The sequence below is a fragment of the Scomber scombrus genome, chromosome 14 (assembly GCF_963691925.1).
Source record: "Scomber scombrus chromosome 14, fScoSco1.1, whole genome shotgun sequence".
Classification (NCBI taxonomy): Eukaryota; Metazoa; Chordata; class Actinopteri; order Scombriformes; family Scombridae; genus Scomber; species Scomber scombrus.
The window spans coordinates 8,344,406-8,405,353 of NC_084983.1; the positions used below are offsets into that span (position 1 = coordinate 8,344,406).

The 60,948-nt window shown below is 40.3% G+C and overlaps 2 protein-coding genes across 4 annotated transcripts in view; one reads left to right on the top strand and one right to left on the bottom strand.

Moving 5' to 3' along the window:
• Positions 1–2,377, bottom strand: part of nlgn2b (neuroligin 2b) — a gene marked incomplete in the record, with an annotated part of 59,407 nt that extends 57,030 nt beyond the window's left edge. The window contains 1 exon segment of the mRNA XM_062433953.1: positions 1,506–2,377.
• Positions 2,378–32,526: 30,149 nt separating this feature from the next.
• fgf11b (fibroblast growth factor 11b) lies at positions 32,527–60,496 on the top strand. Of its 3 annotated transcripts, XM_062433024.1 has the most exons (7): positions 32,527–32,719; positions 35,057–35,070; positions 35,756–35,789; positions 49,891–50,001; positions 51,166–51,269; positions 59,567–59,765; positions 60,360–60,496. In XM_062433024.1, the coding sequence occupies exons 1-7, from the start codon at positions 32,527–32,529 to the stop codon at positions 60,494–60,496; spliced, it is 792 nt and encodes a 263-aa protein (XP_062289008.1). The 3 variants fall into 3 exon arrangements, with proteins under 3 accessions (XP_062289008.1, XP_062289009.1, XP_062289010.1); XM_062433025.1 differs by lacking the exons at positions 35,057–35,070; positions 35,756–35,789; XM_062433026.1 differs by lacking the exons at positions 32,527–32,719; positions 35,057–35,070; positions 35,756–35,789 and adding an exon at positions 48,870–48,884 and having other exon boundaries at positions 49,887–50,001.
• Positions 60,497–60,948: the final 452 nt, after the last annotated feature.

Below are 60,948 nucleotides of genomic sequence, written 5' to 3' on the forward strand. Positions count from 1 at the left end.
TCTCTGGAGAACAAACGACCGCGTTCACCACAATATTGGCTTTATTGGCCTTTTACTGTATTTTTTTTGATACAGTGCCCTGGGTAGGACAGCAATCACACAGTCTTTTCTTGGCGACGAACAAATAGCTTTTAGTTTGGAAATTTGTAAAGTGCATGCATTAACTATTGTATGATATAGTTGCACTGCATCTTTCAGTAGAGCAAAATATCATTCTTTAATATAATTTGCCACCAAATCACCCAGGCCCTCTTGGTGCTAAATATGAGACAACACGGATGAGTGACTAACACATTTCAACAGATATTTCAACACGTAATCACATAAAAGATTTTGAGTGTTCCCAAGTTAAGTTTAGATTTTTGACTATATATATCTTTGGTGTCTATTTTTTTACTGTATGAATTTAGACAACACTGAATTAAGCAAATAGAACAACCATATTCTTTTCGGTATGTGCAAGTAACCAGACTGACATGATGCCAGCATAAGAAAGCAAGCTATTCCAACAGTACACCAACAAGCGTGATGCCAAATTCTTCAAAAACGTCAAAAAAGACACTTTATTGGTTTTCTGTTGGATTTTAAATGTCACTGGTCCATAGCTACAGGCACTGTATCAGTGAGAAAAAAACACACTCACACACACATACACACATTCATTCCCTAAAAATTAAAATATACCATTCCTCATCCATGACCTGTCAGAACAGAGGTCCTGTTGTCTGCCATTAACTGAGCACAGCCCAACCACCGCTGAATATTAATGGAGCCTTCCCCTGGATCATCAGAGTGTGTGCATTTAATTCACAATCCTATCTGCATCTTCTAGGGCACAGGCTTTGTGTGTCTGTGAGAGTGTGTGTGTGTTTGTGCATACTGTGTGTGTCTCAGAGTTCTTGTGGGTTTGTTCATTAGAGAGGACATCTTCTTGAGTTCAAGGCCTGCCACAGACTCTTGCTTGAGATGAGTTATATTGCAGCACAGCAGCATGTGTTTCTAATGAAGCTGCAATACAGTCATCCATATAAGTAATTAAAAAAATAAAAAAGCATTAGTAACATCACCTGCAGGAGCATGATAACAGGCCACTTGTTTTGGAGCCCCAAATGAAAAGAGCAGCCGGTGTGATTGACAGTCTGACATGATGAGCTGATTCCAATTTAAATCACATGAATATCATCACCATGGCAAGCACAAAAAAAACCCCCAAAAAACACGACTGAATACTGATGCTGAATGCATAAAGTAAACTGATCTTGTGAAGATGTGACAGCTTATCAACAGGCAAGGCCAATCCAAGGCTCCCACTGAAAAGGAAGAAAATATGTGCTATAGCAACAAAGTGGCACGAGATTTAACATTGAAAATCTCATTCCCCAATTGTGACAGTGCGTCAAGATGGATAACGTGCGCAATGTGCGAAGTCACCAAAGCGTACATACATTGGACAGACAGAACATCTCTAGTCACGTTTAGGAGGTGGTGGTGAACATATGGCTTACCTAAAAGACTCGATGCAAGCGCCCGGAATTATGAGGATGACGATGATGGTGGCCCGTCCATCTAAACACGATTCTTCTTTTCTATCCTCTGTCGGTGTCGGTGTGTCGACGGTGGGGTTTTTTTTATTTTAACTAGGCCATTTCTTCCCCCCGATCGCAATTATTTCTCAGGAGGGTAACGCGTCGCAGGCTTTCGCACATCAGCACACCTTCTCGGTGTCCGTCTTTCTCCGGCTTTTCCAAAAAAAGCACACCTCATACTGCCCCCCTCCTCCTCTCATTCCCTCTCTGACAACACCCCTGCTCTGTTCCTTATCCACAGATGTTTTGACTTTCTTTTTTTGAAAAATAATGTTGAGATACAAAGTGTAATTCAGACGTGGAAGGAAAAAGAAAGGCGCTCACACAGTAAAATAAATGCGTAATGCTACAGCATCAAGACTCTGCTTCAAAAGTCAACGCAGCGATCTGTCCTCTGTTCCCCATTTGTCCATTGCTGATAATAATCCACGATATATGCCCCCGCTGCACCGAGAGGGCCTTCAAAAAAAAAAGAAAAACACGGATTGTTGGGACTTAAAATGTGGAATAGCGCTCTAAAGACACCCAACAAAATCAGGTGTCCAATCTCGTCTTTACGCGCTTGCGTGGAGCTCTCTCTCTCCCTCTTTCTCTCTCTCTCTGTCTCTCTGTTGGTTTCACTTGGTATCTGACGCTCTTACCACAAAATAGTGGCTCAGCCTGAGATCTTCCGTTTAGCCTTCATGGTTTTAGAACAGCACCATGAAGGATTGAAATGTGAGGATGCAGTGATGATATTATTTTGACGCGCTCGGTGACTGCACTGGAGAAAGATCCCACAGCTTCAACAGTCTCTCTCTCTCTCTCTCTCTCTCTCTCTCTCTCTCTCTCTCTCTCTCTCTCTCTCAGTGCGGTCTCATCCGCTCTCTCGCTTATAGGGCACCACTTTCAATATTTCAATCTCACAGCTAGTTGTCATGACGAGGAGGTGCGACGCATAATTCAATGAACAGGCGCTCACTCTGTTGCAATCCTCACGTGGGGAGAAAAAACATCAGCATTTGAAACAGAGTCTATGGGGCTTGCTTTGATTGTTTTTAGATGAGGATCTGCACCACGCTGACGTCACATATCTTTTTTTATACATACCTTTTGGCGCCAGGCATCAGTGCATTTTACAGTGTTACACTAATAGTTATACTAGCAGCAGTAAGCCTGTCATAACACTAATAGGCTGCAATGCAATAATAATGTTAAGATTTCATACTACAATGATCACTATTACTAATATAGTAATAATTATTAGAACATGTTTATTTCAATAGGCTATTTCCATGTAATGCATGTTAGTTGGCTACCTACATTGGTAACACAGGTTCAGTATGTTCCATGTCATATAATATGTAACTATACATTTATAGACTGTAGCTGCAGAGGACTTACTTATCCTACTTACTTACTTTGGTATAATTTTAGGGACAATGTGTGTGAAAATGTGATTATTCAATTTAAGTCTCCCTCCACTCAAAAATGGAAAGGATTTTGTGACATCACAAAGTCCCCTATGCAACTTAAAACTTTCAGTGCACATACACTGAGAATGGACTTTTTAATGACCTGCATCTTGTGTTCAGGAGTTAAATTTTTGATTAATGAACAATATTTGCATACTCATAGATTTTGGATTTTTCTATGACAAGCAGTAGATGTAATCTTAGGAATTTCAACCTAGAAATTTGAACATAAAGAAAAACGCAAACAAATATTCAAAGCAGGATATTTTTCTATATCCTAACACATGTCTGCGGGGGATCTTTATCTTAAACCTGCAATCATTTGTGTAGTTACACATCGAAGAGGCATGGAGCAACATTAGAATGAATTTGGATAGGTCTCTTGTTTCCACCTGACAAATGGAAGTCTGTTTCCTTTTGGCTCCATTTTGCTCTCCACCAACTCCAGCAGAAAATATATGTATATGCTAGATACTCCACTTCAGCATTTGCATGATTTACAATTAAGAAAAATCATTTATTGAGTACACAGTACTACACTTTTTGCACTTTATTCAGCCTTTCAGTTCAGCTTTGAAACAGTCATTTTAGCTCGTCTTTTTTTAATACCCCCTATCTACTCTGTTCTCATTGGCCAGCTCGTGGAAGCTCCGAACGGAAATATCAACAAACCATGCAACAAACTATAGTAGCAGGATTTCACCACTTTTTCTCTTTCTTTACCTGAATTGTCAATTACTCACAAACATCAATATGATCCAATCCAAAATACAACAGTGGACAATACGAACAACACATGGAAAAACCTTAGCAGCAACCTCAGCAGCAAAGGCTATGGAACCGACAGCTGGATGGTTTGTTTATCGGCATTTACAACAAGCTGACATCAGCTCGTCAGCAAGGTAGAAAAAACTGTGCAAAAACAAATTGTTTAAGGTAGGTTGAATCCCTGGCTTTTGACTTGCTGGGAGCATGTCTAGATGTTTAACTTTTACCATGTTCAGCGTAGGTATATGACATCATAACAGTATATAGATAACATAAAATCACAAAAGTATAAAATATATGCTTTAAATGATAAAATGTGAAAGTGCAGCCAAGGGGTGGAGTGTATTTTGCTTGGTAACCTCAGCCTTGCACTGCTTTTTGTTGATGATTTAGTTCCTCAGGCTTTATAAAACTGTGACCTTTTAAGCCAAGTATGCATAAATTGGGATGAGTCTGTACCTCTAAGTCTGAGGCTCTGGTACTCTGTGGGGAAATGCTGGATTGTCCCTGTTATGTTGGAAGCCCAAAGTGAAGGTACAGTTTCTTTTTTTTTTTTTTGAACAATGTTTTTATTTATTTTCAACACAGTACAGATTATATCAAATTTGTAAGCATTCTTATACATTGTACACCTCTAACATACAGTATAACACATCACATTCCTCTACATACCCCCTAAACTAATCTGGGTTCTCCACCCGTAGAAGTTCTGCTATGTCTTCATTATTAATGAAGTCTTTAAATGGTTTCCAAATCCCTTTGTATACATCCAATTTATTTTTCAAAATATATGTTATTCTCTCCATTGACATGCATTGTGCCATGCACTTGATCCAAGCTCCTATTGAAGGAGCTGTGTCTTTCAGTTCAGAGCTATCAAACGCTTTGCCTGCAGTTTAGCAAAGTTAGTAAATGTGTGTTCTCTAGCTCTCAGCTTAAGGTCTTCTGGATATAAGTGCAACAAAATCACAATGGGTTTTAATGGAATGTTTACAGACAAGATCGTCAAAATGTTATCCCTCACCTCCCCCCAAAATGTCCTAATCTTGTCACATTCCCAGATACAGTGGATAAACGATCCTTTAGCCTCATTACACTTAAAACATGTATCTGGTATATCATTGTTGTATCTATGCAGCTTGGTGGGGGTTATGTAGGTCCGCATTAACCATTGAAAAATTAGTGTTAGATGTTTGTGCCTCTTTACAGGTTCTGCTCCAGTCATCATTAGAGATATCCACTCTGCCCTCAAATACTACAGTTTCTATTTACCCGCTGCCCACCTACTGTATGTTTTAACACTGCAACTCAATGGGTCACAAGCTCTTTGTAGTGACTGAAAAAGTCAAATCGAGATCGAGGATACAGGCTGCCAAAACAGTCAATCTTGCACATGGTGTCAGGCTGCACTCTTAGTGACAAGCTTAGACATGCAGAAAGATCTTGGAACCAATGTGCCTTTGCGTTGAATGAAGCTAGATAAGATGGTTCAGCCATCTGATGAGGTTGTTCGCAGGGCACATCCCTGGAGGTCTCCTGGGCATATCTGACTAGAAGAGGACCCAGAAGACACTAAAGGAATTAAATATTCCATTTGGCCTGGGAACGCCACAGTGGAAGATGTAGCTGGGGAGAAAGACGCTTGAGCTACTTAGCTTGCTGCCAACACAACCCAAACCTAGATATGCCAGAAGGGATGGATGGATAGATGAATGACTCATAGAATCTCCTTTCATTCTTACACCTATGTGTTAGATTGGATCAACAAAGCATCCTTTTTCCTTCCCTCTTATCCTTCATATTTAGCAAAATGAGCTATCCAAATAAAATGCACAGCAAAACAATTTTATTTAACGATGAAAACTATATACTAATCTATCTGTAAGAACAAAATGAGCACTATATTCACCTGATTTAGCTGCCAGACACATTAAATCATGTATCTGAGTATCCATTTTCTCTGCGCTCATCTTTTTTAATAAAAAAACAATCAGCTGCTTCTAGATTACAATGATTAATCAGCTTTTGCTTTAGTTTTTAACTTGTGTTCAGAAAGCTCTATCATTTTGCCCTGTCACTGTTGAGTAAACATGCGCATTTCGCCCCCTTAGTTTAGTTTTAATTACATGGCCCTATATTTTCAATATTGTGAAAATTTGAGAGATTTAAGGTCAATTATTTTAAATTGCTTTTATTAAGTCAATCATGTTAGACAATCTGATTTTCATCATTATGCGTAACATCACAAAAGGGGATTAAATTGGACATCAATCTATCATTCAAATATGACAGGGAGATTCATTTTAGGAAAATCGAAACTCTAAGGTGCTCAACACAAATGGCAAAAAAAGAAAAAAGAAAGAAAGAAAACCCTCAAATAATTGAAAAGGCAGTTTAATTGCATTGCTGTTGTGTTTGGATGATTTGGATAAGATGTAAGAACATAATCTCATTCCTAAAGTAGCCATCTTAGAGCGTGTTATAGGTCGTAATGCAGGGGGCAAACCTCAGGTGTCATGTTAAAATGAGAGGGGGCATACTGTAGGTGCTGGGGTCCCTGGGGCCCTGACCGCTTATCATACTGTAGGTCAGGGAGGAGATTAAACAGCCAAAAGCTGAAGGAGTATCATCTGCTCACTGAACATTATTAACCACAACAACAAAGCAGTCATATGTACAGCCTGGCCCTGGAGTTTAAACTGTGAGTGGGAGTGCGAGTTTTCTTGTGAGTGGGAGTGAATGTGAGTTGTTTTTTTTCTTTGGATTGCATCACAGGATCGAACTCGTCATCATCACCTGACTCGATGGGGGAATAATAAAACTTTGCACCGCTGAATTAAATTGTCAGCTGGTTTGGCTTGCATTCAGCTGGGTGATATAAGCTCTCTTTTTTTTCCTAATGCAAGGTTGTGCACGCCACTCCGGTGGGTGGTAAGCGATGAAATGCAGCGGGACGTAGTGCATGATTGCAAGAATGCATGAGGTAAAAAGACGTGTTTCCTTTGATATGTATTCAATCATGCCTGGTACAATGTGTATGCCTCAGTAGTATCCCCCAAGAATACTACATCAAAAGGCAACCTGAACCTGGGTCAGTTACTCTTATCTTTCCATATTTCAAAAGATATGATGGATGCCACTAAATGACTGCTAGGCATGTAAAGGGCAGTAGAGGTAATATGGTTAAATGTTAGTATTCACACTGAAATGAAAACATCCACACAGTAACCTTGGAGCTATAGATTAACGTTTTTCTCTCAAATTCAATCGTCTTTGGACACACACTCTAAGCATCCTTGTAGTTGGATGAAAAAAAAAAACTGGGGAAAAAAATGCAAAAGAACATTGGATGCCTGTATCTGACATGGAAACACAACATTGAGTTGAAGGCCACTAATACATGTGCTGTGTAAATAAGGTTCATACCCTGCAGAGCAGTATAAATATAAACATTAATAGAGAATCAGAAGACATGGTCGCTGCTGTAACTGAGGGAAACTAATCTGTGCATCAAGGCAACACACAAGAGACTAAGATACAAGACCCAGTTCAAGGATGCATTCATGGAGAGATGACGTATTTCTAGTGTTCAGTCGTAGGAGAACAGCTCCCTCTGCTGGTCAGAAGCGTCTGCTGCATGCTGCGCCCATTTAACGCAGCAAAAATGTTTCAGATTATTGTTTCGTATGTGCTTTATATTTGTGTCTGGTCCAATGTTCCAGTTGTGTAACCTAAGTCCTTGTAAAGTATTTAAAGGGGACACAATTCAAGTCAGCATGTACTATTTTTCTCATGGACTATAACCTTTAAAGGTTGTGAGTATGAACTGAATATGAAGTGTCATTGTAATGCTTCCAAAGGCTGAGAGCGCAATTCTGAGCATTACAGAGGGATGTTTTTTTACATTACTGTTCCTTTTTTTTCTTTGCAAAGTGCAGGCCATGATGACATCTGTGTGTAAGCTATAACAGCAGCTTGAAATGGAGAAGAGCTGAAGAAAACCAGTGGCTGGTGAGGAGAGACAAGCATCTAGCAAGCTAAAGAATTGCAGATATTTCGTCACACACCAGCCAAAGAATATAACATCAATATCAACAGCAACATCTTTATGAATAATTAACATGTATATCAGGTTAAACAACTGTAATACTTATCTAGCTCCACTAGTCTTACAAAATGTTTTATCAGAAAGCTGTATTTGACCTAGCACACCTTTTAAGAGTCCTTGAATCCTACTCTCATCCACACAAAGAGCAGATAACCGGCAGCATGGATTACTATTTTCTTGCAAATCCATCATTTAGGGATCCATCATGATATTGCACTCATCATTAGCAGTCATCTTTCTCCCTTTTTTTGGTATTTGATTTTCTATAACCGAAAACATAATGTTTTGACCATAATGAGAAAGATAATGTTGCTAAGAGACTAGAAGCAAGTAATGTGCATGACAGGGTGTTCCAAGGTATGAAACTAACAGACAAAGCGGAGACAAAGAACTTAACACACATTAAATTCCCTCAGCCACATCCATTGTTTTCTAATATATTGTAATAATTAGAAATATTAACATGACAACAGCTAAATAAGCTCGAAGCCTGTGTATTAGTTTTACAATTAGTGGCTGTTGAAATGATCTTAAAGTGTGGATATTACCAAGTCCCACTTGGTGCCTCTCATGCAGTTGAACACTCAACCCCCTCCCCCAAACAGTGTGTGTCCAATGATAGTTTACCAACTGTAACTAGGCTCAGCAGGTCTGTCAAGCTTTGAATTTCTTTAAATGTCGGAGTGGTGTGCAATGGTTCTAGTACAAGCAACAATCTGCTTTCAAAGCAGATTTCCAAGTAATAACATGAAGTTCAATGTTTGGACACTGCAGTTTATTTTTCTGAAGTGGTTGTACCTGAAGCAACAAGGTGTAAACAAAGGTTCTGAGGCATAAGCAAAGACACCAAAGACACACTGCATGCTGCAGTTAGAGACATGATGGTATACCTTTTTCTTTTTTTTACCTTATACTGTGGTGAAACATGCTGACAGTTTAAATGCTGCCAACCATTTCCATGACCGTTATAACTGTGATTACTGTCATTTTCAGAGGACACAGTGAACACAGAGCATTGCCTTCATTAGCAGTTAGATTTTGTTTAGCCACAAGGAACGCACTTTCTCCTGATCAAACAGAGAAAGAATAACCACAGCACAGAGAACAAGGCTCCTTTCAGTTAAGCTCTGGCTACTCTTGACAGGACTTTCTGTATTAACATTGGTTGTTAACACATTGAAGCGCAGCTGGCTTACGGGTGTTTATCCCTAACATTCAGTGAGAGAGAGAGTCCAAACTCCCTTGGTCAAGATCACACAAGGGGTAGTCAGTGCTAATGGCCGGCAAGAGCCAAATATGATATGATATATGTTATAATGTTCCATGTATACATTTACAAATCTCTCTTTTACAAATGAATGTTCACATCCAGCAGATAACACTTATTATACTTCCTGCACTCCAGAAATCAACTGATGAGTTTCATCAGGAAAAAAAATCATCGATTTTCAATATATGAATAATATGTAGAATCTCAGTGACACTGAGCTGCATTTAAAGTGATTTAGAATTAACTTTGCTAATACAATCCAAGGTGCCGTCGGAGCATTAAGCATTACCAGAAAGGGAAAAAAAAGTTAAAATTGAAAGGTCAACCAAACAAAAAATAAAGTGACAAACAGCGGCGTCAGAAAAGAATAACCCTCAGTACACCAATAACACAATGGAAAGAAGCGAAACATCGGCTGACTTGGAGATGGCATCTGCTTTACTCAACTGGTAACGTACCTTTTAAAATTGGTTTCTACTATGCATTGTTTCTTGTGATAAAATGGCATAAGCAGTGTGTTTGTGTACTCTACTCATTAGCATGTCTGGCTAACTAGCTCCCCTAATGGGTAAATGGACTGCATTAACCAAAGCCCTTTACAATTTACCTCTTATTCACCCATTCACATTCACACACTGATGACAGCCAGCTTCTATGCAAGGTGCTAGCCAAAACCTATGGAGCAATTTGGGGTTCAGTGTCTTGTTAGTCCTGTGATTAGTGGACAACCTGTCCTACTACTTAAAGTATTAACCAAATGAAAGCAAGAAACATACCAATAAAGTTTATTCATATCATTAAATGTTAAAAAAAAAAAAAAAAGCCCCATTCATTAAGGCACTTCAAATGTGTGGTATTTTCCCATTCTGTGGAAACCAGGCCTGGATGCTATCAGAATTCTGGGTCATGTTAGTTGCTCTGTCATTTGGGAAAGTTTATACTCCAGCAACCCCGGCCAACATTACCTGATGTAGTGTCATTAAATGGTAAGAATACTTTCCCCCTGGGATACATAACTTTAGCCTCAGTCATTTAGCATTCTATCATGTAGTCATCAAGTATTTAAATGTATATGTATATATATATAAATACTGTATACAGTATCCATCACCTTTCTAATGGGCCTTTGGAGCAGTGGGCTTTTGTTTTCAGGTTAATGGTCTGTTGGACTGATGGGCTTTCAGTCCAACGGGCCATATTTCGAAATATTGTGGTTTTGAAATAATGGACCTTCAGACCAATGGACAGTCCCCAATGAACTACAGTCAGTCACCTTAGTCATATCAGTTTATTGTATAATGTTGTATATATACTGTGTATGTGTTTGTGTAGGTATATAGAGTATAGTATGTTATACAACTCCTACTCATTATACCTAGCAACCAACACATATGGAAAGTAGGTCTTTTAAACACGCCAAAAATTAAACAACTACTTTAACAAATATGTCAGTCCAAACCATTTTAATTCATCACACTACTCTATGTTGTGCCTTTATGCCATTTCTATTCAAAGCAATACATCCACATACATGTGCTACTGGGTGACTTAGCACCCAAAAAGGTTGACTATGCTGCACCCAGTATTACTTATTTTTATTTTGGTGGTTTGCAGTAAAGAAGTACACCAACATTGCCTTCAGAAAATGCTTAAGATACATTTTGACCTCATTTTCTGTAAGGCAGAAAGGTTTGTTTTGATGTCCATGTGAAAAAAAAAGAAATGATATTCGAGGAGGGCAAATAACGAAAGGTCATCCAGCCCAATCTACAAGAGATGATAGAGAGAACATTTAGAGGCTTGATTGCAGATAGAAATGGGACTGGAATGATGATTTGTTCCCTATATTTAACACCCATTTAATCTCTCTCCCTCTCGCTTTCCCTTTCTCTCCTTCTCACTCAGCCCCCTCCCTTCTGTACGTAACACTTTACAGTCTCCCTATCCATAGCTATGTCTTTAATAGGATGAGGGAAATCGTGTTAAAGGATTTAAAACCTCTGCAGTGAAACGCTGTAGCTTTGCCAAGCTCACTCTCTGTCGTTCAGCCTCTCATTCTGTCTCTCTTCAAACACTCTCCTCTCTGTGAATTACTTAGCACAGGCTCACACTGTTCACTCCCACAGACTAATAACAGAGGTCCAACAAGGACACTGCAATAAAAAAAAGAAGCAATAGTAAATGTGTCAGTATGTTTTCACACTTGATGGACAGTGCATGCCACATTAAAAGTTCAACAGACAAGAAAGAGCTGGTGTGAGCGTCATTTGTAGGATCTCAGAGTGCATTAAATATTGGAGAGAAGAGTCTGCTGTCTTCATTTTTTGGATGAAAAAACAACCGTCTAGTATTGAGGAGCACGACTTGAGGCTGCTGTTGGAATAAGCAATGTGAAACACAGAGACTGCTGCATGTGCTGCTGTGTCCCAGTTTCTTCATTGTATCCAAATTTGCCAAAGACTTTTAATTCAACTGAAATCCATTTTGACTGGATTAAATATGGATACTGAAATTATGTTACAATATGATGTTCTGGGAAGAGCAATGTGTCATTATTACAGAGGCTCATCACAAAGCTGAAAGACCTGGGATTAAACACCTCTCTGCGCAGGTGGATCCTTTACATCCTGACAGGCAGAACCCATGTGGCGAGGGTAGGTGGACACACCTCTTCCACAGTCATCCTTAACTCTTGAGCAGCCCAGGGCTGTATTTTGCTGCACTCCCTGTACACACATGGATGTGTAGCCACTCCATCTTTCAACTACACCATCATCACGTAATGACACAGCTATGGTGGGCCTGATCACAATAATAACAATGAAAAGGTCTACCTAAAGGAAGTAGAGGACCTGACCTGCTGGTTCCAAGACAACAACCCACTCCTGAACAACAGCAAGATCAAGGAAAGAAATAGGGAAGGAATGTAACCCCCCTTAGTTCTCTTTGGAGTGGGTGGACAGCTTCAAGTACCTTGATGTCCACATCACCTAGGGCCTACCCTGGGCACTGCATACTGGCCCAGTGGTGAAAAAGGCAAGACAGAGACGTTTTCTCCTCAGATGCTTAAGAAAATCTGGGTATCCCATCAAATACGGAGGAATTTCTACTCCTGCATCATCAAGAGCATCCTAACAGTGAACTTCATTGCCCGGTATGGAAACAGCACTGAACAGGACCGCAAAGCCCTGCAAACCGTGGTTCTTTCAGCTGAACGCACAATTGGCAGTACTCTAACCTACCTAAAGGATGTTAACACCAGATGCCTGCAAGAATAAGTCCATGAGAATCATTAAGGACCCCAACCACACAGCCTTTTCTCACGGCTGTGGTCGGACAGAAGGTACCGGATACACCAGGCCAGCATTGAGAGGCTGAGGATGAATTCTACCCCACTGCCTCTAGGATTCTAAATGAGGTCTATGTCTTCCCCTAAATTATACACATATATCTATTACTATTCCTAATCTGTTTAAACTCTTTTTAATACACAAATTGAAGGAACTTGCAGGATAATTCCCTGTGATTGACATTCCAAAGATGGAAAACCATGGCTATGTGGGTTATTCATCTACTTAGTAAAGTAGATGAGACATTTGATTAAAATACATTGCTTCAACTGCCTCAGTTCATTCTAACAGATGCATTTTTCCATGTTGACAGCATCAAGTGATGCTGCCAACATTTGACCTTTAATGGCCTTTTATTTTTATTTTTTTTTTAAATCTTCTCATTAGAGCTACAACATGATTCATTTGATTATCGATTAATCTGCAGATATATCTGTAGATTAGTTCACTGAGCCTAAGGAGACGTATTCAAACTGCTAATTTTGTCAAATCAATAATCCAAAAGACAAACATATTAAATTACAAAGATATGAATCTTAGAAAAGCAGCAAATCCTAAGACTTAACAAGCTGGTTTCAATAGATTTTTAGTTATTTGCTTATAGAAATAGTTCACTTAATTGACTAATTGTCTCTGCACTACATTTCATTACTAGCTCCGGTCAATAGCTTCGAGATGTTAAACCCTTCAAAAATAATGTTGCCTGCATTGAAAATGATCATCCAACAAATTATCTCATATGATTTGGTTCCTTACCAATAGAATACACTAACTTGTCTCCCCTACGATCAGATGTGGGCATTTCCTAATAACTCTCAACTCTAAAGGATGGCAATGAGTACTCATGATCTCATGATATACAGTCCCATGTTTACACGCGTCTTATAAAAAACATATGTGTTTGAATGAGCAAGCCAGTGGTTGAAACATAAAAAAAAATGTCCTTGCTGTGTTTTTCAAAGATGCAAGCCGACCTACGAGTCAGTTGCGTTGGATGAACAGCAGGAGGTGCTGGCTGACTGCGCTCGGCTTTCCTCTTCTTCCTCTAATCCTGTGGCGGCTCTGTCAGTGGGAGATAGTCACGGTCTGTGAGTAAGACTGTCAAGGAGGAGAGGGAAACCAGGATCGAAAAAGGAAGATGGGAGGATACACGGGGACCGGCAAGGCAAATGGTGCTTTAGTAAGGTGTTAAGATGAAAAGTGGGGGTATAGGTGGGGAGAAGAGCTGTGTGTACGTACATGGATGTGTGTGTGTGTGTGTGTGTGTGTGTGTGTGTGTGTGTGTGTGTGTGTGTGTGTGTGTGTGTGTGTGTGTGTGTGTGTGTGTGTGTGTGTGTATGTGTGTGCATTAAAGCCGGTTGGGTGATCCTTAAGGACATGGTTTGGTTTAGCAGAACCACTTTTCTCCTCAGTGGCTGCCTCTCTTCTTTCTGTCCTCTTTCTCTGTTTTCCCCCGAATGGCTTCAGACCAAACCTTGTTCTAGTGTTACATCCTCTCTGATGCCCCCAATGTCCATCTTCTTTCCTTCTTTCATCCCTCCCTCTCTCTCTGTTTTCTTCTTATCACTCTGTGAAATACTTCCTTATCCTATTCTCTCCCTGAGGCCTTTGTCTCATGGAGTTGCAGGTGAAATTAGAGGGTATAATTTCCTACAATCAGCAGAATCTGGTTCACAGCACCCTACCCCTCCCCTCTCGCCCTTCCACCATCCACCCCCCGCTTCGCACCCCCTCCAGCCCCCCTCCCACACACTCACACACATATGCGAATCCCCAGCATGGCCAGGGGCAGAAGAACACCAGCAGTGTCAGTGAGAAACCTCCCTTCCCTCCCTTCGCTCTGCCTTCTACATGGGGTCACTTTCATCTTCTGATCGCGGGGAAAGAACAAACCGACACTGAGGAAAAAGAGAAAAGAGGCACTAATGAGGGTGAAAAAGCAGATGATCTTGGTCCAGGGCGCGTGCGATGAAATTGAGAGCAGGAGTGCGGGGTAAGGGCGGAGAAGGAAGGTTAGGGTCAAACACACAGAAGACGGGGGGAAGCAGGTGAGGGACGAAGAGGAGGGGCATGTCAAGTAGGACAAACAAACCTCTCGTGCGCCAACATATAACCACACATGGACGCGCACACACACATCACACGTTGAACCAATCGGCCATGGATAAGAAGATTATGCCTCTGAGTTTCCTGGAATGTTCTCTGCTGTACCCCCTCAATTTCCACCACCCATCCCCCCCACACTCCTCCAACAGTCTGTCTCTGTCTGTCTTCTCCAGGCTGCCGTGTGGACTCGGAGGCTCAGATGCCCCAATCTTCTACAGCTCCGGTTATATAAGCACAACCCCATCCTCTCCTGTGTCTCCCTGAAGCTGCCCACCGAGCCCACCATCCCCATCCAGGGCCCCGTCACTCAATGTGTTTCCACTGGCCTGACGTTGCCCAGCCTGCAGGAGTTTGCAGTCAGTTAGCCTCGTATAGCATCTTAGCGGTTTGACACTGTCTCGGATGCTTTGAACAGCCTCGAACGACAAGTTTTTTTTAAACTGCGAACGATGCAATTCTGGCAGCAGCTTTACCTTCTGGGTACTTCTGTTTCATCTACTTTCACGTAGAACAAAGAGATTTTTTTTTGTTATGCTCTTGTATACTGCGCCACATGACAATCTCCCTCCGACACCGAGAAGGGACAATAAACTGTGGTTATGTGGAGAACACCTTGCTCTAAAGATGCGACTGCCTTTTTATAGGCGCGTGAAGGTGTTTTTCACCTCAGAACTTAGTGTTTCCTTTTCGCCGCCTAATGAAATCTATCCATCTTTCAGTCTGTCCTTGTTTCTACCCACTCACAGGGTGCCGCACCTCCCCCCAACCCCTACCCCCTCCTCCACCACCACTGCTCATGATGGTTTTTCCTTTTGCTCTTGTATGTCTGTTTTTTGCCTGCACCCATTAATCTCCATTAACACAGTGAGAGTATTAATAGTTTCTGGGGAGATAATGAAAAGAGGGTGCTGTTGGGGCTTTAGGGGCAGATTACATTGGTCATTGAATGGTTGATTTACAATGTTTGTCCCTTCATTACTTTGTATGTCTGTGTGTGTACAAATTTCATTCCTGCCTTGTGTGTATTGGTTGTAATGTTTGGTTACGGCTGCTTTGCATGCACAGTCAGCTATTTTTAGATTGGAAGACAAATATACTGCACCATTTTTGTTAAAGTGCCATAATGGTTTTGCATTTTTTAACATATTAACCAGCAGGTACAGTTTTCTAAAAGTATTAGTGGTTTGTTAAGAATGGGACAAGAAAAAAAAAGAAAAAAACATTGGTATGGTCCTTTAAGTGAGATGTGCCTTGTATTGCAGTGCAACAGCATGAATCTTTAAAATGTTAATGGCAATTCTGTGCAGGGGATTTTTTCAACAGGCTGGATCTGGCCATTCTTTACAAGGCTGATGTTGAATGGCACATATTCAGGTTGGCTAACTAGCTGAAAGATTTATTTTCAGGCCCTGACTTGATATTAATTAGTATTCTCTTTGACTACTCTTTTTTTTCAGTTCGAAAGGAACTCTTGGATGCAACATAATTGGCCCTGGCTCAAAACCTTTGAAGTAAAATTGCTTGGGTGAAGTCGACTATTGTAAACTGGATTAAGAGTCAAGGGGGTAATAAGTAATCAGTTTTTCATTCTCTATCAACTTTCACTCTCTCCGTCTTCTCTCCTCGCGTCATCTCTCTCTCTCTCTCTCGCTCTGTCCTGCTTCTTCACCAATCCTTCCTTCTCTCTGCTCCATTTTTCTGTATTATTCCTATTTCAGCAGCTCTAGCAGGAGAACATCACAATCTATGGTACAACATTTTCCTCCCTGCTGCACTTTACTTAAGAGCACAACCAGAAATAGACACATTTAGACCCTCTTTGTGTGTGTCACTGACATTTCTGATCATAAAGTTTTTGAACTATGCGTCATAATGCATAAAAGATTATAATTACTTGACTTGCATTTTTAGTGGTCAGGTAGGCGTTTCATGCATTTGTCTGCCAAATGTTTGGACTCAAATTAAAGATAAACTAAGAAATGGAATTTGTTCATTAGCTTTAAATTAGGGACATCTTTGACTAATAAAAAATACAGAGGTAAGAAAATGAAGCACATAGAGTGACAAGAGAGCTTAAGGGAGAAGAAAACACACTCCTAGTGGGGTGTGACAAATTATTCCTTAAGCCATGACGCATTAGATGGGCTGCAGTCCGAAAACAAGGGCAGTAATTAAACGAGGAAGACTTCCCAGACCAGAATGGTCCCACATGATTAATTTGCAACAAAGCAACTGAGGTTATGAAAAGTAGAAACTGTGACCATAAATTTGAGAGCGCATTATCAGCAAGTGCCATACAAATATGGTCACTAGATATTTATACTTATTTGTAACACATAAGTCAGGTTTTAATTCACTGTCAGTTTGAAAGGAGACTAGACTTCATGTCTTTAGGTCTATAAAGTTTAACTGTACAGCAAGTTTAGTTTAGTTTGGAGTGTGATGCTTTTTATGACTTCTCTTTCCGGCAATTTGTGGCTTGAGATTCATCTCAATTTATAATGCGTATTGCCAAAAGCTTATGAGGTCTAGGCAGATTCAGTGGACTATTAAACCTCCATATTACCTGGATGTAAAGTTTTACAACTCTATTATAATGCAAGAGCTGCAATATGTGCTGTTCCCCCAATATACTGGAAGCTTCCACTCCACAGGCAGCAGTGACACAGTTTTCTAATGTTTAGAGTTTCAAGGTATCAGTTAGTGAGAGTTATGATGCCACTTTTTCATTTACTGCAGGAGCTTAATGAAGACTAATCATTATATGAGGAAAAATCTGTAGAGGGTTTATTTGTTATCATATGAATGGAAATGAGATTGATTTTTCTCAGTCAATATTAGCAACATTAGACCCACTCAAAGGAGGGTTATGGAGTTTTGTAAGAGCCACAGTGTCAGTTCAAATGCTACTGTGTTGTTTATTCACTTTTTAAAAAAGGACAATCTCAAGAGTGCAGAGGGCTGACACATGCAAGTCACATCATCAGAGAGAATTCAGTTGTCAAAGGGAGACAATCACATCCACACCTTGCATCAGTTTCTACTGATAAGAGGACAAAAATATCCTCTCGGCCTGCATGTGCGCGTGTGTGCACGAGAGCACATCTGTACTCGCCACACATCCACTTGTGTCTGTGTCAGAGAGACAGAGGGGAACATCTGCGGGGATATTTCCGGCATCTAATGGCCAGAGTGAAAAGGTATCATATTAATATTTTAATTGCAGGCAGTGTCTGGGCTTCTGTTGAGAGACGGGGCTTAATGTGGTGACAGATGAGGGTTAGGGGTAAACAAGGATTTGGCTGTCCTCCACGGGAATTGAGAGGACAGAGTTGGTGGATTAAACTGCAGTTTTGGCTGAAAGGAACCTAGCCTGCGGTGCCGATGGATGCAAATCCAAGGGGCTGATTACCAGGGGCATGAGTATTAGACACCATATACCAGTTCACTACATGACCTCAAACATCCAATGTCACATTTCAGCCTGACACATAACATAATATGTGATTAAATGGGCATGGTTGGAGAGGAAAAACACTGATGAAAAGGAACTCATTGAGTCGCAGCCATGAAAGCCACACATGCTGCATGTGTTTGCCAATCAGGAGCTTTCACAACATGCACATTTGAGAGTATGGTTTAAAAGAGGCCTGTGTGCTTTTTGTGTGTGTGGAGGGAAGCCAGCGTGACTGGATGAACAAACACAGGTGTTAATTAAGCTGCATTTTAAACAATTTGAAGCATCGCAGTGGGTCACTGACTGGCTCGGTTGTCTCGCAGCATGGCCGTCCTGTTTCCTCAGAGGTGACAATGTGACTGCGATTGTGTTAATCTGTGCTAGCCTTGTGATGGACTGCCAACCTGCCCCATGCATGCTGGGATAAGCTTGTGCCCTCTGTGAGGTAAAAGTAAAAGCTTGACATCATCTATTTTTTTAACATTTACATGAATTAATAGTACATAAAGTTGAAACTTATATTCAATCACTCATTTAATGACACTGGAGCCTTTTCCCTTTTTATGGGGGGGGGGGTTAGGGTTAGGGGTACATTGGCTCTTCTGCAGACTCAGGGGTTTATTAAATAATAATAATTTATAATGTATTCCCTTACTTCAACAGAGATACTGAACACACACACACACACACACACACACATACACTTCAATACACCTAAAGCCGGATTTAAAAGTTGGCTCACGTGAGATAAACAGCCTGCTCTGACCACTAAATTAAACTTACCCTCCACCACTGTGCAGGGGCACATCTCTGACTGAACACAGTAACTCATGGTGGAAGCATGGATGGTGACTGCTGACAGATATGTTGAGCTAAATAAACCTGCCAGTTATTTTGCTATCAAAAATGATCCTTAACTAATCACAAACAGCGCAGGGCTTACTACCCACAAATAAAAAGCCCTTAGCGGTACAACTAAATATAAATATTTCGTTCTCACATACTCAAAGGGGGGGGCAGTTTGCTGATTTTGTAGTAGCACACGTTAGGTTTCCTCTTGCACGTCGTGTAATTGTGCTTCACAGGTGGGACAGTGCTCGCTCGGTGAGTGCCGGGTGGATCTGACGGAGCAGACAGGAAACTATTATTACCACTCTCTGGATCTGTATATGTGTGTATGTGACAGTATGTGTCTTCATATCACAGCGGGTAATGAATTATCATATGCCAGCCTGTTTGAACAGTCATGCATCCAGTGTGTGTGTGTTTTTTTTAATGCCATAGAAAACAGACTGTGTGTAAAACAGTTATGATCCAGTCAACTAAAGGACATAATCCTCTCACAAACTGTTTACTCACTCATTTACAGCTGCTGTTACAGCTACAGTGCCAACATGGACTCCGGTCTGAAACATGGATGACAATGTCTTCCTGTTAACAGCTGCTCTGACCATGGCCTTGTCATAACAACCCTTCTTTTACATCAGAAAAACAAACAGAAGAGCCCACAGCATTGCCACTGACCATATGTAGGCCATATGCAGGGCATGGCTTCTGGCGAGTTGATAATAACAAAGATCTGCATGGTCTGCTCACAATAGCACAAGCAAGCCCCCAGCAAGAGACTTGACTGCGATATCCATTAATCCACTGCAGTTTCCCACTGGTTCAAAGGCTGTCTTGCAGCAGAGCTGTACAACATCAAAGAGTACTCTCTTATGAAGGGTAGCAGTGAAATGTGGAACTCTCAGCTCAGCTATCTACTAGGCTGCAGAGGAGACTTTGGGACTCACCAAGAGATGCAATTAAGTCTGGTTTGATTGAAATGACCCCTGCATGGATGACCTGCCGAAGGTGAAGAGAAACAGAGTCGGTTAGTTGCTTCTGCTTCTAGCCCTGTAATGATGTCACCCAGTCCTTCAAGGGTGCCCCTGTTTGCTATTGAATAGGATAAATGATTGGCAGTCAGGTCATCTATGTTGTTCCTCAATTTAGTAATATTCTGTAAGACTAAGGATTGAATGAGTCATATTTGAAAGCCCACATCTGAATTTAAAGTGCATATTAGTTGATTTTACATTGTACACTGTCATCATATGAGCATTGCCAAACTAATTAGTGACCAAAACAAGCACGTACATAGAATTAACATCCACAATCCTTTTCTATGAGATACATCAAAATCCACAATATATTTCTCATTAAGTCTGTAAATGCACATAAAATGTTCTGCTACCACCTATTTAATTGTTTAAATACTTTAAATAAATCTATCTGCTACAGTGTTGATCTCAGACATGAGTATAATAATATATCATGAGGATTGTATGCCTGTGCTACTGTCTGGCTCTGGTGGTTAGACACCGAATAAATGACAAAAAGTGAAATCTTGTGACATCCCTCTTCCACTGCCTATGACACATTCAGCATATTGTGCAGAACCCCTGAATCACAGAGGCAGACAAGAGAATGAGACTTGAGTTGAAATGTCTAAAACATGAGGATAAAAGAAAAATGTGCTCCAACACTTACTTAAATGGATTTGCATTCATCTGAAATGTTAAAACTCTAAACCCTCATAAAACACTATATCAAAAAGGAATGTAACACTAAGTTTATTAGACACATGAACACTGAGCGGCTGTCAGTCTATAATTTAACAAACTGCTCATGCCATTTTCCAGATGATTATCTTGTCTTTTAAAAGGTCAAGCACACTCATTTTCCCTTTTAGTTTTATCACTTCCTTTCATTGTCTCGCCCTTATAGCTCTCCACATCAGCAAAGGTCATGTTTGTTTCATGGAAGTTGTTGAGCTTTCAATCTGTTTACAGCTCTCGGCCGTACCATAATCCTGCATGTGCCGTCTCACTGTGAACACATTATGTCTCCCACTATAATCTGACTAAAAAATTCCCACTGGCCTAAGCCTCACAAGCACTAATGCTTTTATATAAAGCTCTCAATATATATTTAATTTGAAGGGGAAAAAATATTACACACTTTGGGGCTCTGGTTACTGTGTTGCCAAAATAGAGTACATGTGTACTTATTACTAACCTATCTGCTCTCACATGCTGGATGGGGAAATGGAAAAAATATGAAATGACAACGACTTAGGAGTCCTTGAGGGAGAACCTTCACCCTAAACCCACCCATGAAGCTGCTCAGTGGCCACCAGATCAGACTGGCTGTACTGGGCAGGCCTCAGGTATTAATGTGTTTAACTGGGAGAGTGTGAGCAGTGTGTTCCAGAAGAAATCAGCACTGCTCTCACATGGAAAAAAAAAAAAAAATAATATACTGGCTTTCGCCTACTCTCGATTTCCTCCAACTCTACCCGAGGGATATCAAAAGTAGCACTAGAAATAATTACATGAGTATGAAAGGCTTTAACTGGATTTGTTCAATGGCTGCTGTGACCATCTGATATGTGTGACAGATGAGAAAGACAGCAGGAAATAGACTGTATAGTGACCATAAACAGAAACTTGTGGCAGCGGTATCAATGACAGCGAAAAGAGCTGTGCACCCTGCACACAGATCAGGGGTGGAAAACAACCCCTCTGCAGGAAACACTGCAATAGACTGTGGTGTGGTTAAAATAGCGTGTTAAAAATAGTTTTTATTATTCTATTGTTACCCAGGTGTAGCAAAATGTGGCTTTACTGAAATATGTCTTGACAGGGATATCATGCAGAGATACTTCACCTGCAAAAGCATTGTTTTCCTAACACCTCTTTTGCAATATGTTTTCCTGATGTTATACAGTATTTTCTGCAACATTAGGTGAAATAACGTAGACATTCTGTCCAATGCAGTCATTTTTGGGTCCTGCACATCTGTAATGGAGTCTAAAAACATTTGGAATGCAGATAAAGAATGAATAATGTATTTTGTATACGCATTGGGTCCTTACATTTTTTTCTATAATGGTATTCTGAGATGTGTTGCATTCTGGAGAAACTTATATTTAACTTGCTTTTCCTAACGTATCTCAAATGTGAGGAGGTGGAGTTAGTTTGTGCTCCACGGTTCGCCTGCTTGCTGTTGACTCACTGAGCCACAGAATCTTGTCATGGATTTGGCATGTACGCATGAAAGCTTTTGTTTAAAAAAATAAAGGTCAATGCTAGGCTAATGGGTACAACCCCTCAGTGCTGGAGAAGATTTATGTCCCTGCATTTGAGAGGACCTGAGCGTGAATTGAACTAAGCTAAGCTAAACCTCACTGTGTAACATAACCGAATAACAGCGAAGGAAAGGAATCAACGAGATTGCCTGACTCGACATTGGTAGACAAATTTGTTAAATAACAGGAATGCTCCGTCGAAACTGCTCAGTGTTGAGAGCAGGTGGGTTTTTGGGCCAGAAGTTAGCTTTGAGCCTTCTAGAGGTGTTATGATTCAAATTCAGAACAACATCTGTGATGGGAGGTGCCCACAGGAGAACCCCCAAGGACATGCAGGCTTTTACCTACTGTACCATTTCTACCATCTAAGCTGCATTTCTACATCAGACTCTCACCCTGACATGAAATGATGTCATTTATATCACTTTATGTGTAAATATCTACCATAGCATCACACACACATTCAATTAATTGTATGTAACATGTCTTTAATTGTATGAGTCCTCTGATGTATTAAGCTAGTGTTTAGTCATCAGGAGGAGCAATGCTTCTCGATACTGCTCAATTCAGACAGAAAACCTGGGCTCGTGTCCACAAATGGAAGAGATACACTGGAGAGGTTCACAGACATGATGATATGCAGTTTAATTTCCCACTGCACTACACTGAATATTGTAAATGTATGTATTTTTGATCTGACTAGAAAATGTTACTATTTATCCCATCGAATAAATCACGTTGCGTTATTGTACATATTATATAGCGCATTCTCGTACACCATGAAATCAGATCAATTTCTAGATTGCTGATCCACCTGGGGATTGATTTGGTGGTCTTTTAAATGTTCTCTAATTTTGGCTTGATTGGCAGTCTCAGCTGTTAGCAGTAACAATCGGATTTCTGAAACCAACAAGATGATATGCAATTACTGTATGTGTTCTGAATACTAAATAAGTCATTCTAGATAAATTATTTTTTATAATATGCAGTAAATGTCAAGTAGTGAAATTCCCAAAAGACTGATGGAACATTTGAGAGACCTTCAGAAACACAAAAATCAATATTTATTTTGAATATGCAGCCAATCTTAAAACCCACTTACACGACCTAATTTTGCTGGCATAAAACAATCTTGTTTCCACGTTCCTGCTTAGCTTAGATTCCCTGTGGATTCTTGTCATATATGCATGAATACATCACAATAATAAAAACTGCAGCATTACCATACATTTGTGTACACTGAACACACGGGCGCAAACACACATTGATTTCTACATTTTGGCTGTGTTTGTGTTTACTGGGAACATTCTTGGAGGAATGATGAGATTTGGCTCTAGCTAGATTAGTTCATAAATCAGGAGTCATTATATGAACCCAAACATTTCATTTTCATTCCTAATCCATATAATGAAAGGTCATCCTAATCTAACGTAGGCCTATTTCTGTTTTAATGCAGTTTTATAGAAATGAGGGATGAAGATTGTGGAGCACGGAAAAAGAGATTGAGGATTGAACTGCACAGATCATCCCTGGCTTGAATTAATCAGACTAAAACATTGCCATTGCATATGACTCTAGAGATAAACTTGCCTTCTACACGCATCCACTGACTTTAGACAAAACAGATGAAAGCATCTGAGAGTTTGGGGGCAGCTTTTTATATGACACAGTTGAGGGCTTTGATAATGGCTATCCTTAGACTAACTTTAACAACTCCTAATGTTAAGTAAAAGACAATTACTTTTATTAGATAAAGAAGCAGCAATTAACTCCATAATGAATCTGGGCAATGCTAAGGGAACATCCTGCCAACTGGTCTTTCTTTAATAATAACCTCATACTTTAAGTGCAATATTTCTCTGTAAAATGATTATAATTTTCTATATTACGCTTTTTTAAACCAGAATCTGTTCAGAGTTCTGAGCATTATCATTTGTATGCTACAAATGGTGTTTCTCCAGATTATGACAGACAGATGTGAAAAGATAACTTTTGTAAGCCAAGGTAAGAAAAAGTATTTAGGATTTTTAGGATGCTTGTGAGAATACAGGTTAAATAAAAATGATTTAAGTATCCTTTGTCTTCCTCCACATGAGTAGGTCTATCAGTCTTCACAGCAGTAGCTGCCAGCGGTGAGAAGGATCACACAGAGAGGAATAAAGGGGGTTAGGGTGGTGATGGCTGAACCTGATAAGGTAACGATGGGCTTTAACAGAGAGGCCTTCCAAAATCTGCATTCATCAAGCAATCTGTACTTCTAATCCTACAGATTTACCTGCTGAGGCTTTACTTCAGACAATGTTGATGATACAGGCAGTGACTTACAAATAGAATGTGGAAAAGTTTAGCTAATTTTCCTTGACTCAATACATTTATAAAAGTTAAACCTGTAAATAATTTTCAGGTGAAGTAACTATAATTTAAGATTACAATGAAAGATAAAGTGAGCTTCTAGTGATTGCAAATCAAACAATAGATGATTGGAGGTTGCTCTGACTATTTGTGGCACGTTTTGTGTAAATCGGATCTTTTCTTCTTCTTTTCTTAATGTTCGGCATCTTTTGGTTTTTTGTAGCATGTTAGCTGATATACTTTGGATGTCAACCCACTGCAATGTGAAACATAACAGTTACAGTAAGCTAGATAAGTACTCTTAATTCTCTTGCTTCTCTCTCTGACCGAAACATTGGCAATTCAGAAACAGTTAAGGTAATTCTCGTTATTTGCATGACTTTAACTGGCATGTCTTGGTATTTAATGTGAGCAATGCAGCCATGAAAAAAGCCTATGCAAAAATAAAAGCACCAGCAATAATACAACTGGTATTGCTTTTGTATGCAGATGACATCTGAATATAAGTTTCTGTTACGCCACATGATTTTCTCTTTGCAGATGAAGTAAAAGGTCTATTTAAAGGTGAAAGTAGTCTCAAGATGTATAGATTAAAGCCTGAAAAATACTGGTTTACAATGTGTTCAATGTCTATTGATGTATGTATTGATCGATAACTAAAAAAGAAAGAAAACTTTGTCTTACGGGTAAGAAAAGGTACAACAAAACAGTTGTCTTAGCCCCTCTGTGTACTTTAGCTCTAATAAGCACATTTGGCTATCAAAGTAAAATAATCATTTTCCTCATAATATTAAAAAGATAATTCGTCATTCCATTTAGTTTCTTTTGTCTAACTGCAGTAGAAGTCAGCCGGTATGTAAACAAACCGGCATGAATGAATAGACAGGGTGGTTCAGTTAGCCAGCAAGCTGCCCTGGATATAGTTCCCTATGCAGTTACCCTTAATTACTGTTACAGTCAGATAGTTTCTGTGTTACTTTTGTTCACACAGCCATTCATGTAAAAATCATCTCCATTTGGAAAAATGTTGTAAGCCTGAGCAGCTTTCCCCAATGTTCATGGTTGTGTGCAAGAGTTTTCCTTTAAGCGGGAAATGAAGGCAAAAAATGATATTGTAAAATGAGTAATGGGTAAGAAGAACAAGATTACGGTACTGATAAACTTTGCTATCACAGCTGGATGATGTAAGCACTCGAAGACTAAAATATTGATTACTGCATTCGTTAAGAAAATTGAGTGTAATTGCCACTTAAAAGCACTGTGGAAAAGAAGCCTGATTACCAGCAAGTCACTAAATAAGGAGCTGTTGTGTATATAGAAAAATGAATACAAATAATGTGCATCTGTCTCTCACACAGTGATTCTCACGATTAAAACCTAATTATCAGAGACTGATGTGAACAGGGCTAAATAAAGAATGAAACAGAGAATGATATGTGCTGCTCAAAGCTAATGAGCAACTCACCCATGGGTCATGGACATTGGAAATATTATTTCTGTTTGCAAGAAGCAGGACTCAGATTCCACATGGACGCATAATGGAGGGGGATTAACAAAGAATACCTCCTGTCATCTGTGGACAGCGTGATGAGCTGAGAGGGGATTGAAGGAGAGAGAGAGTGATAAAGAGAGGAGGGAGACAGAGACAGAACTAGGCCAATTGTTTTGATGTGCTTAACTCTTTCTGGCTTTGTGTGGGTGTGTTTGTGTGTGCATTCGTGTGTTTACGTAAACATGACTAGGTACCTAAACTCAAGCTAATCAGTGTAGCCACCACACCTGCCAAACATGCTAAAGGACATCTTGCAGCACCCATTTTGCTTAAATTAATGCTTGTAGTGAGACTGAGAATCTGAATGAAGCTAACAATTTTGGCACTTTTGTTTTATTTTGGCTTTTTTACTTTTAGTTTTTGAGTATGGCTATAACTACCTAGTTTCTGTATTGATTAATATGTCATATCTTTTGATTAATTGAGTTTACTTGATTGTTTATCATAAAATAGTGAGAAAAACCTAATTACATTTCTCAGAGCCCGCTGTGATATCTTGAAACAGCTTGTTTATTAATGGGGTCACTTTTTTTAAATATTGGATAATTTAATCTGTGGGGGCTTTAAGCAGTTACTTAAATAAAAGCATCAAAGAAGTTTGAAAGGGGAAGTCACTCTTTTGTGGTACTGCTAGACATCTAAAACGTAATATGGGGTCTGACCAGACTTTGTTTTTTTTGTAGTGGGTCACGAATCAGAGAGATTGGAAACCATTATCTTAATCTTTGACGGCACATTGCATTGTGTTGTGTATGACTTAATTGTCAGTGGGTTGGAAACCAGGCCCAGGTGATATGTGAGGGCTCTGGAGGCAGAGGTTAGGTTGGAGAGCATGAAATGTAGTCATGTACATTTTGGCATTGTTCGCTGAGGCCCTTGTTCTTGAATCATCTTCACAGTCCAGGCATTGGTCAAAGCCAAAATACCCAAACTGGACTCCCTTGAACAACAGGTGATTCTTTTCTTTAACCACAAAGGTATATCCGTGAATAGCAATGATATTGAGGCGAGTCATCCTCTTCCCAGAAAAAACAAAAGTGAGAAACCTGCCATAATAATTCGCTTTGCGAACAGAAAACAAGAAAACACACTGCTCAGACAAGGGAGAAAGCTGAAGGGAGCCCATGTGTAAGCGAACGAGCACCTAACAAAGAAAAATGCTTACACTGATAGAAAAGAACGCTTCCTGAGAAAACAGAACAAGATACAAACGACATGGACAGCAAACTGCAAGGTATTCATAAAACTGAATGGGTCACCAGAGGAGGCAAAAGTCCTGGTCATCAGTGAGAGTACAGAATTGGACAAGTACCAGTGATGAAAAGCAGAACACCAAGGTAAAGAAATAACTGAACATTCCTCATTCAAAATGGTTGGTTATGTGAACTCAGGACAGCTCACAAATGGAGTGAGGATAATATTGACCATTATCAATTTGAGTGAGTTGCTACTCGAATTTGAACTTAGGTCAGCTCGCTAAGAGCATAGAACATGACTGACATCAAATAAAACTTATGACAAGCTTGACAGATGTCATTTATCTCCATCTGGAGATAATGAACAGAAGCCAGCATGGAAAACAGGATATAAAAACCTGGGACTGAAAACATTTGACTACATAGAACTTAAACTACAAGACATCGAAAAAGATATTGATCCTGAAAGTATTTCCTCAATACCATGCATAACTATGAATACTACACTGAAGATCATTTTAATAGAAATGTGACAATGGAAGGAGTAATATTAGCAATACATTTAAATAGCAAAGGCCTCAATATAAACCTTCCAATGATCCAACATTGTTTAAAACAACTTCATGAGAAATTCAAAGTAATATTGATCTCTGAGACTTGGATTAAAAAAGGAGCAAGCTGTATGGATGGAGATAAAGGCTTATGTGATGTTTTTTTAAATAAAAGGATACAAAAAAGGAGGGTGGAGTTGCCTCATATCTATCAATTACTAATAATGTCACTAGTTAGCTAAAACAATAACATGGAATGAATAACTGTGGAAACTGAGATTGAGAAATCCAAAAAGTAATGAATCATGCATTGTTACATTTAGGGATGAGTTATTGAGGCTGTACGATGATATAAACAATAAGAAAATGTTTTTTGTTAGTGGGGATCCACTAACATTTCCATATTGACCTCAATCCAGCTACAGAGTTCATTAACTCAATGTGTAGTATGAGTCTCTATCCCCTAATTACATGACCAACAAGACTAACTAGACTAACACACAGTGCTACTCTAATTGAGAATATATTTACAAATGATATTGTTCAGAAAGTGGTAAGTGGACTAATTATAAACAACATAAGTGATCATCTGCTGGTTTTTGCAGTCATTCAGAGCAGGATTAGTACCAACAAGGACGTTAAAACGTACAACCTAATTAGACACATAAGGCACAATTAACTCTTTTAAAGAAGACCTAATGAAACAAGATTAGAATAAAGCCTATGTAAAGACAGTAGTAAAACAGATATTTGCTGAAAGTCCATGGCTAACTAAGGTAAAGAAAATACGGGGGAATTTTTTTTGAAGAAAACAGTCATACCTATACATGGTTGGAGAGAGATGTGTACCTGTTTCTTTACTTTCACAGTTCTCTAAAATACAGGAAAAATATTCTATAAGAGATAAGAACACTTCAAAACCATAATGTAGAGAAAGAACAGCAGTATGGGTTTAGATCTAATAGAACAACTTCATTTGCATTCATGAAATTCATGGAGGAAATATCAATCCATCTCATCTAGTAAAGATTATTATTATTAAGTCTTCGTTAGGTAACATGGAACGCACCAAACACCAGGAACCATTATACTCGGAAAAAAATAATACATTTCTATATAAAGCACTTTAAAACTTCCATCTGCAAAAGAGGATAGGCTTTTAATACCCGTAGCTTCCATGTAAATTGATATGCATGCAAGGATTGTAGAATGGATTGTTTTGAGCAAAACATCTGCATTTAATCCCCTTTTGTGCATTATTCCGATGATGAGAATCTATATATGGATATGTGACTTGCTATTTTTCTTACTTTCATTTTAATTTATGCAGTATTTTTGTCTTCATCCAACAAGACACGTCCATTATGACACAAGTTGGGTTACCGTGGCCTTGCAAAGTAAATTCTGAATGTGAGTTTAAGAACCTTGATGAAAAGTGTGGTAGGTGTGAATATTCAGGGCTGTGCAGAAATTATATTTGAGCAAGATGAAAGACTAAAATTTATGAGGTAATACATTGGAGATAACTAATGGCGGTAGCATAGAGTCCTGACATAATGGGTGTTTAGTTGTTAGTTGGGCTGTGTTCATACGGGTGATAGCTCTTACGAAGAAATGAAAAGTGGTTTCAGTCATAATGAGCCTACTTAGTTTTTGGCATGAAATATCACTATAATGATGGAAACATTTCTCAACCTTGAGACTATCTAATGTTCCAAGAATCCCCACTTAACTTTCTTTTGGTGTAACTTGGCATGTACTTTTGATTGGAGAAAGCAAAAAGGCGAGCAATCTTTGCCAATGTGTGTAATGTGATGTCCATTAAGAGATTAATCCTTAACCCGCAGTAAGAAGACGAGTCCACGGCTCTTAGATGGTGGAGAATGAAGGCGACCAGAATCATTAGAGAAGGAGAGAAATATCTTTTTCTCTTTTTCTTGTCAATACAAACTGCGTTATCTCATCTGTGCTTCCCTGTCCTCCGCCCCCACCGTGCCCCCGTCCCTCCATCGAGACCAAACATCCGCTGTCACCTGTCAATCAAGTCCTGACAGATGGTGACCTTGCTCTGCATTGTTAGGAACGATTTGAATCGACCTCGCATTTTCAAGTTGCTTCCGCTGCTGCTTTCCCCGGCAATTGGCTTGTAAAAGAGGTGCCACGACAAATAAAATTGGATTGATTGGCCCTCGGATAAGTTGATTTATTGGGTTCGAGACTGCGGACCAGCCATTTACTCTAGTGTTTTTATGTTCAGTTGTACGGATTTAAGGTAACCAATACTGATATTTTTGACAGTGAATGAGCTTTTCACATGATTTATCAAGCTAATGTATACACTTATTTACAATGAGGTTGGACATATTTCGTGCAAAAACAATATATAACAATATATACATGTCCATACCACTAACATCTACATTACATATAGCCAGATGCCCTTTGGGAATTACATTCTATAGAAGTAATATTCCATTAATTCAAACCTACTGATTGTCTTTAATCATGTTGTCTTATTTTGCAGAATAAAAATGGTGAGCATAAGCCTTGTTTTAGTTGTAACTCAACAACATGAGAAAAACTAGACTGCAGGGCATTGTCATTCACCAGCAACCTCTATTTTATGATTTTTGCTCTCTGCCGAAACATGTGGAAGTTTGTTTTTTCCCAAATTATTGGAGAAATGTCTTATGTCAGCCGCACAATTTCTACCTAAATGGAAGCCGACAAAATGAGGTAGCTGCAAATGAACACAATTCGTAATAAATGCATGTTTATTGTTTTTTTTGTGGGTATTTTTCAGGTGGGGATGAGGGTCAGAGGGAGAACATGGGTGATATTAGTGAGTGTGTGCATGTATGTGTGTGCGTCTGTGTGTGTGTATTTTGGCAGGGTTAGCTGTCTAACTCAATCTGTCCAAGCTCATGTTTCTGTCAGGGTTAGCGTAAGCCAGCAGTCACCTATGTCAGACACTAAATGTCAGTTTCAGGGGAACAAAGTCCCTTTTATTTTTTGGATTTTGTTTTATTTTGCCTATATGGAGAGCTCAAGGGAAAAAAAATCCAACGACCCAACGATGATGTGGAGAAGCCTGTGAGGGGTAACCACTGTGTGAGCGGATATCAGGCAGGAAAGATGAAGAGGAATACTGACTAGAGACGCACAATTATAGAGTGAGGGAAGACTCCACTACAAAATATGCTGATGTGCTCTGTGTGTGTGTGTGTGTGTGTGTGTGTGTGTGTGTGTGTGTGTGTGTGTGTGTGTGTGTGTGTGTGTGTGTGTGTTTGTGTGTGTGGGGATGTGTGTGACAGGTTGGTAGCACATGGTGATGCTGTTCCTCCAGAAGAGACAGAGAACTGTCACAATCTGCACCTCAAGCACTCTCTCTTTCTGCCCCTCTATCCCTCTAGCACTGTCTCTCTGTTTCAATAAGACAGTCAAAATGATTGAGTTTTTTTTTTTTTAAGGGGGACATTGCTGTAAAATAACAAAATTGTAGCCTTTGCAAGCAGTGATTCTGTGAAGTGGCTGTTGCCTGTCTCCCCTCCACATTTTCCTCTTTTTCAGCTTCTCCCTCCCTCCCTCCCTTGTCTCCCTCGCTCTTTTTGCTCTCTGTCTCTCTCTCACTCTCACTCTCACTCTCTCTCTCTCTCATGAATGTCACCTCTACTGATGGTGGCTGCTGGAATTCACACACACATACTCTCACAACCACTCGCTGACTTTGGATGGGAGGAGGAGGAGGAGGAAGAAGAGGAGGAGGAGGAAGAAGAGGAGGAGGAGGAGGAGGGAGGGGGGGTTCGGTGAGGACTGTGGGAAAAGAGCATGCCATCGGAGGCAGAAGAGGAATCTCTGTCTGTCTGTGTCCATGTCTCAGCTCTGTTCCCAGCTTCGCTCCCACAAAGACCGTCAGCGTCCCGCCTGCTGTTCTACCTCTGGATTTAAGTCGGCTGGATTACCGCTCGGACTCTCAGCTCATTATTCCATGCTGCCACATTTAAATGGGAGGCAAAGTTGGACCTCCGTGGACTACACAAATGGTGACAAACAGTTTGATCTTTCTTGCATTTTTAAGAGCTTCTTAGCATTCAAAATGATTCCACTTTTCTTCAGTAAAAGTGTTTTTATATGTAAAATAATTTGAGCTTCTTCTCTTTGGTATTGTCTATTCAAAGTAGGTTAGTTATTTTGCAATATAACATTTTGAACTTGGTTATTGAGAGACATTTTGATGTGAAAGATGAGTGGGGAAGAGGGGTAGAAATATGTCTCTACCTTCCCCTTTTAAAGTCAGAGTAACCTTGGTCTTTCTGTTCTTTTTACAACTGAATATGTGACTGTGGCACTTTTTTTGTGTGCTCTGTTAGTGTCAGATTTTTATTGTTTTTGTCAGAGTGGAGACTTTATATTGGACTGCAGGTGAACTTGCATCTCTCCCATTTCTTCCCTCTCCAAGGGAACCCTCAAACTAAACTCTTCCCTGTTAACCCACTTAGACGTCCGAACTCCCCTGTGGGGGCTTCTCTTAAACGTCCGTCCTACTCTATTTTTTTTTTTTGAGGAAAAAAAGCAAAAGCCAAACCAGCAAAAGGGGTATTGGGAAGGAAGACACCCCCCTCCCAAAGGTGAGAGGGGGGGAAGATGGCAGCTCTCGCCAGCTCTCTCATCAGACAGAAACGGGCGGTCAAGGACGACCAAGCCAACCGACCGGTAGCCAACAAGCGCAAGCCCTGTCCTAAGAGCAACAAGTCCTTGTGCCAGAAACAGATCCTGGTCTTGATCTCCAAAGTACGACTATGTGGGGGTCGAAAAGGTCGAAACGAAAAAAGACCAGGTGAGTCACTGCTATCGTTTACATCTTTCTTGGCTTGTTCCTTTTCTCCCTCATATGTTGGGATATTTTGCCACAAATAAAACGAATACATTTTTTGCGGAAAACTGAAATTGAGTTTAATTTTTTGTAATTAATTATTATTTAATTATTAAATATCAAATGAATCTGTATTATACAATGAATTCATTCCATTTGCTGACATGATGTCAACTTTTCTAATTTCAGTTTGTATTTTTATTCAAGTGTAAAGACAATTACTCTAATTAGATCCATTTGGAAAAAGCTCCCATAGGTTTATTTAGATAATCAAAAAGCTGCCAGAGTGCTATTTGCAATATATTCAGTCCTCTTTTAAATCCTGCGCAAACAACACAGCAGATCAACATTGTATCAATATACTTTCCCATCAGGAGCAAGGAGTCCCCCAGTATGACAGCTAGCTAATTTGGATTGTGTGCAGCTTAATTTGCAGTTTAATCACACAGCTTCACACAGTAATCACACATTTTACTTGGTATATATTGCATTCAGTTGCACAACAAAGAGTGGTGTAATGCAGTGGAACAATTATAAGATAGCCAACTTGAAAGATACAATCTCCTTTAATGCTACTTGTGTAGAAGTTGGGATTCCTGATTTGAATGTATGAATTGAATTTATTCAGCGTTCACATGTGAGTGACACACCAACACACTCAATGAAAGAAAAGGTTGATTGGTTGATTGATATTTTGATTTAGGAATTGAGAAACTTGGTTGTAATAATCCAAATTCCAGTAGTATGACTTCAGCTTCATGTATGTAAATATTTCAAAAGGTGATATTCAATCTTCCAGTGATGCTCTATTGACATGCACACCTGCAACACAAGAAAATCTGGGTAAAAAAGAAAAGAAAAAATTCCCTGTGCTGAGTTTCTCTGTCAGGTTCTCTGATGTACCGTCTCTTTGAAAACAGAGCTTCAACACTGAGTCTCTGAATGGAGAATTATGTGATGTGGTGCCAACATCACCCTCTCTCTTACCAATGTGCAACTTGTCAATGGAGAAGACAAATGTGCTACAACGCAAACAAGTAAACTCAAAATTACACAATCTCCTTGATGTTGTTTTTGTAGATGTTACATATCACTATTCATAAATTATACAACTTCTTACTATGTTTGAGTTAGAAAACAAGGAATTCAACATTTAATGGGAATTTGGCTTTACTGTTTAAATTCTTGACATTAAACCTTTGTGTATTTTTCCTATAATTGCTCTTTTCTTAAATGCGCTACTGCATTCATTTAAGAAAGAGAATAATGTAATTTATTCAATAATTTTTGGAGTATTCTTCTCTCCTTTGGTGTGACCTGGTAGACTGCTGAATTATTTAATTCATGACTGAGAAAGGTTTTGCCTTATTCATGCACAATTAGTAAGTGTAGTATGCTTAAGTTAAATTATGCATAATACAGAAATGTCGCTGAACAAACATCCTTCATAAAGAGGCCATATACTGTTGTGGTTGATTGGGGAAGAAACTGTGACTTATGAGAGAGTTATTTTACTCTCCCCACCCCCCCGGAGCTAAAAACTGCATCTAAGCATATTGAACGTGAGAATGATGAGCGATGAGCTGTGCTTTGTGCTTGATGAGGACTTTCATTTCATTCTGCACCACTGTGATCACATATGTCTGCTATGCTTCAAACAGCGCTGTAATTCAGAAACTTTGAAGTCCACCCCATGGCCCAAACACTGATTGACTGTGGATATGATACTATGTAGTATATACTGTGTAAATAGCAGAAAGCTTCAAATTTCAAAGCCTGATCACCTGAAATGTGTCTGGAGATGAGCGTTTAAAGTCTTGACAGTTTGTTTGGCGGCATTTATTGTATTGTTAAGTGAAAGAAAATACTTCCATTTAAAAGGGCTTGATATATTGAGGTACTTATGTCATTAAAGGGGAATAGCTTTTGCATCAGTGGCCAACGCACTGGATCACATCAAATCACATCAATTTCAATGATACAGCCTGTGTTACTAACAGAACGCCCCAATCTTCAGACTTAGCAGATGTGATGTAAGAATAATAACATACTGTAATATTGCAGCTTTATTTCTTATTTAATGTGAATTAGAGCCATTATTTTGCATCTGTTCTGTGTGTCCTGGACAATCCCTGTTTTTGAAATGAAACTGGCTGTAAGTTGTTTACATAATAATACCAGATGTTCATCTGCTGTTGCAGTGGCAAAGGGGTTCATCGTGGACATGAATGAAAAAGCTGTTTGCTCACAGTTACAGTTATTCTTATGATTGCATGAATATAATCAATATCTTGTTCAGAGATATTCCATTGGTTGTTTTGGGGTTTGTAATGATATAGATATTTAGAGACATTTGGGTTCTCTTTTTTGTTAATGTGCATATTGTTCTTGTGGTTCTGTGCATGCACCCATGTTTGCCTATGAGGTGAAGGAAAGAGGTCTGGAAAGTATGTTCTTGTGGTTCTTTAATAGGTTAAAGAGCTTATGTATCTCAATGAATTGCATTTTATGCACTTGTTTACGAATTCATGGAAGTCTACAGGCATGCTATTTGCTCTGTCAGGCTGGACCAAAGGCTAAAATGAATGGCAACATTCTCACAATGAATCATCATGTAGCTGGTATAATGTTTTACCACGTTCACTGTGTTTGTAATGTACAGCTGAGGTTGATGGGTCTGTAATTACCTTTGCAGGTATTTGGTCATAAACCAAAGTATTGGACAAATTCAAAATTTGTCCTGATGATGGCGCTTTATAAAAAATTAAGGGATCAACAAAGTAACTACCATTTATGCTCTGGTGACTGTAAATATCAAAATGTAATCTTAATCCTTCCAATAACTGTTGAGATATTTCAGTCTGAATCAAAATGGTAGACTGACAGACATTGTCATCTTTAGAGCTATGCCACTAGAATGGCTCATTTAAATGGTTAATGGTAAGGTAGAGTAATAGCAAGAGGTAAGGTTATTGGTTATTTGCAAACACAATTTAAAAGCCACCAACAGTATCACATGCGAACAAAAGATGGAGCATACCATTTAGATGCCAAGCCGAACTGCCTCACCAACTCACTAACATGGTTATTCACACTTAGTTGGCTCCAGTTTATCCACCAGAGGGAGCTATTCAGAGCTTTTCTATTGTGCTCACCTGCAGCAGCAGTTTAGACCTGCAATGTAAACCTGCCAATGTCGCCACCTACAGGCAGGGTAGGTGAGAGTAATACCTGCTGCAGATTTAATACTTGCACCACCTGCAGGTAATGAGTGCTACTACTCAAACTGAGGACAAAGAAAAATCTGCTTCATTTAAGTAGTGTATTGACCTTTATGTAGTATGTTCAAGGATTTGGCATTTCGACAATAGAAGTCAAAAGTTTGGCAGACTTTCTCATTCAAGTGAATGGGAAGGTGTGTCAAAACTTTTAACTAGTACTCCTTTTATATATGTATACTTTAAAAAGTTCCTTGGAAAAAGGCTTAGAGATTAGAGATTAAGCTTCCACATTAATGCAGTACAAGTGCATTTTTTATAAGATGTACACATAATAGTTTGTCATTTGTACAAGTTAATACCTTGTCACGAAGAAACACATTTTCTCCACACAGCCATCATTGGGCTCTGTAGATTCTCTACCAGTTGTTTCTTTTGAGAGGAGACTTTTTCTCAGCTGTCATATTAGCATCACACCAATACACATAAGCTATATTTACTACTGCCATAAAGCAATGGGCTACTGAGATGATAGGGACCGACATAAAACCTGCTGCTTATACACGTGTGGCACCAATCTCACACTGGATGAGAACCATGCCAAAGCCCCAGCATCTGCTTGATTTTACCTGCCTCTTCGCTCTTCATCACCCTCCTTGAGGTGTTACTGCAAAAGTCCCTTAATGCCCAAGAGACCCTTTCAAGCGCTGCCCTGACCAATAGAAAAAAAAAAGTCTCACACTGTCAGTGATCTGCATTGCTGACCTCTTTTCAGATCAATTCAGCTCATTAATGTATAGCGATTAATCAATATTCACCCTCTTAGATTGTTCAAGGTGGAATCTGACTTGAAAAGGGAGGGATATCGAACTGCCTGCCCCCGTTTTTCACCTTTGGTACCTTTCTCTAAGTTAGATCACATGAACACACGATCTTCGCAACACGAGTTAGCACAGACCTGAAAAACAAACAAAAAACACAAAGCAGAAATCAAAAAATCAGCCTGATCTGAAGGAATTAAAAGAAATGCCACTAGACTTTACAATAATAATAGTACAGAAATACAAATATAGGTTTAAAATAGAAACATTACTACCTGAGTCGTTAGAAATGAATGCGTGCAAATATAGTGCAGACCTGGACATCTTGGAGCAGAGAATGGGCTGTTGGCATGGAGGTGCACTGTAGTATGTTGTCAGAGTAAGCAACCGAGGAAGCCAGCCGACAGTAGGAGCACAAATGTAGGCCTCGGCTGGCGAGCAGCAGACCGGGTTACAAGGAGAGATCCAACAGAGGATAGCATTAAGCTGACCCCAAGAGATCAGGGCCCGCAAACTCGCTTACTCAACAACACCTGATCAGACAATGCAGTGTTAGGTAGCTTCTCATCAGAACTTTACTGACTGTGACAGGGGTCAGAGAGAGAGACAGAGTGAAAGAGAAAGAGACAGAGAGGGAGTGGGGAGGAGGGGAGAGGGAGGGAGGGAGGGAGGGAGGGCGAGTCTGCGAAAGGTAAACAGCAGCTGAAAGAGAAAAAAGTAAAGATGTTACTGATGTGAGAGAAAATTGTGTCAAAAGGTGGAGGTGGATGGCAATGTCGGGGGTGGACATAGATAAAGAGGTAATCAAACATGCAGGAAGAGAAGTGGGGAGAGATAGCAGTGGAGATTAAAGGGAAGGTGGGCGGAACTGAAAAGAGCTGTGAATCTGCCTGTCATAGAGGCAGCGTTCTGGAGAAGAAGATGCGATGGGAAACCATAGGGTTGGATATTAACTGTCACAGCAAAAACATTCTCCTTCAGATATGAAGTTCCCCTCTTGTTTAATACTCTCTGTCTCCAGCGTTTGGTTGTTTTTCATTTACAGCTGAGGCGTTTCTCTACTAATGAATGTTGCAGTTGTTTTATTTGGTTAAAGTAGAGGGTGGTCGCAGTTGCACAACTTGCAGATGCTTTATGAACAGCCTGTTTTCCTGGAAATTACATTTATATAATACTAATTAGATCTGTTGGATATTTATTGAAGGAAGCGCAATTACTGCCTGGATTATGCGGATGGCTATGTTGTGTCGAGAGTAGGAAAAAAGCTGCATTGTACCACATGTAGGGAGGTTTTTGGGGGGGAAGTGAAGGACCCTGATGACAGAGATCGAAGTTAGCATCTTAACTCTTTCATGTGGTTGTGTGGTTGTGTTTAGGCAACAAAAGCACTTCGTTATAGGTTAAGGGGGTTTTGGTTAAATATTGATAAAGTAAAAATGTTAAGTGTTTTAAGGCTTTTTTATGCAAACAAGGTTGCAATCTTTCCCTAATCTTCAACTAGCCTTTTGAGTGCCTAAACATTACCCCCCCCCCCACACACCTCTCTCAGAGACAGGTAATGAAAAAAAGGATATATTTGATCTCAGTACTGAAATTGAGGTTTCATAACCACAAATTCAGTCTACTCCAAACAACCACAGCTTTCTGTTTCTCTTAATCTAGATAAGACAAAACCAAAAAAAAAAGATTAGTGGTTTGATTGCTGTGGAGGTCATCCCACCAATTTCTGGGGGATTTTCAGCTTTGCACAACACTCATTTCATTGTGTGTGTGTTTGGGGGGGGGGGATCCTAAATGGTGGTTCCAAATAGTGTCAAATGACGAGCACTGGGATGCAGCTGTTCATGTGCAGGAATAGTTGATCTGGTTAATTAAACTTTATCCAAGACGATTAAAAACCACAATGAAACAACAATGTTTCCAGCTCTAATCTTTTAGGGTTTCTTATATAAAGAGATTAAGGGATTTATTTATGTATTTATTTTAATTTTGAAGGTTTATCTAACTTTATGTTGTCTGGGTCGCCGAAGCTCCTTCAATACTCAGCAAAAAAATTTAAGTCAAAGGAGATGATGGGATCAGGGGGATCAGGGTCTTTCTCTGCGAGTATTACTGCAGTCAGTATTTAGAGTTGGCTTGTGAGTAGGAGAGAAGATATTCAGCCGTGGAGAGACTGTTGACAATGGCCTTAAGTGTTATTCAAAGTGAGGCGGCTGAGCGATGTGTTATACAAAGAACACCCTTTTGTTTCCTGTCGTCCTGATGGCGCACCTTAACCTCCCACACACACACACACACACACACACACACACACACACACACACACACACACACACACACACACACACACACACACACACACACACGTTAAATTGAATCTGTGGCTGCTTTGATTAAACCTGACAAGGACAGATTGAATTTACCTCTAACGAGAGAAACACAGTGAGGATGGAGGACACGTATAGAGGTAATGATGAGAAGACGAGAGGAGAGAAAGTGTGAGAAGAAGGAGGAAGATGTCCTGCAAGAGAACCAACTCCGACAGAAGCTATGTCTACACAACTGTTGTGCCAATGAGTGTATGTGTGTGCACATGTGCAGACGTTATGCACATGTGTATTTAAGAAGATACTATGAAAATCAAATTATTACACTGTCTCATGACAGCGTTCAAATGGTTTATGCTTTGCTCACTGCCATGCATGCTCGCATTTGTTCAAGCATAAATATGTGCATATCTGTCTGTGCTCTTCTATTCAAATGAAGCTGTGTGCACATTGAAACTGTGTCAGCTACACTTAATCTCAGATGATGTTTGGCTGAAATCTACAATGGATTCCCTCCTCTCGCCCCATGCCAAGCCGCTCCAAAGCGCCTCTACTGACAGCTTCTTTTCTTTTTTTTTTTTTTCTGTGGTGGAACGGAGCGCCGTCTAAGTGTGCGTTTCAATGTTTTGGCGGGCGAATCAATCCTGAGTTCAAATTGGGAAGGCTTTGTTGTCCGTCGGAGTGCTGTTCAGCTAAGTTGCTTGTTTACTCGTATGATCATCACACACTCTGACAGAGGTCCGGACCCCTGTGGGAGTGCAGGGGAATGTTTGTGTTTGTTTGTTCTGCATATATTAAAGTGCCTATTTGTGTCCTTGCTGGAGGGTCCATGGGAAAAAAAGATAGGTAAGATGTGTGTGGCAGCTGTTCGGCTCAGTGGCCTTCCTCTCGTGCCTCCATTTTCTACTTTTTTTTTTCAATGTGGCCCATGTAGTCAACCTGAACAGAAAAAACATTTGGAGCTATAATGTTACTGAGCAAAGCTGTATGCTGAACCTCATCACTCTGAGTCCCCCCGGTGCTGAGCATGTTGTTAACTGTCACTGATATGTGCCCGTCATAACGCTAATGAAGCACACGCGTGAATATTGTGTGTCAGGAGGAAGCGGTGTGAGTCCTATTTGCTTCTGCTCTTGTTTGACATGCTCTTGTCAGCACCATTAATAAGCTGCAATAACTCTGTCTCACTCGCGTTAACTGCCGCCATTGTCACGCAAAATGATTTATGAAGCCTTGAATTTAAATGAAAAGGCCATTGTTGGCACTTGTAGGTGATGTGATACACCTCATTCATTCCTATTCCTTCTTTAACCTCGCCCTCTTCCTGCTATCCCGCTTCTTCCTCCCCTACAAACATCTTTTTTTTCTCTCCAACCTTTCTTCCCCTATCTCGTCTCCCTCCCTCTCTCGCTTGTCACACTCTGTATCCTTGTGTCTCTCTATCGTTCCATCATTGCCCTTTTCTCTTCCTCGCATCTGTGCTTTCCCCTCTCCCCACTCTTATTTCTGGACAAACATTCTTCAGTCTCGCCTCCATGTTGTTAACTGGCTTTCATGACTCCATTCTTCCCTTGCTCCTCTCCATTTCTTCCCCTCTATCCTCCCACAAGATTGATAATTACTAGCAGCACTGTAGCGCTCATGGCCCACTTTAGAAATGGAAGAGAGAGAGAAAAAAAAGGAGCAACCATGTTCTCCTTTTATTAGAAGCAGAATCAAACACTACACAAGAGAGAGACTCGCTCTCTCTTGCACATATGCAGCACATACTATGCACATGCATGCTTGTATGCAGAGGGTGTGAGGGGAAGAGGTAGAGAGAGCTGCTGGAAGTGAAAGAAAAGCACGATGAGAAGGGAGGGGAGAGTCAGGGAGTCCTGAAAATATAAACCGAGGAAAACCCCTGTTGTTTGGTTCGGTCAGAGCAGGAAAAAGAAATGCCCTTGGCTGCTCAGTCATGCAGGCCCCCAGTAATTACCTCCAACCTTATCAAGAAGAGCTCGGCTAGGGGGATACCAGAGAGCCACATACCGAGCTCAAATCAAGCCAGATAAATACATTAGTGTAATGATAACCAACACCGAGCCATACACTACCCCTGATTAGCGATAAACCTCAACCGCTGCTTGTTTTTTCTTTTTTTTCCAGAGCAATTACACTGCGGCGAAGGCTATAAGTGTCCTTGATGGCAGTGGTGATGCATGAAGTGATTACCTTGGGTTCTTATGTGCATTGAACTCATTTATACAGACACACATAATTGCTGTCTGAATGGTTGTACTGTTAGGACTAGGCTCCGCTTTCCCCCCAGGTGGTTTTCAAAATGATTATCAGTGCTGAATGTAAATTGATGAGGGGCTTCCCTGTGTAGTCCGCACAGCAGTTACTGCTGGGATTAGAGGCAAACCCAATTTAATAAACAAAGTGCTCTCGCGAATTAGTCTCTCATACTTTTTTTTTTTGGTCAATTTTAACTGGCAGATTAGATAAAGTTTGACTTACTGTATTGTATGTACAGTATTTTTAAAGCTTCCTCCCTTCAGGCACTCGCCCTACTTGTCAACTGCAAGTCATATTCCTGCTCATGTGTGGAGAGGTCACTTGGAAGTGGGCCTGCTGATGAGTCGACATGTTGTCCGGTGCGCTGACAACACCTGTACCGCTGATGTACATAAACAACACAGGGAGCTCTCTTTGACCCACGCTCCACTGACCTGGATCAGCAAATGTTTTCTGTCACTCAAGTCCACACGTATCCCAGGAGTGATGAATGTAGTCACGTGGCCTCCTCTCCGTGGGAAACACCCGGGCAACGGTCGAGGCTGCAAATTGTGTTTCTGGCGTGTTTAAGTGAAAGCAAGCAAGCAGATGTAGATGTGCGGTCCCTGCTGTTCTTTTAACTACAGGAGAGGGATGCACCATTATCTCTGCAACTGTTTCATGCTGGATAGGACACATATGGTGGGATTAATCATAATTATGAGCAGTCTCTATTGGTTCAAAGACTTTTGATCCATTTTCTGTGTGGTCACGGTTGATTACGGAAAACTTGAGTAGAATATAAAACTTTTCCTGCAGTGGAACCTGAACATGTTCATGCGAGTTAAAAGTTAAACAGCCCATGCTCCACCTGGTAAACAGCAAGTTTAGCTTCAATGACAACCTACTCCCTATTCTAGCATTGAACCACTGGTATGAATATGATATTTATGGTGCCTTCAAGCATCTCGTGTGGACAGTGTCACTATGTGAATCTGTCATAAAGGCCGTCTTGGATCACGGCCTCATATTCAATCCCTTTAGGGGGACTCCATTTTTATGTCACATAGATGTTGATGGCAAACCACCAGGGCTCTTCTAAATTGTTGAGTATTTACAGTAATATAAAAGGCATGCCCTGTTTTACACTGCCCATCTGTGTACACTTCAAACATTATATTTGTTTGGGTTACACTCTTATAAAACTATAACTGCTTTTGGCCCGCTGCCACATAAAATAAGCTCTGTTTGAATACAAGTATGCCCCAATATACCCAAATCACTAAACACGACCTTTGAGTCAGTAGCTTTCCGAGTTATCTTCTCTGTTTACCCCTGTGGAGCAGTAGAGGCTACATGTGCATGCTACGCATCCTCATGACATAAATACAGGCTTTTTGCGCATGTAAACAACTCTGTGTGTTTATCTAATCCAACCAGAGGTAGACTGCTGTCACAGTGTGTCACTGTCTGTCAGCGTACTTCTCCAGGCCCAGTGACATGTGCTCACTCGACCGCGGCTTGAAAACAAAGCATTAAAAGGAGTAGTTTGACATTATGGGAAATACATTTAGCTCTCTCATGTCTATATGGCAAATATGAAGCTGTCTGTGAGCAGACAGTTATCTTAACTTAGCACAGAGACTTGAAACAGCTATCCCATGGTAACAAACAATTTGGCTAGCTGTTTTCCCTCTGTTTCCAGGGTTTGTGCTAAGCTAAGCTAACCAATATGCGTAATTCCCAATATGTTAAACTATTCTTTTTCTAAAGGGGCACTCCACTGATTTTACTCCTGAAGTGCAGTCTACTTGCCACAAGCAGAACTACTGGGGGGGCTATGGCTCAGGAGGTAAAGCTCCACTAATCGTAAGATGAGCAATTCGATCCCCAACTCCTCCAGCCTGCATGTCGAAATGTCCTTGGGCAAGATACTGGACCCAAAATTGCTCCCAAAGGCTGTGGCATCTGTGTGTGTGTGTATGATTAGAAACTCCTCCTGATGAGCAGAATGGCACCTCACATGGCAGCCTCTTAGACTACTAGACCACTGCTAAATAGACTACTGCTATATAAATACAGTCGATTTACCGTTTACCATTTCTCATCCTCTGAAAACAGTTGTGTTAAGTCTTCTAGGGCTCCGGAGGGAATTTTCCAAAGTTTGAAAAATAAACCCCTTGGGTATTGTATTTCAAAATGATCTCAAAGGATTATATTGGTTGGACTGAATTAAATTCTGATCTGATCTGGAAATGTGGTATTTAGAAGCAGGCCCAAAGATTTCTGATGATGAAGGTTTGGATTCAGATTTGGTAATCCAATCCTACATTTAATCAGGACAAAATGTAGCATTTCAACATTTAAGGCAGATCTGAAACAATTTAATGCCAAAGTTTGGGATAATTTGGATTCCACCTCAGAAGTGGATTTGACAGATAGCCTATGCCTCACTTCTCTCAGCTATTGTTACCCAAGATGTTCATTACATTTAAACTCTAAAAGAACTGGTGTTAAACCTTGTGAAAATGGACCGCAGGAGAATAGTGTTTGCATAATTCTGTTTAAATTGATTCATTAAAAAAAACAAAAAATATAATAGCAGGAGCATTTATTCTTTTTCCATCACGTTGAATGCTCGTGTTGCAAGGTATATGTGGTTCAATGACAGGAACTGTTATGACGACTACCAAAAGCAAACATACTGTGGAAAGCAGAGTTGAATGAGAGACAGAAACACAGCAATACCAAAAGAGAAGATACAAGGCAAGACAACATGCTGAATGCACCAATCTACTTGAACGTTACTCTATTAACAAGTTTTATGCATGATACAGATTTGGGCGAAAGGACATTATTGTCATCTGCAATATTCCTTGTCCACATCTAGAACAGGCCACTTGGAGGAGCCATGTCTTGACTTTGGAGGAGCACTGACTGCATTGTGCATTGCATTTCTATGCATGTGGGTGTGCTTCTATGAGGTGATTACGGATGGACTGGCAGTGGAATCTGCTTTTGCACTTCTGGATCAATTTGTCAAAAAACCTGGAAATGAAGATGAAATAACCCAGACAACGAGGAGATTTTTTCTCATTGGGCAGGATGCCCAACGTTGGTGTGATCGATGATAGCTCAAGAGAATGGGAGTTTGTGAATAAAGAGGGCCGCCACACCATCAGTGTACAGCTTGTGGGAAATGCTGACCTTATAATCACCAATTATGCTGTCCAATGGCCTGGGTCTGTACATGATGCCTACATTTTGAAGGAAAGCAATTTGTACAACATCCATACGACTGCTCCAGACTGCATCCACCTCAGCAGTAGTGGTTACCTCCTTGTACCCTGGCTGATGACTTCTTTTGCTATCATAACTTGTGACTCACAGCAGAGGTACAACAATGTCCATGGCACAACAAGAGGGACAATAGAGCGCCTCAATCGTGTACTCAAGCGCAGATTTGCCTGCTTGAACTGTCTCCATGTGGAGCCACAGCAAGCATGCTACATAATGTGTGCCTGCACTGATCTAGACAACATAGCTCAAACAAGGAGCGTGCCATTGTATATAGACCACACCGATGGACCTCCTCTCTGAGCAGAAAGCCCTGACCTGCTATCACCACCACAATCACTGATGGGCCACATAGAAGTGCAAGGAATATGCCATGGTGAATTTTTATTTTTCCAATAAAATTGACTTGCATTTTTCCAATGTTGCACCCCACGTCAGTTTTAGTTTACCAGTGATGGTTTGTATTCTATAGTTGTCTTCATTAGCAGTGGCTTTGCTGTGGGAGGGAATGTACTCTGGATGTAGGTGAGAGTAGGGATACACAATAATATCAGCACGTCATTGGTATCAGCCAATAAAGGCTTTAAAATGAATTATCGGCATCGTCCTGAAAGGAACATTTGCTGATATGACATTTGCTGATATGACAGGCCAATTCATTGGCTTCTCCTTCATCCTGTCTGTGCTTCCCTCCAAGGACTGTTTCACCCTGACAGTCCCAGTGCTTCCCCTGCAGGCTCCACTTCAATGTGCTGCCCTACAGACCCGCTGCTGCTTCTTCCCACTTTAACCTAGAAAAACAAACCAAGGTTGATGCTTTAGTTGGATATACATGGAGAGCTGAGGCTAGCTGGAAGGCTAGCAGAGGCTAGCTGGCTGTGCTTCCCTCCACTCATGCTGCAGCTAATTTGAACACTGTGAATGGGTTGGAGTTTGTTTCAGGAGTCAATTTTTGACGTAATTCATTGAACCATAGACCGCCACATACATGAAGCCACATAGCTCACTAGCCTGCTAGCTACTTAACACAGAAGTCAAAAGAGCCAAGTTAGCTCTTGTTAGCATGACCTAAACTTAATTAGTAATCATTACACCTGGCTAGCATGACATGTTGGTTGCTGTTCGTATAGTCTTACAAATGCGACATATTAGACAAAAGTATTCTTACATTTGGACACAAAATCAGTTCTACCACTTGCTCCTTTCATGACATAATTCACTATTTTTTTTATTTAGATTTTTTTCTGATCGAACCTGCCACTGTTTTGAAATACTTGGACAAAGTCAGTGAAATCATTTTTTAACTTTGACTGAGAAAAGAGGGATTTCATTTTCCGGAGTTTGGGGTTTGAAAGAAGTGGGCTGAAGTGGACAAGTAAGTCTAATAAAAGCTGCTATCAAGCAATATCTTAAGGTTCATACGAATTAAGTATCAATGCTTTTCTTTTCAACGAACATTTCTCTTCATCCTCCTCTGCATTGTCTTGTTTTGATCTGTTTTGTTTGATTCTTTTTTCACCTCTGTAAAGCGTCCTTGGTTTATGAAAGGCGCTATATAAATTAAACTTATTATTATTAATATAAAAGTTTCTGCATGTAAATAAAAAAACACTGAGTAAGGACTGTAAAATTTGTGAAGGTAAATGAACAAATTAGTACACACAAACTTCAATACTGGGTCTTTATAGAACAGATGTTTTTTCCTACCTGTACCTCCATCAAGAGACAGAAACCGACCTTGGTGGATGTGTGTTTGTGTTCTGTGTGATGTACTCCATTTTACTTTCTATTTTAATGAAAGGGGCGTGTTATATTCAGGCGACAATGTGACATGTTTGTTGGAGCCTTGATGTATTCACTCCTAATGCCAACATACTGCAACATTAACAACAATGGCAGAAAAACAAAGAGTGTGTGTCTGAGTGTGTGTGAGTGCACGTATTATGCAGACACAGATGCTGTCAAGACAGCGAGAGAGGAGCAGTTGGCAGAATACGCATGGGGATGTAGTGCATCTTTGCTATTTGATGAGACCGAGTCGAGTCATTGTTGTTATTATGCACAGATTTGTTCATTTACATGTTGTTAAAAGCTTTGTTGCTGCACTGAACTATTACAGCCAAAAAAGAGCTTCAGAAATTAAAATATTGTAATTTACAGATACAATCAAGATCCTATGGATTCAACTCTCTAAACCACAATGCCTTGTTAAAATGTAATCAACCACACAGCAGAGGCTTTGTGATGAGTTTGCAGTCATTTATAATACTTACTGACACACAACTTCTGTTTTCTCACTAAGTCTCCATAACAAAACATAACTGCCTGCACTTCCTATATGTCCAGAATAATATAGTGAGGGCACACTAACATCTACAACACAGTAAAAAATATGACTTTAGGTGTGAATAGTTCAAAGTTGCGATATTTGCATGGTAATAGGATGGCAGGAATCCACAGGAGATGTTTTTTGCTTTATCATCTATGTCAGCTCGAATACAGCTGCAGTAAAACACAACTGTTATGTTCTAGCTCAGAGCACACTTTTCATATAGCAGAGGGAAATTTATTGTGCGTCGGTGTTGGGATGAGGATGTTGAAGTTAGAGCCAGCTCTATTAAGTAAAACATTAGTTTTAGTGCCCTTGACACCGAGCATGGGTGTTTTGATTGCAGCCATATTGCATGAGCTGTCTATTGAATTTCTGCCTAAATGTGCTTTTTTCTGGAGCGCATACAGCCGTCACTCTTAATGATATGACAGTGTCATCTCATTCACTCACTTCCACGGCTGTCCCTCTGCTCACTTCTCTCTCTTCCTTTCTTTCTTTCTTTCTTTCTTTTTCTCTCTCTCATCTCTCTCACTGCATCTGTGGGGACAAGTAATGAACGACTCCCCCTTCTCTGATTGGGTGATGTACGATGTTATTAGGTGGGATGAAAGCGGTACATAACTCAAAGGATATGAAATGGAAAAGAGAGGAGAAAGAAGGAGAAAGTCAGGGAGTAGAGACGCTGAAATGTTTTGACAAGCAGCTTTGAAAGAGAGAGGATGGGGAGTGCTGCAGATGCATGCATGTAACAATGGGAGTAGGTCATGATTTCACTCGTGCCTCAACCCTGGCACACTTCCTCTGGGAAATAGTCCCGCAGATATCATCCCTGCTTCCTCTGCAACTCTCTTGTTCTTTGCGCTAGTCCGAAGGAGACAAGCAGATTGCGCAGTGCCCTCGGTCCCTCCCTGGGGAGTGTGTGAGAGGGCATGGGCAGAGTTTAACGGAGGAAAGGGGGGAACTCCCAGATGGCCCCAGTCCTTCAGAGGCTCTGTCATAAACTGCTCCTTCATCCATGTTTCATCTACCTCATTAAAGCTGCATTGGAAGGCAGACTGGTCAGTCGGTTGGGTCTGACCAGACCGAAGTCATGGTTCTTCTCGCTGTTGGAAGTAGCCAGGTGGAAGTGGGCGAGGTGCTGAGCTCAGGAGACAACATGAAGAAGTGCTTCATGTAATTGAAGGGGGCACTGGTGATGTCTGAGAGTTGCTGCGAAGACTCTGTCTGTTTCTTAAATGAACGCAAAGTAGGCTGCAGGGACTCCTCTCATTAAACATTCAACCACTCTATTCGCACTTCTTCGTCTCCTCCACCACCCAGCCTCCTGATCATATATCTTTTATTTAGTGGGAGAAAAGGCTAACTCTCTCACTTGACTTCATCCTCTGATGACCCCAGCTATTGCAAAAATACTGGTGGTAGCAAGATAGTTATATGTGCATTTTATTCATCACTTAGTGGAATTATAAACTGCTACAGAATTTCACATTCGTTGTATGTTATATATTCCCAGTGTTAGTTAACTATCTAAAACTGTACCTAAGGCAATTCACTACTTGTTATAGACTACTGAATCTCTCTTTTTTTTAGTTGAATATTTTTATATTTTAGTGCTACTCCTCTATAGAGACCTTATAACAAGAAATACACCACACAAATAGCTGTATTAATAAGTGTTTTACAGTATTTACAAGTGTTTTGAGGTTGGATAAGTGTTGCTCCATGATGGTTATGATATTAGGACACTTTAAAGAGTTCAATCATCACCTGTTCTTGCATCTTCCCTATGGTGACAATCCAAAACGATTATCAAAACAATTTTTTATTAAAATGTTGTTGTTTTTTTAACAAGACTTAAAAAAAAATAGGAATAAGAGAAAATAATTATTGAGGCAGTTGAACTTTTATTTTATCCAAGGAGGAGAATCTATTATATGTAACCATACCTTACACTGACACTGTATGACCTCTCAAGTGTGATATGTAGACCAATTTGACACTGCATAATGTTATGAAGAATGCTGTCTGAGGGTGTTGCTTTGAGCTAAATATCAATGTCAGTATGCTAACATGCTCACCACGATAAAGCGAACATGTTGATGTTTCTGGAAGGTATGATTATCACTGTCACTCAGTTGACACTCTCAGTTTAATGCATCAATATTCTCTAATACACTAAAAAGTACAGTTGGGAATGATGGTAATTATTACATTTCCGGTAAGGTTTACTGCATCACTGCAGTGCTGTCAATCTCCACAATGAAGTTTATTGTTAAACTGTAAAATATCACAGCTTCCATTACATATCTTCATCACAAGTGTTTGATAGGCACATTTAAGGGATCACTGCAAAAAAAATTATGTTTTATGTATATATTCTGTATATGTAAGATTATCGGCCAAAATATAGATGTTGGAATTTTTGTCCTCACTATTATCCATTTCAGCCCAAAAGTCGTGGTATGGTAATGTCAATTGTATAATGTACAATTTTGACCTGATAATGGCCCTAGAAGAAAATTCTGTAGATCATTGATGGGAATGACCAAAGTCAGTAGGTGTCATCCTCTAGAGACCATGAATGGCTACATGATATTACAAGGCAATCCATCCAGCTGAAATATTTCAGTCTGGACCTAAATGCTAGATCGACCAACCAACTGACAGTCTGAAATTGCTGATAGCGTGAAAAAACGAATAACATAAATAATTCCAATTAAATATTTAAAAACGGAGGTGGTTTGTGTCTTTAAACTCTGGTATATTTAATTAACCTTTGTTTTTTAAGCTTCTGTAAATCAGTGAATGTCATTTTCGCTCTCGACCTCTGATGGAGGGGCCTCTCTAATGCGATGTTGTTTTTCCTGTGTTCCTTTTACAGAGCCACAGCTGAAAGGCATTGTTACCCGGCTGTACAGCCAGCATGGTTATTACCTGCAGATGCAGCCCGACGGCACCATGGACAGCACAAGGGATGAAAGCAGTTCCTTTTGTGAGTGTGTTGTGTAATTTTAATCATATTTTTCAGTCTAGTCTCAAGCACCAGTTACAGGAAATTTGTATAAGCCACACTGTACTCAATTCATGTATGCTGTAACTCAGTGCAGTTTTCACAATTGTGCAACAAAAGTTAGGATCGGCTCATACCACACCTAACCTTCTACTGTTGACTATGTTAATGCTGTACTGTACGCACTGGGCTAAATGGAACCACAGTAGGTGTCATACTGTGCCTGTGGCTCAAGAGTCGAGCAAAAAGTTTGGATTTTGCCGGCTCATCTGTCAAATTCATTGAGCGTCACGTCACACTGCCTGTCAAACTTCGGCAATTTTCACATGTCCTTGCTCATATGCAGAAATGCTGATTGGACCTGAAACTCAGTGTTTGTAGCTTGATTTTTTTTAACATGGTGCCAGAACAATAAGATGTTCTGTACATACTAGCCTATAACATAAAGTCTTTGCATGCTCGTCTGGAGAAACATGCAAAGACTTTATGTTTTAGGCTAGTATGCACAGAATAATAGAAACCTCTAAAGGCAAGGCTGCCTGAGTTGACACACTGCCAGTGTTGAGATGATGTGAATGTTCATCCTGACCTTTAGCAAACTAAATTTGGTTTTTAGCCCAGAAACTATGCAGTGTTCTCTTCCTAGCATTATTTATTTGTATTTGCCTTTTTGACCTTCCAAACTCAGACACTTTTTATAATTGCAGTCTGAACACAGCACTTTTTTTTTTCTTTCCAAAACTTGATTTGTTCAGCCACCTACATAATTTATTGATGAGCTGAGACTTTTATTGTCAACAGCTTCAGAGACCAGCCTCGGATACTGTATCTACCGATTTCGCTGTCTTTTCTTCACTTGTGTTTGCTCCATTGGGTGCGGCAAAGCATCTCCATTATTATCCAAGGTTTAGAGGCAGTGTAAAGCATAGTGAAGGTGACATGGTGTTATGTTTACCGCAACATAAACTCTGAGAGGTCACAGCGTTTGGGCTTAAGAGAGATGTGGCATACAGCAGCAACACTGCAGCCACTGAGTGTGCTACAAAAGAAGATAGAGGAAAACTCAGTAGTTATAGTGTTTGAATTCACAATCCTCTCTAATTCTCCCTTTCTTTGTTGTACTTTGCCTCTTATTCCCCAATTTAGCACAGTTCAACTTGATTCCTGTGGGACTGCGGATTGTGGCAATCCAGGGGGCAAAAACAGGGTTGTACCTGGCCATGAATAGTGATGGATACCTCTATACCTCTGTAAGTATCCTCTACACATCAGTCACTGAAAATGAAAAATATCATACCTCTGGTTTCAGCTTGTAAGTGATAGGTTTGTGGATATAAGCTTCATGTACTTGCTGTGTATGGTCCTGACATGTACTGTATAAAGCACTGTCACTGATATGGATTTCACTAAGTAAACATAAGGGGAGGGGGCATTATCATCTGCTGTCATTTTGGATTTAGATGTCCAGCTGTACGTTGGTTGGATTTAAGTGTCACTATTTTGGGATAATATGGATAATATGGTACAGTGTAAAGACTTAAACATCACAAATGATGTATGTGCACCTGTGAATGCATGATGAAGTCCATTTTCTACATTATAAAACCTATAAAGGAAAGCAGAAAACAAGAAGCTAGTTGATGTAGCATTGGCGGTGTCATGAGGAGAGGTAGTAGGGACAGTAAGGATAGTTAATAGTAGTGTATGTGTGTGCAGGTGTACAAATGTAGTGAGAGTGTTAGGTGAGACACAGTGATATGGGGAGTGAAAGATAGGGTGACAACCTGTTAGACTATCTGCACGATTCTCCCAATCAGTGTTGGGAAAAAAAACAGGGAGGGAGGATTGGAGATGGAGTGGGTGTAAAACTTTAAAATGATGGGGAATGTTGAGCAACGGGACTGTAGACAGATTTTGGCTTGAGGGGTAGGTACATGTGGTTTAATGATAGCAGGTATGCATGTTATGATGTTTTTGTGTGTGTTTTTGTGTTTTTTTACATATGTACTTTTTGCACTATTTACAGCCCCAACTTTTCACAGTTAACTTTTATGCATATTTCAAATGCTGTCACCAAGGCTGTGCCATGTTTTTTTTAGACCAATCAAGACTACATGCTAACAAGGACACTGTCATACTGACTGTGGACAATTACTGCATTGGATGACATGCATGAGATTCTGACAGAGAAATTGCAGACAAATTTAAGAATGCAGATGTGGTTGATTTATTTTTATATGCATCAAAGCAGTTCCAGGTGACTTTCCAACCAAACAGATCATATTACAAAAGGAAGGGAGCAGAAATATGTGAAGCGGTAGCAGAAGGGTGAAAAAACAGATGGGGAACTCTAGTTAATGCAGCAAAGCTTTTCATACAGTAAGCTCTAAAATATCCCATTAGAACAACCAATTAGCTGTAAGGGATTCACTCAGTATAAGCTGTACATTGTATTCATTCGATAAAGTTACTAGTAGAGGAAATCTACAGCTTAAAACTGAGATATAGGTTGTGATGTAGCACTGTATGGACAGGGGAAGTCTCAAGAGTATCAGCACCTTGGACAGCACTAGTGACAGATTCAAGAGTGCACAGTCTGTTTAGCACGTGTAGGACAATGCTTGTAACAATGCTTTAGCATTAAACTGACAAAAGTAACTTAACATCATGTAAACTGCTTTCATGTGATCAGGGTCAAATAACTAAAAGATGGCTACATACTGCACATGACTATTAAGTAAAATGATGTCTTACTATTTGCACCTTTGTGTGGCTTCTGTTGTTATCCATCCAGTTAAGATAACAGCACAATAGCAATAAAGTTAATTGTGTTGCTATAAATAACTCAGTATGCATTAACACCTTTTTAAAAAGCCCATGTCACCATTGACTTGGCAGTCTTTGGGACCAGAATACCTATACTAAGCCGGATATGTAATATACATTATATATGAGATCTCTCACACTCATCTGTAGGACATAAATAAAGTATCAAAGAGGAAGTTATTGCAAAGTTTACTGGACACTTAAAAATAAATGACAGTGATGTGAGTGCCTATAAATATGTTATAAATATGTATTTTAAGTGGTAATTTGTGTGTTGGCTTCAGTGGAGATTGGGAGAAATATGATGTGCAATAGCAGTGAATGCAAGAGTGCTTTTATGCATATGAGATGTAAAGAAGGGAGAGCATCATCTGTACATGTGAGAGTTCAATCTTGAATTATGGGTAAATACGCCATCTCCTATTATCTACTGAGCCCCTGATTAGCATGCATTAGACTTTGGTGCTTTGCCTTTGTGAACAGAGAGAAGAAGGGATTTCCTCAGCACCAGTCAATAGCTGTGCTGCAGCCCACACTGACCTCTTTCAGAGAATTTCCTCTCTCTCTCTCTCTCTCTCTCGCTCTCTCTCTCTCTCTCTCTCTCTCTCTCTGTGTTTCTCTCTCACACACAAACACACACATACAGACACAAGGGTACAGGAATGAGGTGCTACACAATAGAACAGCTGTCTTCTTCTATTATATCATGCATGTTTGATTTTATGACCGTATATAATTCTCTATAGTGTGTCTAACACACTAATTTGCTGGTGTAGAGGGGAGTGCATACATGGCCCTTACATACATAGCTTTGTGCTCTAAATGCATGCTCATATTTGCTTTTACATTTTAAAACACGCCAAGAATGAGTGTGACACAGACAAGGAGCGTTTTCATTTATGATAAATAAGCTCATCACTGTCACTCTTGGAGAAGCCGAGGTGACTGACAGGGTGACTAGTCGCTTCCTTCCGGCTACGTTCTCATCTTCTTGTTTATACAGCCTCCTGTGCTGCTTACTGATGGTTATTATTATCTTGGATTACTCAGTTTTACTTTGGATCACATGTGCACACATAGTGGTCAGGTTGGTGACCAGGATCTACAAAGCAGAGGAGGTGCATTGCTGCCTTGTCTTAGACATAAATCATAAACCTCGCTACCTGTAGGTGACAACAGGAAATGGCTGATCCTGATACAAAAATAGAGCTTGGCTGATTCCTGCCCCATTTTATAATCTATGTGCTCTGGAAAACTCCTCATAGACACACGGTGAGAGGGGGGGGAGAATAGCTCATGTTGAAGAAGACTGACATGACTGTTGACAGGCACATTTTTTAAGAGCAGTTTTTGTGCCCATCAAGATTAAGATATAGCCTATGCCTGATATTGTAAATGTAAGGTGCTTTCATGCATATTTGTACAGATTTGGAGTGTGTGGTAGGTTTCATTCCAACTGTAGCACCAATTTTAGACAGATTACCAGAAAATTCCCAAAAGAAAATTTGATTTCACCTGCTGCTGTTATGAGAATATTAGGACTCGGGTCATCAACATAAACAGTTGGTGGTTCTAATTTTTCCAGTCAGGGACCATACAAGCATTGCAGAAGAAGAGGGTGCAAAAATATGTAATTAAAAGACAAAATAATGGAGGAAAAAAGATGGAAATATAGCATTTATGTCCGTTTCATGTATTAATTGGAGGAACATTACAGACTCCATTGCTCCACACAGATCTGATGTATGGTGAACTAAGTCTCATTTTAAATTTTATTGATTGATTGAACAACTTTTCCACCTAAACCAAGCAGAAAAACATTATAGCACAAAAAATATTTGGAACTATCAGTGTTTCCACAAATTTTTTATGCACAAATAATGTTCAATCATCATTCATTTTCACACATTATCAATCGCTTCTTTTATTTGACCATCAGCCGTAATCCCAAAGATAAATTCTTAAACTTCAGACACTCAAAAATTTGGCATTTTTGTTTCAAAGATGACCTAAACGATTAATCCATTATCAAAATAGGTGCTGATTAATTTTCTGTCAATCAACTAGTCGATTAATCAACAAATTGCTGCAGTTCTTTTACACACCAAGCTAAATTGTCACAATCTGTGTCTGACTGTAATAACAATTTTGAGGCACGTTAGATTGTCGGAGCTACAATGTAAATAACAATAATTTAAAATAAAAAAAATATATGCAAGCAGTCATTCATCTGCACTAATTCAGCAACACTAAATCTCACTTAGGCCATAATGCTGTCATGCCTTACTCTCAATGGAAGGTTTTTCGACTTTTTACAGGAGTTTTAGCATCAGTCACATTGTGAGAATTCGTTCCTAAATTTCTGCTCATCTTTCGTCATCAAAGCTCTAAATTAATGTTGGTGGATGTGTCTTACAGTGGGATTTAGGATCATATTTTGGGACTGATCTAAAATGTCATCACATTTATCCAACGATTTTTAAGTTCCATCTGGAACAGGTTCAAAGTCACACAGTGTATAGGAACCCTTAATGAGTGTAGTTTATATGTGTGCCTGTGTTTACTTTAAGGGCAACAACGGGGGGAAAAAACACTATTGTGGAGGTGATGACTGTATAGGCCTGTGAGAGACACAAAAGAGTGAGAGTGAGAGAGAGAGAGGGAGAGAGAGAGAGAGAGAGAGAGAGAGAGAGAGAGAGAGAGAGAGAGAGAGAGAGAGAGAGAGAGAGAGAGAGAGAGAGATTGAGAGTGAGACCTATTGATGAGAAGCTATGTCCTTTCTATTCTTTTCAGGGGAGGATTGCATTGAGATGCAGGACAACACCAGCAGCCAGATAGCATCGCTTTTATCACAGGACAGGGGGGGAAATGTGGACATTAGAAAAAGTAGCAGGGAGAATAATTGGCCGGGGCAAGAAAAAGGAGATGAAGTGCAGAAATGCAATGATAAAGAGAGACGTTTTGCCAGGCAGCCAATTAAGGGCATTTAGGGAAGGTATATTGTACCAGCGCGCTCCTTCCAAAATTGTCTCTCTATATTACAATGCCAGTAAGATCTTAATGTGGTCCTTGCGATTTGCCAAGATACGAAATGCCTTCGGTGATAATGAAACACAAATCGACCGCGACTTGTTTCCTGTGTCGCCCAGAAAATTAAAAGTAAAGGCATCAGGCGGAGTGGAGGCGGTCACCTCTGTCACTGAGGGTCGAACAGGGAATGTCAGCTAGCACTCCCCCTTTCTCGGCTGCATCATATTGACAGGGGCCTTCCAGCTGTCAATCAGCACCGACGGAGGCACGAGTCCCTGCACATTATCATCCACTCTGTTCTTGTCATGAAAGCATCATGCCTCCCCAGGCTATCATAAAGCATTAGTGGCAGACCATACATGTGTGGTGCTAGACGGTCTTAACTGCTGTAAACCCCTGTTAATAAGCACGTCCATGCCCTATTGACTTGCGTAACGTGGCGTGTCATAGAGCATCTACATCTGGCTTGACAACCACATCAGCAACATACCCTGCTGGTGGCTTCCGGCTCGCAGATTACAACGCAAATGTCTACGTAACAGAGGACTGTTGTGAATGAGCTTTACATTCCATGTTGTTGTCATAATGTGAGTGGGGTCGCTGCAGCAGTAATGCAGTACTATGGAAATATGGTGGGATTACTGCAGCTGGGCAGATTTCACAGCTTCCAATAGATTTCCTTGGGAGCTGATGGAACAGTCAATAGATGCAGGGAGCCTGTATGACACTGTGACCCCTGCTGTCTAAACAGGGGACTGCAAATAACTACACGCCATGATGAGATGCTACAACATCATGTTTTGAATTCCAGAAGTAGAGGGCTACATTTTTCAGGGGCATTAGTTGTGATTTCACGCTTGTGCATGCATGATGAAATGAGAGTAAACAAGATATTAAATATTATTCATGGGTTCGCTATCTTTTTTAGTCACAACTTTTGTTCCCTGCTCCGTATATGCTAATTATATGCAGGGAAAGAAGCCAGATTTAGGGGACTCTGCCCTGTGAGCGCTGGAGTGTGTATTATTAGTACTTCACTGTCCTTATTTGGTGCTAAGTGCAATCCCAGTGTATGGTGGCGTGGAGAGTTAAGCTTCCTGAAGCAGGTAGAATAGATGTAATCAGACACGAGGGATAAAGAAGGTGGTGGGTATGTGTGAGCGGGGGGTGGGGGGGAGGTCGGGATGCTGCTCTGCATCATAAAAAGGTTCTTCCCATCTTGGAGATTCTCTGCACGGATGCTACATATTACCTTTCTCATGTGCTTTCATTTAAATTCATTCCGGCTTGAGACACGTGGAACGGGAGTGCTACCCCCGGTCTCTCGATAAGTCGCGGTTGAGACTTTTATTTAATTTCCAGTCCAAGCACCCGCCATTTAGATGGAAATATTCTGCCCCCATCACTCTGAAGAATGTGCACCTTTTTACTGTAACATCAAAACATGCTGGTCTTCAGTGAGTAAATCCCAGGTGGTCTATATCTCTGCTGAGGTCTAGGGGTTACCTCAAGGTGAACGTCGGAGATGGGGATAATTACAGTGACATATTTGTATCGGTAAACAGTGGACAGGCACGTTGGACATTGTGGTGGGATTTTAAAGGACATTAATTTCATTGTCTTGTCCGCTCTCTAAGTCTACTTTTTTCTCTCATGAAGAGATCCAGACCATTGGAGACTACATGAATGAAATACAGAAGATGTGGCTTCTATCATTAGGCTAGTTTCAGGGGACTGATTATGAAGGGTAATTATAGGATGACTTGGGAGAGGGGTTATCACTGGTGTCATTTCAGAGGTTCAGCTGAAGGGTATTTTGCTGGAGTGATGGGTTCTTTTTCCAGAGGCATGCAAGTGTTAGATCGTGGGGTGCTGGCGACTCGAGCCCTTGTCGTTCCCAGCGTTCCTGCTTTGGTCCTGGGGGAGTCGCGCAGGAGCAGGTCTCTCCATTTCCCTCTCGTCTTAATCTCCTTTATTACCCAGCAACCCTTCTGTCCTCTCTAAGCGATCTTCCTTTCCTGTCTCTCCTGCCTTTCCCCGTCTGTCTCCAGCACTTCCCACCCCTCTTGCACTCTGGCCTGATAAATAATGAATGAAGCGGATCATCTATCGATCCCATCCTCTTTGTGTTAGCACAGCAGAAGATATCAAACCTGTCAGAGAATCTTAAAATAACCCTGTGATGCGGTGGTCATAGTAGTGGCAGAGTTTGTTGAGTTAAGGCCGTTAAAACGGGCATAAACTGTGGTGGAGCAGCGGGGACATGAGTGTTTGGAGAAAGGGCACAAAGTCCTGAACTGCCATCTCAGCTAAAGGGTGATGCCTGACTGTGAAGGAGAAAGGTGATGATCTGTGATAAGTGTGAAACTGAAGGTCTCTTATACCTTCCCTATCTACTTTTGGCTCTTTATTAGAGCCTGTCGATGCCAAGAGGTGATCCTTTGGCCCTCTTCTGTCTCCCGGAGTCTCAGAGAAATTCTCCCCTCAGCCGTTTCTGCCCTGCTGCTCTCACTTAATCAATCCAGCAGATTGGCTTTGCTCTCTGACAGTGGAAGGACCCTGTCGAGACCCTTATGGAGGCTAAGAGAGATGTATATCTGTCGCTATTGCTTAATATCACCAGTCAACATTATGCAGGGTTCAGTAGTCCTTATGTCGAGGACAGAGAGGGAGGGGGAGCGCTGCAGGAACACGATCATTTACAACGACTGGCTGAAATGTTGGATTGGATCCAAGTTTTGCTAATTTGATTTTGTAATGGCTATTCAGATTTAGCCAGTCATGGACGATTGGCAGTACATGAGAGTAGCCTATATTAAATGGATAATTCTCTTTAGGATAATGAAGAGGGATGAATTTTATGATTTTTTTCCTCCATAACCAGAGTCAGAAAAACCTACCAATGCCTTTTTTAATGGATGTGTTTGTATGTTGAATAAGGAGCTCAATAAATAGATGTCTATGAGACTGAATAAAGCTCATCTTAAAGCATGCAATCTATAAAAGATTGATACCTGTGCTACCCAAGGTACACAAGTTAGGTATTCATAAAGTCACTCGTCACACTATAGACAAAACAATAACACACGATACTCCTTGACAGCCGTCACATCTCATACAAAAAACGTATTTCTTGTTTTGTTCATAAACCAAAACCTACAAATTCCTAAATGTCTCTGGCTCAGTAAGATAGGATTTCTGAACTCAAAATGACTCTGAAGTAGTCACTGCAGTTTGATGTCAAAATGAGTCATTAATATGTACAGTATGTAGTAAACAGTATGTGTGTAGATTTAATGTATTACTGCATTGTTGTAGGTGTCAGTGTTTCACTGCTTTTCATCTCCTCTGCTCTTGTCCTTTGGGAATGTGTTATGTTATGTTACACATGGTATACATTCTTGTATCGTTGTTCCTCAAGGACCAGGATATTCATGCTTCTAAATAAAGTCCAGATATCTATCCATCTTTCCCCTCAGGAAAAAGTCACCTAATTAATGTAGTTCACTGTTTGTGTCCATGTTATTTTCTTTTTAAGTGTTTGCTTACATGCACTGGAGTTCATGTTCAAAGCCTTATAATTATATATCAGTTTTCTCTCAACATTTGCACATTATTTTTCTTGTCTTGCCCGTGTTTGCTAATATGAATATAACCCTTCACCCTTTCCCCTTTTTCTATTTATTTCCAGGAGCACTTCACTCCAGAGTGTAGGTTCAAGGAGAGTGTGTTTGAGAACTACTACGTTACATACTCCTCCATGCTCTATCGCCAGACTCAGTCTGGCCGCTCCTGGTATATCGGTATCAACCGTGATGGCCAGGTCATGAAGGGCAACCGGGTAAAGAAGACCAAAGGAGCCGCACACTTCCTGCCTAAAGTTATAGAGGGTTGGTGTTCTTTTTTATGAGCTACGACGATTATCCTGAACATTTAATTTATTTACAATTCAAACTCTTAAAGGGGACATAACATGCTTTAGTGATTTCTGTCATTTACATATTATTATATTGTTGGATTTCTATGTTAAACACGTGGTCAAAGTATGTAGAGAAAAAGTCAATTTCTCTACTCGCATATTTTGGATCACATTTTCACTCAAACATGGGCAGATGTACTGGAGAAGTTGACATTTTGAGTAAAGAAAGAGGAAAAGAAATGAAATCCTACTACTATTGTTTGTTTACATAGCCTCCGGAGTCTGCAAAAGTTTCTGAGGAGGGCCTTAAAGAAACAGGAGCTAAAACTGGCCTGTTTCAAACATGGGCTGAACTGAGGTGCCGCATTAAGAGCCAGAATAAGATAAATAAAGAGCTTTTTTAACTGTAAATCATGCAGAGATGTTCTAGCAGAGCCCCAGAATATAAATATAGACCTGGAAATGCGCATGATATGTCCCCTTTAATATTTTGTTTTTCAGTTAGATGCCAATTATTCATCACTGTATTAATTATTAACCAACAGCTTCTATCTTTGTCACACAGTTGCGATGTATAAGGAGCCATCGCTACATGAGCTCGCCAGTGAACCGGTGAGTCCTCCTCGGAAGACAGTGAAGACATCAGATTCGCCATCCCTGCAGAATGGACGGAAAGAAGCTCCCAAGGCTGATGCCTCGTAGCACAGGAGACTGAGGGTGGGACAAAGGGCGGCAGTGACACTGGGAACACAGTCACCTATTATGCACTGAGGGCGGCTGAGGGAATGGCCCATGAGACCACATTCCAGAAGTGCACTGCAAGATGCTGAGGTAGGGGTCAACAGTCCATCAGCACCCTTAAGAGGAGAGAGGAGTCCCCCCCTCACCTGTCACCACGGAAAGCAAGGCCCAAGCCAGGACTACTCCCACCTCCCACTGTTTTTCTCTCTTTCTCTGCCCCCCCTGTGACTTCCTGATGCACAGTCGCCTTCATTTCTCTGTCATACTCAGGCTTCTCTGTGCTACTGACTACTTCACCGTTTTTTCTCACATGCCCACCCCACCGTCTGCTCTTATTGTACTGTATATTCACCTCTTGCGCGTATCCAGCGCTGACTCGGCATCGTAATCCTCACCCATGGGGCCTCTCTTGA

Coding starts and splice junctions, on each gene's coding strand:
- fgf11b (XM_062433024.1), top strand. CDS start 32,527: ATGGCAGCTCTCGCCAGCTCTCTCATCAGACAGAAACGGGCGGTCAAG. Junction 35,790..49,890: donor ACATGCGAACAAAAGATGGA/GCATACCATTTA, acceptor TTCCTTTTACAG/AGCCACAGCTGAAAGGCATT. Junction 50,002..51,165: donor GGATGAAAGCAGTTCCTTTT/GTGAGTGTGTTG, acceptor TCCCCAATTTAG/CACAGTTCAACTTGATTCCT.